The 72,089-nt window shown below is 34.1% G+C and overlaps 2 protein-coding genes and 2 pseudogenes across 2 annotated transcripts; 3 read left to right on the top strand and 1 right to left on the bottom strand.

The window, feature by feature from the left end:
* Positions 1–12,607: 12,607 nt before the first annotated feature.
* On the top strand, positions 12,608–17,501 carry LOC120121444 (annotated as a pseudogene).
* An 11,016-nt stretch (positions 17,502–28,517) lies between these two features.
* Positions 28,518–32,028, bottom strand: LOC120121399 (replication factor C subunit 3-like). The gene is made up of 10 exons (XM_039140752.1): positions 31,945–32,028; positions 31,710–31,820; positions 31,522–31,635; positions 31,137–31,276; positions 30,942–31,040; positions 30,629–30,698; positions 30,481–30,555; positions 29,803–29,848; positions 28,948–29,077; positions 28,518–28,613 (listed from the first exon to the last, which is right to left on the bottom strand). The coding sequence occupies exons 1-9, from the start codon at positions 32,026–32,028 to the stop codon at positions 29,019–29,021; spliced, it is 798 nt and encodes a 265-aa protein (XP_038996683.1). The 3' UTR covers positions 28,518–28,613; positions 28,948–29,018.
* Positions 32,029–36,155: 4,127 nt separating this feature from the next.
* On the top strand, positions 36,156–39,439 carry LOC120121400. Its single transcript, XM_039140753.1, has 3 exons — positions 36,156–36,364; positions 37,990–38,251; positions 39,232–39,439. Exons 1-3 carry the CDS (start codon positions 36,191–36,193, stop codon positions 39,297–39,299), a joined length of 504 nt encoding a protein of 167 aa, XP_038996684.1. The 5' UTR covers positions 36,156–36,190; the 3' UTR covers positions 39,300–39,439.
* Positions 39,440–41,964: 2,525 nt separating this feature from the next.
* Positions 41,965–56,009, top strand: LOC120121443 (annotated as a pseudogene).
* The last annotated feature ends 16,080 nt before the right edge of the window (positions 56,010–72,089 follow it).

Here is a 72,089-nt window from a genome sequence, read left to right as displayed (position 1 = left end):
TAAGGTATTCATTAAACTTGTAATACGTTGATACAAATATATAAGAACTATAACATTATATATGTTAAAAAATGTAGGAAGTTTCGACAAGATGCAGCATTAAAAGGGTGAATTTATTAATTAAACACCTTAAGGAGAAGGGTCAGTTGAATGTGCTGGGAGAAATAGGTTTTGGATCGTTGATCGGAGTAAGGGATCGACCTATTCGGAGGGAATTGTGTCGATCCTTGATGGCACAATTTGACGTCAGTCAATGTATGGCTAAGTATGGTGATTATTCATTCCCTCTGGGGTATCGACTGCTGCAGCCGTATTGGGGGTACAAAACAAAGGCAAAAGTGTTATAGAAGCTGTAGGAGTAAGAACTGGAAAGCACTTGCCTCCAAAATGGTTTGAATCATAAGGTGACATATACTGAAGTTGAAGAGGATATCAAAAGTGGATCTTACTTGGGGGATGAGCTGAAGGCCCGAGTTCTATTGTACCTTGTCGGTATATTTCTTTGTCCAACGGGTGATACGTCAACGAACAAGGAATATATGAAGCTCATTGCGATGAAGGCTTGAAGGGTGAATTCAATTGGGCTGAATATATCCATTCGAGATTGATTGAATCAATTATCACCTTTAAAAAGGGCAGCCAGAGATACCTCAAAGGGTGCATAGCAATCTTAGAGGTAAATGAGTTGAATCACTTTTTGTGTTTTTATATAAAAATTCTAATTTTATTATAAATGCAGGTTGCACTGTTCGATTTTTGGTCGGGCTGTGAGGCAGTGCCGGCTTATGAAAGAACCGGAGTGGCACGCATCCGTGCATGGGGGAAGGAAGAGGTGGTTAGAGTGATGGTGAAGTTGAAGTTGGATAGAGGGAAGAAGCAAGAAATGGTAATAAATGTAATTAAATAATATTAAGAATATAATCAATGTCTTAATATTGAATTTAATTTTTTGAAGGTTATTGGCAAGGATGTAGAGGAGGCAGTGGAGGCAGAGGAGAAGAAAGGAGGGATGGTTGTATTGAGGGAAGAAGTATTGGGGGGATGAAGGTGAGTGGACGACGGTGAAGCAAAACAAGTAACTTCGACATTTTGATGTCTGAATTGGCTGATATCAAAAAAATCCAATTTGAAATCATGCAAAGACAATCAAGAGTCGAAGAGAAACTTGATCAAGTCGTAGAGAAACTCGAGAGGCATAAGGGGGTAGTGGAAGGAAAAATAGATGGAGTGGTGAAAGAAGTAGAGTGTTGAGGGGTGAAGTGGTGAAAGAAGTTTCGGTGTTAAGGGGTGATATTAAGATGGTGACGGGAGAGAAATTGAGGGAGTGGTGAAGGAGGTGTTGATTTGAGGAGTGAACTTACGGGGGTGAAGGGGGTGGTTGATAAATACGGATGAAGGAGCTCAATTGAAGGGTGAAATAAAAGATATGAAGAGCTATGTAGAAAAAAAGTACGATGAACTGAAAAAAATATGAAGAAGAAAAGAGGGAGGAGGAAGAAGAAGAGATGGAAGAAATGAGGAGGAAGGAGAGGCCCAATGTTTATACACCGGAGAGTGTCATAGCAGCAGTTTTGGATTCGAATGTCCTGCACCCAGAAGAAGAAGCAGAAGGTAAGTTTAATAAAAGAATACTTAATTTGATTTTATTATGTGTTGTGACAAAAATTTGTATGCAAAATTGTAGGTTGAAAAGCGGACATTCCAACTGGAATTGATGACATCGAAGCTGCAATTTGTGATTATTTATGGAATAGCGAGTTAGAATCGGGGTAAGTGAATATATTGTTTTGTGAGTGATATTTAAATATTTCATGACAAGATATTAATCCTAATGATTCATACAGATATTCTGTAATATCAATGGGAAATCAATTCGCTACTGTATACGACGTTGCAACGTTGAAGCCTACAGAATGGGTTGGCGGTGTGGTAAGTAGAAAGTAGAAAATAAATAAAACTTATTGAATATGTTCTGATTGTGTAATTAATTTTGTTAGGTTATCGATTTGCTCGCCTGGACCATATGCTACGATTCTCAAAAGTCACACCGGAGGATTGGCTACCTTCCATACCTCTTAGTGGTGAGTTAAATTAATAATATTGAAAAGTAGTGTTATAGACGGTAAATTAATAATGTTTGTTGCGTAATTACAGCAACAGGCGTTGGAAGCCAACAATAAAGAAAGTGTGAGAATATTTCTACCTTCTGGGGTGTCATATTGGATAACTATGTGAAATTCACGGACTGTGAGAAGGTAAGACACCATACCAATTGCAAATGATGTTTTCGGATATAGAATGTTGAATTTTGTCAAATTGGGTGTGAAATTTGTTGCAGATAATGATCACAATAAACTACCATAATTCACACTGGTATCTGTTGGTGTGGATATGGTAGATCATGTTGTAACAATATATGATAGTATGTTTACAACTGAAGCAGCTAAACAGAGAGTGAAGGATGCTAAGAGATTGGTATGTATGTATGTATGAAAGGACATTATGTAAATTATAATGCATAATTTTTTTGGTGCATAACTTCTTCTATTTTAATGCAGATTAAAATATTAGATTCTTATAATAAGAAACGCATTTGGGTTGAGTCATGTGGATCTCTAGGAAAGTATCCCTTGAAAAACTTCAAATTTGTGGAGCATAAGAAGAATAAGCAATTGAATGGGTATGAGATGTTATCACAAATAGAAAGCTTAATTTATGCAGTATTCATCATAATTGACATGTGTGGTTTTCAAATTTTGTAACAGATATGATTGCGGCATGTATGTGATGATGTGGATGGAATCGATCGGTTCTACAGGGGCAACTGGTGATTTTGTAAGTGGATAGAAAAAATTGTTTGTGGTAAAATTGTTAAAAGTCGTAGATTGAATGCTGTAGTTGACAATACTTAACGTTCTGACAATTTGAATATAGGTTGTTGGAGACTGGGATCGATCGCGAGTATTAAATGATCTCGTAAGCCACAATCAAAATGAACGAAGACAGGAGATAACAAAAGCCGCAATATTACATAAGAATAACAAAAGGATGCAATGATGTAAATGTCGAGTTAATTTGTATAAGATTTATAATTTTGTATACGATTTATAATTTTGTATACGATTTATATTTTTTTATGTGAATATAATATGAATGAGATGAGAAAAGTTAGCAGTATGTTGTTGTACATGTTTCTTATACACATTAAGGGTCATGTCGATACTAATATAGTTTGTGTCGATATTTTTTTTCCAGAATGAATTTTTACAAGGTGCATCAATAAAGTGTCGATCCATATATAAAAAGTGTCGATCCCAAAATCATCGAACCCAAAAGTATAATGTAATATGTAATTTTTTAATCTAACCGGTACAATTATACCGGTTTTATGAGAGAATAAGTCTAATAATGTGTCGACACTAATATAGTTTGTGTCGATATTTTTTCCCAGAATGAATTAAAAACAAGGTGCACCCATAAAGTGTCGATCCATATATAAAAAGTGTCGATCCCAAAATCATCGAACCCAAAAGTATAATGTAATATGTATTTTTCAATCTAACCGGTACAATTATACCGGTTTTATGAGAGAATAAGTCTAAATAATGTGTCGACACTAATATAGTTTGTGTCGATATTTTTTTCCCAGAATGAATTAAAAACAAGGTGCACCCATAAAGTGTCGATCCATATATAAAAAGTGTCGATCCCAAAATCATCGAACCCAAAAGTATAATGTAATATGTAATTTTTCAATCTAACCGGTACAATTATACCGGTTTTATGAGAGAATAAGTCTAAATAATGTGTCGACACTAATATAGTTTGTGTCGATATTTTTTTTCCAGAATGAATTTTTACAAGGTGCATCAATAAAGTGTCGATCCATATATAAAAAGTGTCGATCCCAAAATCATCGAACCCAAAAGTATAATGTAATATGTAATTTTTCAATCTAACCGGTACAATTATACCGGTTTTATGAGAGAATAAGTCTAAATAATGTGTCGACACTAATATAGTTTGTGTCGATATTTTTTTCCCAGAATGAATTAAAAACAAGGTGCACCCATAAAGTGTCGATCCATATATAAAAAAGTGTCGATCCCAAAATCATCGAACCCAAAAGTATAATGTAATATGTAATTTTTCAATCTAACCGGTACAATTATACCGGTTTTATGAGAGAATAAGTCTAAATAATGTGTCGACACTAATATAGTTTGTGTCGATATTTTTTTTCCAGAATGAATTTTTACAAGGTGAATCAATAAAGTGTCGATCCATATAAAAAGTGTCGATCCCAAAATCATCGAACCCAAAAGTATAATGTAATATGTAATTTTTTAATCTAACCGGTACAATTATACCGGTTTTATGAGAGAATATGTCTAAATAATGTGTCGACACTAATATAGTTTGTGTCGATATTTTTTTTCCAGAATGAATTTTTACAGGTGCATCAATAAAGTGTCGATCCATATATAAAAAGTGTCGATCCCAAAATCATCGAACCCAAAAGTATAATGTAATATGTAATTTTTCAATCTAACCGGTACAATTATACCGGTTTTATGAGAGAATAAGTCTAAATAATGTGTCGACACTAATATAGTTTGTGTCGATATTTTTTTCCCAGAATGAATTAAAACAAGGTGCACCCATAAAGTGTCGATCCATATATAAAAAAGTGTCGATCCCAAAATCATCGAACCCAAAAGTATAATGTAATATGTAATTTTTTAATCTAACCGGTACAATTATACCGGTTTTATGAGAGAATAAGTCTAAATAATGTGTCGACACTAATATAGTTTGTGTCGATATTTTTTTTCCAGAATGAATTTTTACAAGGTGAATCAATAAAGTGTCGATCCATATATAAAAAGTGTCGATCCCAAAATCATCGAACCCAAAAGTATAATGTAATATGTAATTTTTTAATCTAACCGGTACAATTATACCGGTTTTATGAGAGAATATGTCTAAATAATGTGTCGACACTAATATTTTGTGTCGATACTAATTTAAATATCAAGTGTTTTCCACGTTTATATAGTACTCTTAATCGAGAAACCCTAAACATAAATGCAAGCAGGCAGATCTTCTCCTCTTTCTTCCTTCTACCGTATCATAAGTGACGATCAGATATTCAGGTAATTTATCGATATTTTATGGGTTTGATTGATTTCTATATTGGAGTTTTTATCCTGAATGTGTTTGTGTTCCATTGTAATAGGGGTAGCATCCAACCAAAATGGCTCCAAAACGTCAGCGTCAGAAGCGAGGTCTTTCTCAAAGCTCTTCTCAACCCAGTTCTTCTCAACCACCTCCTTCTGTAACAAACGATTCTTCTGAGGAAATCAGGTCCTTCGAAACTCTGAACTTTAGATCCGACATGGAGAAACAAAGATGGCAGACGAGTTTTAAAGTAAGGAAGATTCGTCCCGAACGTGTCATTGACCTGGGTTTCTTGTTTGATGATAAATATGCATTTAGTTTTAAATCCACATTTACATCTTGGGGTTGGCTTGAATTCCTTGGTGTAGAACCAAGATATTATCCCAACCTAGTTAGAGTCTTCTACAACAATGCTTCCTTACAGCACGAGCCTAATAAGACTAATATAATAGGAATTAATACACATGTCATGGGGAAGGATATATATATCTCCAGAGTCTATTGCGGAGGGTTTAGGTGTAGCGAATACAGGGGATTCAGATGAAAATGGTGTAGATTGGTCTACAATTAAACGGGTTACTAGAAATAGCCCAATTCACCTCGATGTAGAGTCGAGAGTGTTTCACAAAATGCTCACATGGTATATCCGGCCTAGTGGGGGAAAACATTCAACGCTTCGAGACAGCGATTATTGGTGGATAGCAAAGTATAAATCCAAAACGGCTCCACACATTGCAAACTCATATTTAATACAATTGTATATATGGTCACAAAGGGAGCAACAATTTCAACTACACTACCATATGGATGTGTCATCACCCATCTGTTGAAGAAGAAGGAAGTTGATTTTTCGCATGACGCCCCTGTTCGATTAACCCGCAAGATTGACATGGTATTTATTAAAAAAGCGGGATATGATTTTGTTGAAAAACTCGGTTGGAAGCGTGTCAAGGAGGTCGGATTAGATCAAGAGAGGGAGGAAATGGACCCCGTTGGCCATGAAGAAGAGCAACCAAGTGGAGACGCAATGATGGAAGAAGCAACAGTTGCAGAGGATGTCACAATTAAGACCGTGATGGAATACATGGTCAATTTTCGGGAGCATATTGATTCCCTTGTGAGTGGAATGCGATCCGATATTTCATCATTGCAACGTGAAGTCTCCATGTTGCGTAACGAATTACGTCAACGACATCAAACGAGTTAGGTAATTCATTATCTATGTTTCTTAACATTTACACGTTCTGAACTTTATTTTATTTTCTTTTAACAAATGTGGACAACCAATCGGTCGCAGAAGATGAAGCTGACGATGAAGATGACGATGATGATGATGATGACGATGATGATGAAGATGATGATCCAAACAAGTATATCGTGTCTGCAACGCCGCCTTCAAGAAAACTTTTAATTTTTGATCTCAATGGTGTCCTTGCCTACATCCCAAGACTGCCGGCAGGTTTTAATTCTATTCTTTTGTATCCATTATTTTAACATATAAGCGTAGAACTTTAATCTCATTTTCTTCATGTTGTAGATGTTGTCCTCAGAAGAGGATTATTTGAATTTATGCAATTTTGTGTTGACAATTTTGTTGTTGCCCTTTGGTCTTCAAAGATGAGGTTAGAACATGTTTGAGGCAATTGAATTACTGTAGTCAAAATCGTTAATATACATTTGAATGTTAACATTCAATCTTGATTACAATCTCAGGCATAACGTCGACCGTGTACTTGAGAAACTACCTGTATTTTCCGAGCATTTTCTATTCGTGTGGGTAAGATGAATGTCATTACAGTTTGCTGACTTTTCCTTGTCTATGATTCCTACATATTTATGTTCGACTGTTTGTGAACAGGATCAAAAAAAATGCAAAACATACGATTCTGTTACCTATTGTAAAGATCTCAATGTGTTTGGAACGCGTGTCCAGATTTTAACGAGCTAAATACACTTTTGGTCGATGATTCAGCGGAAAAAATGATTTATAATCCGGTAGGTTGCATTTATGCAATATGTTTCTGATCAGTTGAACAGGTGTTCAGACATTGATTATTTTAACAACTTATGTGTTTATATAGAAATACAATTACATATGTCCACATACCTTTGACGCTGCTTCCCATTCGAACGACAAAGCTCTAGGTATGACACAAATTTATTCATGCTTATGCGAATTTAATTTATTGTTAGTAAAATTGCACCTCATTAGTTGATAATTGAAATTATTTATGTATGTCCTCAGAAAAAGGCGGAAACATACGAGAGTATTTGGAAAATTTGTTGAAGGCCTCTAATGTTCCGGACTTCGTTAGAAACAACCCTTTTTCATCGGATTAATTTTGTTTGTCGGTACATTATTTGAACATTCTTGTGTATTTAAATTTTGGTGTGATTATATTGTATGTATATTTTCATTAATTATTCCATATTTGCTTCTATGTGTACATATACATTTGAGTGAGTTTTAAGATATTAATTTAGTAATTATAGGCGTCTAATGATTAATTTTTACGTTACGGTATATATTATTGTTAAATTAAAAATTCTTAATATTATTTTATAAAATATCAACACAATCAACTAATTTTTTGTGCAAATGAAATTATTAAATTAATATTGTAGGTGGAAAACATGAAACATACTTAAAAAATATTGAAACATAAATTACATATCTTTAAAAAAAGTTTCGATCCTTTTTATAAAAAGTATGGACACTTTCAACATATTATAATAAATAGATAATTTTGTAATATAACCGGTATAAATATACCGGTCTTATGCGCGAATAGGTCTACAACCTATATCGACACTTTTTAATATTGTGTCGGTACTTTATGTCCATATTGGAAGAAAAATGTGTCGATACGATTTCAAAAAGTGTCGACATTTTACACATCGGAACCCATAATTATAATGTAATAGATAATTTTGTAATATAACCGGTATAAATATACCGGTCTTATGCGCGAATAGGTCTACAACCTATATCGACACTTTTTAATATTGTGTCGGTACTTTATGTCCATATTGGAAGAAAATGTGTCGATACAATTTAAAAAAGTGTCGACATTTTACACATCGGAACCCATAATTTAATGTAATAGATAATTTGTAATATAACCGGTATAAATATACCGGTCTTATGCGCGAATAGGTCTACAACCTATATCGACACTTTTTAATATTGTGTCGGTACTTTATGTCCATATTGGAAGAAAAATGTGTCGATACAATTTAAAAAAGTGTCGACATTTTACACATCGGAACCCATAATTATAATGTAATAGATAATTTTGTAATATAACCGGTATAAATATACCGGTTTTATGAGCGAATAGGTCTACAACCTATATCGACACTTTTTAATATTGTGTCGGTACTTTATGTCCATACCATTTAAAAAAGTGTCGGTAATTTGAAGTAACGCGGTTTTTTCTTCCTTCATTCAAAATATTTATATGTACATACAATAGGAGTGATGTTGATACTTACGATATATTATATGGAGATCGTTGTCATTCCATTCCGTCTTCGAAAAAATCAGTTGATGTAGGCTGTGTGCTTGTACTCAAACTAAGCTTGACTTGAGGACATGTTAGTTTGTTATGCCCCTCACCGTTGCAGTACCCACATCGCCTAATTTGCTTCTCGACCTTGTTCTTCGGCACTTCTTTTCGCTTGCGTTGTTTTCGTTGAGGGTCACGAACATTGTTTACTACAATGCTCTGGTTGACTGAATGATTCAAACCAAACGAGTTTTCTAATTCTTCTATTAGTTTTTTCATCTCATCTCTTGCGGTTTTGAAAGACTCGTCTGTCTTTGATGCAATGTAGCATAACCTACTTGACGTTGAACGTAGAGCAGCGAACCTTGCCATTTGCATCACTTCTGGAGACACATTCAAATCAACATAGCTGGGTGCAGAAGCCTTCGCATCATTAGTCCACCTACTTTGAATCAAAGTCCCGGCAAATATGTGTAGTCCAATTGCTTCAAAATGTGAAGTTGATGGCGACACGGAAGTCCAACGGTCTCGAATTTTTTGCAGGAGCAAATTAGAGTTTTCGTACGAGAATCAAAACTAATTTCAAATTTCCTATTTTTTTCTGCGTACTTTGACAAAATATAATGTTGACATTCATCTGATAAGGACTTAATCTCTGCCTCAATCCGGTACAATGTCTCCCGTGTAAGTTCATCTTGGAACACACGAAAAGATTCGCGGGTAAAAATCGCAGCGGCATGGCTTTCAAGGTCGACCAGTTTTGTGATCTGGAAGGGCTTCGTATGGGAACTTAAGTAATCCGCTTTCAACTCGTTCATACGCATTCTACTAATTCCATCTTCAATTGCACGAACAACATCTAAATATGTCTTCTTGTGTTTCAGTGCAATAGCTAGTGAAGCATTCATAGACTCGCACCTTTGTGTTGAGCGAATATTGGCAAAGAAATGACCGGTTAGATATGCTTGTTCCCATAAGTGTCGTGTTTCCCTTCTCAATCACCCATGGATGCTTTTGGACGTTGAATTCTGAAACAATCGAACGCCATTGAATATCAAATTCCTTGGTTGTCCACCAGGAAGCCATGCATTTTGAGAATGCTGCTGTAAACTTTGGGTCACCAATGTTAGCTTGTGCATTGCGAGAAAGATGCCAAGAACATAATCTGTGCTTAGCATAAGGGATAACAGATTTGATAGCCCTCTGCATTGCCCTATCCCCATCGGTTACAACAGAAATAGGTGATTTATTCATCATGGCTTCTAAAAAATTCTGTAGCACCCACTCGAAAGATTGAGACGTTTCGTCAGCGATTATGGCAGTGGCAAACACAATTGTGTTATGGTGATGATTGACACCAACAATAGGCATAATTGGTCGACCATACAAATTATCTTTGTACGTTGTGTCGAACGCAATTACATCACCGAAGCATGTGTAATCCGATCTCGATGTAGAATCCGACCAAATAAGATTATACAATGCCCCGATTCGTCTACCGAGTATGTCATAAAAAACCCGGGATCATCATGTTTCTTATAATCAAAGTAGGCAATAAGCGCATTCACATCCCCATCGACGATTTCCTTTGCTTTACCTCTTTGAAGTGCATTGTAGAGGTCTTTATGTGTAATCCAACATTATGATAGCCCCCTGCCTGCTGCGTTAAATAGTTCATTACTTGTGACGTGCCAACACCGACCTCTTTCAATGTTGTTGCCTCATCGATATCAGCCTTACTTACAGCTCGATTAGAACGCATAAATGGTGTCATAGCAGATGTGCACAATGCATGATTATGTTTCTGATCAGACTTACTTATAACCCACTGATCGTTTGTATTTGTTGCTGTAACTACGACTCTAGCCTTACATCCTGTTCTTGTGACTGGCGTATGAGCACGTTGACGATCAACAGTATTGACTTTTGATACTCGAAACCCTTCTTTGGAACAACAAAATTCTTGTGTCTTCACATTCCCTTCCACGTCAAGCCGTGTTGTTCCCTTACGTGCACTAAACCCATGTTCCCGTGCGAATCCCTTGTAAAAGTGCCAAGCTTGATCACGTGAACAGAAGAGCTGACCAACCAATCTGTCAGATTCATCAACATTATGTACTTCATGGCATTCCTCGGTTGGCTTAACATTGTCTACATCAGTATTATCCATGGCAAAAATTTTGTTGTGCAAGTTCAGTGCTCCAGGAGTTGATGGATATGTAAACGAAGGTTCATTTTGAACATGTTTCTGTAGTTAAAGGGTGGGTACAACATTAAATTCGCAGTACATATTTAGGTATGTACAATACTACAAGTATATTATCATTTTAAATTCGCAGTACACTGTTAAAAAAATTGAAACATAAATTACATAAGTTTTAAAAAAAGTATCGATCCTTTTTATAAAAAGTATGGACACTTTCAATATAATAGGTAAACATATGATGTAATAGGTAGCCCTTATATAATGTAATAGGTATCGTTTATATAATGTAATAGGTAATGGTTATATTGTAAAGTGTCTATCCTTTTTATAAAGTGTCCATACTTTTTTCACTGTGGAAAACATTAATTTAAGGTTATCTTTTGAGTGAGTTTTAAGATATTAATTTAGTAATTATAGGCGTCTAATGATTTATTTTTTACGTTACGGTATATATTATTATTAAATTAAAAATTCTAAATAATATTTTATAAAATATCAAAACAATCAAATAATTTTTTGTGCAAATGAAATTATTAAATCAATATTGTAGGTGGAAAACATGAAACACTGTTAAAAAAATTGAAACATAAATTACATAAGTTTTAAAAAAAGTATCGATCCTTTTTATAAAAAGTATGGACACTTTCAATATAATAGGTAAACATATGATGTAATAGGTAGCCCTTATATAATGTATAGGTATCGTTTATATAATGTAATAGGTAATGGTTATATTGTAAAGTGTCTATCCTTTTTATAAAAGTGTCCATACTTTTTTCACTGTGGAAAACATTAATTTAAGGTTATCTTTTGAGTGAGTTTTAAGATATTAATTTAGTAATTATAGGCGTCTAATGATTTTTTTTTACGTTACGGTATATTATTATTAAATTAAAAATTCTAAATAATATTTTATAAAATATCAAAACAATCAAATAATTTTTTGTGCAAATGAAATTATTAAATCAATATTGTAGGTGGAAAACATGAAACACTGTTAAAAAAATTGAAACATAAATTACATAAGTTTTAAAAAAAGTATCGATCCTTTTTATAAAAAGTATGGACACTTTCAATATAATAGGTAAACATATGATGTAATAGGTAGCCCTTATAATGTAATAGGTATCGTTTATATAATGTAATAGGTAATGGTTATATTGTAAAGTGTCTATCCTTTTTATAAAAGTGTCCATACTTTTTTCACTGTGGAAAACATTAATTTAAGGTTATCTTTTGAGTGAGTTTTAAGATATTAATTTAGTAATTATAGGCGTCTAATGATTTATTTTTTACGTTACGGTATATATTATTATTAAATTAAAAATTCTAAATAATATTTTATAAAATATCAAAACAATCAAATAATTTTTTGTGCAAATGAAATTATTAAATCAATATTGTAGGTGGAAAACATGAAACACTGTTAAAGTATCGATCCTTTTTATAAAAAGTATGGACACTTTCAATATAATATAATGTAATAGGTAAATTTGCAATGCTATCGGTATAAATATACTGGTTTACTTATAAAATAGGTAAATATAAGCGCTACCTATTACATTATATAAGCGCTACCTAGTATGTTATTGTACTTTATAATATTTCCGGTTAAATAATATAACATAACCGGTCTAAATTTTAACCGGTCACTTGTTTAACCGGTCACGCCGTATATTAGCCGTTTTTTAGGCGCCGCACCGCAGAACGACTCCAAATTTGTCTTTATCTACCTTTTGAGGAGTTTTAAGAAGAAAGAGATTCTGGTTTTGCAGGGCACCACCAGTTGAGCTTGATTCTGTTCAATCTTCTCTCTCAAGAGGTAAAAATACGACTTAAAACACTACATTACTAGATTTTGTTTGAATTGTTTTACTGCAGAATATCTCAACTTAAAAGATAATTTTATGCTATACTTGGAATCCCGGTTCTTTTTTGTATCTATTTGAGTTTCTTTCATTTTCCCAATGTTACGAGTATGGTAATGTTTGCAGAGCTTCGTCCATGTGAACTTCAGTGATTGGTTGTTTACAAACTACAGCTTATGCTCATTTTCTAGTCCTTGAATGCTCAGTGTTTTCCCTTTAATGTCGGTTCCATATATACTTCCAATGGCTAGAGGATTCAAGCATCAAGCATTCGTATTTCTGGGTGTAATTTTACTCTTAATCAATCAATCAGAGCAACTACAATCCTCCCAGACTCATACCCTTTTAAGACTTCAGTTGCTTTTGAATTATCCTGATATTCTGAGTGGCTGGAATAGCTCGGTCGACTTTTGCAACGCCGAACCGACGGCTCAGGTAACCGTTGTGTGCTATGAAGAAAGCATAACTCAGTTGCATGTAATTGGAAATAAAGGGACCCCTTCATTACCTAGAAACTTTTCCATGGATTCCTTTGTCACAACACTTGTTAAGCTTCCTGATTTGAGAGTACTCACATTGGTTTCTCTTGGTTTATGGGGGCCGTTGTCTGGTAAAATTTCACGTTTGTCGTCATTAGAGATACTTAATATGACTTCAAATTTACTATATGGAACCATCCCTAATGAGCTTTCTTCTTTAACCACCCTTCAAACGCTCATACTGATGAAAACATGTTCACCGGTCAGCTGCCTGAATTGCTAGGTTCATTTCCGGTTTTGACTGTTCTGAGTTTGAGGAAGAATTTGTTTAATGGATCTTTGCCTGATTCTTTTAGCATGTTGGAGAATCTTAGAGTTCTTGCACTTTCACGTAATCACTTCCAAGGTGAATTGCCTGATTTCAGCAGTTTGACAAATCTTCAAGAGCTTGATCTCGAAGATAATGCTTTTGGACCTCGGTTTCCTCGGCTAGGCAACAAGTTGATACGCCTTGTATTGGGGAAGAACAGGTTTAGATCTGGTATTCCTTCTGAACTGAGCTCGTTTTACCAACTTCAATGGCTAGATCTGTCATTCAATCGATTTATCGGGCCATTTCCGCTGTCATTGTTATCCCTCCCTTCCATTACTTACTTGAATATCACAGACAACAAACTCACCGGGAAGCTCTTCGAAAATACTTCTTGCAACGCAGAACTTGAGTTTGTGGATTTGTCCTCGAATCTCTTGACCGGACACTTGCCGAGCTGTCTTTCAGATTCTAAAGACGCAGTTTTCCTTTATAGGCGAAACTGCCTCACAACTGGAAATGAAAACCAACATCCACTTGCCTTCTGTCGAAATGAAGCCTTAGCTGTGGGAATCTTACCTCAGCGTAAGAAGTCCAAACTTTCAAAAGTCTCTCTTGCATTTGGCGTAATCGGAGGAATCATTGGTGTAATAATACTTTTGGGTCTCATTTTCATGTTTGTTAAGAGATTGAGTGCAAATAAGACGATCGATAAACCAACTACAGGACTGATTACGGAGAAAGCATCAATTGCATACACATCAAAGTTACTATCCGATGCAAGTAAGGCTTCTCTCGATCTCTCTTTCTGTAGTTACCAACAATGATTCCAATCTAACAATATGATTTGTGGCTACTTGAAGGGTACATATCTCAAACAATGAAGCTGGGAGCGCTTGGACTTCCACCTTATCAAACGTTTTCACTAGAAGATCTTGAGGATGCTACGAACAACTTCGACACTACTGCTTTCATTGGTGAAGGATCTCAAGGGCAGGTACGTGATATGCTTAATTTTCACCTGATACATTATTCTTGCAGCAGTACATTTGCTCACATGATTTTCTCCAACTATGAGCCTGATGAAGTTCTATTTTTTTTTCCTATTATTCTAAATCCAAAATAGCCGAAAAATTCCTCAATAAAGTCCATTCTTTTTTATAACTCCTTCGTAAAAGAACTTAAATTGTTGCTTTTACGATTTCAGATGTATAGGGGTCGTCTGAGAGATGGCACCTTCGTGGCCATTAGATGCCTCAAAATGAAGAAAAGCCACAGCACTCAAAGCTTTATGCACCATGTAGAGCTCTTTTCGAAATTAAGATGCCGCCATTTAGCCAGTGCTCTTGGCCACTGCTTTGAGTGCTACTTGGATGACTCGAGTGTCAGCCGGATATTTCTCATCTTTGAATACATACCAAATGGAACTCTAAGGAGCTGGATATCTGGTAATTCTGAATCTCTCTGTTGAAGTTTTGTTTTCCTGACATCCAACCTGAAAAACCTGAATATTTACTTCATCACCTTAATTTTTCACTTTGGGTGGTCTGTCATAACTGACATTCTGGCTGGCAGAAGGACATTCCGAACGATCACTTACATGGCCACAACGCATATCCGCCGCGATAGGGATTGCAAAGGGCATCCAATTTTTGCACACGGGGATCGTGCCTGGCGTTTACTCGAATAATCTGAAAATAACCGATATTTTAATGGACCAGAATCTTGTAGCAAAGATTAGCAGTTACAACCTGCCCTTGTTATCAGAGAGTGCAGGAAAGGTATGGACAATAAAGAACATTGTTTCCATTTTAACATATGTTTTTGGACTTTTTGCTTCCTTGAAATCGATGGTGTGAGATAATATTATCAGTTTATCACTACTCATACTTGCAGGTAGGTCACAGAACTTCTGCTCTACCCAAGGATCTCAGTAACAGTTCAAGGTTCGTAATGACATGCTTTATAATACTGAAATTATACAGTAATGAACAGAGATTGTTCAACTAAGATTTTTGTGGTGCTTATGTTCTGGTTTTTCATTTTTGAAAATACCGTGTCAAATGCATATCTATGATGGGTACGAGTATGATCCTCCAAAGGCCCTCTAAATACATTTCCATATCGACTCATACTATTATCTAACATTCACATTTTGAGTACAAATAACATAGCTTTTTATTACATAAGCAGCCCGTCAGATTCTCATAAACAAGTATCTTATTTGTATTTATCTGCATATGATTTGTTTATAGGTAGAAATTCACGCACAGAAATCCATAACATTACCTGTAAAAGAAGCGATTGCTTCGATTATTCTGAAATCTTATTCTTCATACAACAGATCTTTTTTCTAAATTTGATATTTTATATCTCCAACATCTGTAACACATTTGAACATAGGTGATTGGTCCAGAGGTCTGATCTCCAAATATTTACACACACACACACACACACACATATATATATATATATATATATATATATATATTACGGGACACATACCCATACCCGAACATAGGATCTAAAGTATGATGTTCGGCTTAAGTGTTGCCTTTGGTTTTGTTATTTGACAGGGTAAATTATGAAGATAAGGTTGATGTCTATGATTTCGGAGTTATTTTACTAGAAATGATTCTGGGGAGGCCATCAAAATCCAGGAATGGAGTTCAAATCCTTGAAAATCAGGTAGATCGTAGTCATAGCCATGGTATAATAGTTGTACCATTTTCATTTCCCTCCATTTCTCATCACAACAATAAAATATGCTTGAACCCGATATTAGAAATTTCCTATGTTACTTGGATTCATGTGTGAGTGCCAGATACACTTGTGTGTGACATGAGTATGTTCAGTCTTTGAAAATATTTTTCTATATATTTGGAGGGTCATATCTCCATATCTATGTCCGAATATGTGACTGATAATAGAAAAATGAAGAGTTGAAGCAAAATTCGGAACTTTTACTACCATCATAAGATAGCTTCTATGTATTCTCTGCGTCATTTTTCTGTTTCTAGATGAAGTAGGGTTCACATTGGTTGATGCAAAATCATGAATGTGTTCATTAGACGCTGTTATTCGAAAACTACAAGTGGCTGGGAAAACTGTTCTTCCTAGCATCAGTTAAAAGAATGCCGTGTTACCTTTATTGATTGTACAAACAAACTCTCAAATGAGTCCTTAATTCATTGTCGTACAATCCTGTGCAGTTACAAGTAGTTGTTGCAACTGATGATGCAACTAGAAGAAGCATAGCTGATCCGGCTATTCAGACATCTTGCTCAGATCAGTCATTAAAAACGATGATGGAAATTTGTGTACGATGTCTGTTAATGGACCCGGCAGAGAGACCTTCTGTTGAGGATGTGCTGTGGAACTTGCAGTTTGCTGCTCAAGTTCAGGGTGCATGGTGCGGAGATTCCAGGAGCACTTCTCCATGCGAATCTCCTTTTCAATCTGCAGATCTCCTTATCCCCTTCCATTAGCGATGGCTTGCAGGTACCTACCTATTGAATTTTTGTTATCAAGCTGTTGGATTCATCTGTTGCAATGATTTAGACTTTGTCGACGTGAACTCGAAATATCTGATCTCATTTTGAACAATTGAAAACAACTAGTTGTTTATGATACTCAGGATGTTGCTGAGCTTCTCTTACATGTTGTGAACATTTCACTTAATCTTTTATAGGGAAAAGCTCAAGAAGTTGATCTCTGAGGCCAAGAACTATATTCTGCCTAGAAAGATACTCATGTACAGATGAATTAGGAGAATGGTAACGTTGGTTATTTTCACAGAATAACATTCAACCCGAATCTGAATATCCGAATGATATATGACGACTTATATCAGTGTTTGAACTTCTAAATAAATCCCTTACTGTATGCCGGCAATGGCTTGTTAAGAATAAGAGCAATGGAATGTGTCGAATAATTTGAATAAGATTGACCGTACTTAAGGCTTTTGGCATCACAATGACTATGAATCAATGTATATTATATTTTAAATAACTATTACACATGATGAAATGGGAATCTTTAATATTACATACCAACCATTTAAGCAAATACATTTTTATTAAATATTTTCTTTTTCTTTTTTTTAATTTAGAGCTTCATTTTTTTTAATTTAGAGCATCATTTTTTTTATAAGAATACAAGGTCTCATTAAAAACCCCTTTCTTGATTAATAGAGCTCATAAGCAGCTCTTTAATCAATGGAAGGAGGAAAAAAGTGCCTTAGAAGTATATTAGAATCAAGAAAAGTACATAAGAGTTGCAACAACCTTCAAGTCCCTTAAAAGTATAAATAAAAACATAAAAAATAGACTTAATCAACAATTTAAAAATCAATCTATACCAGCCTTAGCTAGGGTATCTGCCTCTAGGCTAGTTGTCCTATTGACCCATCTAATAACACCTTCAAGATCATTAAGCCTAACAACAATCTCTTTAACAATAGCAATGTAAACGGTTGGGCATATTTTTTTATAAAAATTGGAGGTCTCATTAAAAACTCCCTTTGTATTCGTCCACACACTAAGAAATATGTTAACGAACATTGGAAGGAATAAAAGAGTGCCTCATAGTTTATTAATAATAATACCCAATATATGAGAAAACACGAAATATCTTCATATGGTGATATACACCATTACAACAAACACCTTAAACTCTCACAACCTCAACCAAAAACCACAATCGACAAATACCCTATTTCTAAGTTACACCTCCAACATTTGGATAAAAACAACTCAAAATAACATAACACAAAAAAACCAACACCTGCAACCGTTTAAACTAAATCAAAGCCATAATTGAGGAGACGAGATCTAATGAGAATCGACTTCGTCAGGGACCCAAGAGTTTGGTTTGAATGAAGGTTCAATCTCATGCACCATGATTTCGAAGGAGTTATCACCGACCTTCAATTTCAACGTCTCATTAATTCTCACATGAACCTTTGTGAGGACTTGAATTTTTGCCCGATCAAAAGCTGATGGTGACTGACAACTTTCGTCGATTGCTAATAAATAACTCCACTTATCTGTAATGTTTTTGAAAGTATCACAATTCCAAGCGTGAAAAGGAACACCCTTGCAAACTAACCACACTCGACGACGCTCCACTACCAAACTCTCTGACCAAGCTTCGACTCTGGAGAACCACTTTGCGAGTGTCTCTGATTTATCGTTCTTCACACTTCTCAACGAAGCCGAGTCTTCGAAAACCATTAGAACTACATTTTCAGCAGCTCTCATTATCGAGAAACCAGTGAGGCCATTGACTTGCATTTGATTAGCAAGATTATTGATTTTGATAAAGTTCTTACACCACCCCACTAGACATTTACTCAATATGAGAAGTTTATTGTCGTCCACCACTCCTTCAACTTCACTGTGATTATTCCTCGAAACAACTTCCATCCCGGACTTGCGGTGAATAGCTGTCGAGGACTTTCTCCAATAGGAATGACGAGGTTTGAATTTAGAGAAAGAAACACCAATTTTACTGCTGTCGATAAGAGATACATTCATTTTTTATATCGCTTTCATTGCTTCTTCGATTGTTGCTAAGCGAATAAAACCAAAGCGAACTCCTTTTGAATTTCTTTTATTTGGAATAAAAGAATCAATTACCCGACAGTGGGTGCAAAATAAAGAACCAAGCCTCTTCAAATGGATATTCTCTGGTAAATTTTCAATAAATAACGTGTAGCATCCAGACTTATCATTATTGCACCCCTTTGTGGTGGATTCCTTGGTTCCATCGTGGACAATATCTGCGGCAGACTTTTCATCGCAACACCCAGTTTTAACAGGCATATAAATACTTGGAGATGCTACATGAGCTGGATTTGACATTGGCAGTAATGGAGGAACAAGATAACATCCATACTTGTCAAATGCATCAGAATCTGTAACTATTCCTCTTTTAACAACTAGATTCTTCTTTGCCATCTGAATGTGCAAAAGGGACTTCAACTTGGCATCAAAAACCATTTCCTGAAGGGCATCCTTGGTAGCAACTACAAATTTTGCATTTGAGAAGAGAGCGAAACCTTTAGGCTTTTCTCCCTTGTAGCTCACTTGCGAAGCTTCAAAACCTGGAAACCATCTCACTAAATTATGCAGCTCTCTCTCTCTTTGACATCTTCAGGCAGACCCGTAATGAAGATAGTACGAACCTCGTCATGATGAGAAGGGTGAGATGGCGGAGAAGGCGCGGCTGCAGAGGGCGAATGAGCTTGGACTGGAGGTTTCTGCTAGTGATAATGGTGGATTCCAACACTCGACATGATGAATGATTATTGAAGTTAAAAACTCAGTGACTTGACGATCTTTCCTGGTCACGCGCCCGGCGGTGGTGACTGTTGGCGAAAGAGACTCCGACAGGTAGATCTTGAGCCTGAGAAAAGGTGGAACTGCGGAGTCGTCCTTCAACGAAACCCTCAGAGATGGATTAGATCGGGAGATTGTAACTTGGCAGAACAATGGCGGGTTCTGGTTTTATCGAAGCAATCAAAGGCAGATTCACGGAAAACAGCAGCGAGTCTGGACACTAAGATGGGTTTTGTTCACGAGTGTACGACGAGCACGATGTCGAACACGGATGACGGACGGCAGCGTTAATCGGTGAAAAATGACGTTTAGATCTGTGCCGAATAAAAGACTTTCTCGAAAATCTAATCTCGACAATGGAATCAAAGTGAGGAGACGATCTTCCCTGAGGAAAAATGACGGCGAACGGATGACGGAGTGTGGCGACCGACGGCGGATGACGATGATTAACGTCGGCGAACGGCGATGAAGTTCATGCCAAACATGATACAGTGGTAAAGATGATGTAAGGTACTTGTACCTTTTCAAATGATTGTGGATCTAGGAAGGAAGCAAAACAACCTGCAAAGTGAATGGCTCAAAAATAGAATGGTTAAGGGTGGTAGACGTATGGTGAATTGGTAGGCTATTTAAATAATGAGTAATGGAAGCGGAAGATAGTTGATAAGGCTATGGTTATGGTGATGAAATAAAAGGATGGTTGTGAGGATAGTATCTTGAAGAGATCTCAAAGAAGAACCAATGCTATATAGAGCAGAGACCCAATCTTTATATTGTTTCTTCAAGGGATGGTGTTAAGTACTTTGACCCACTAGTTATATGAACTAGGAACCAGAAGTATCAAGATGAAAGGAAGGGGTTGACGCCACAAGTATAAAATACTTGATAAGTCGATAAAAAGTCACCATGACTTAAGAAGAGAATAATCTCACTTTAATTGAATAAAAAGGTGTCAACAAATGATGTAATGTTTTCCTATTTATAGGAAATGGAGAGACATGGCCGAATAAATACAAGATGATTCGGCCAGCCTATGTATCTCCCTATAAAGACATAATTTAAATGCTAAAAGAAAGGATGGTTCGGCCCTAGATGGAGGGAAATGATCCTTGGCCGAATAGTTCTTGTGTCTCCTCAAGTTGGCGCCAATTTGGATGGGAGATGATGCTTGGCCGAATAGGGAGAGGGCTCTTCATCTTGGCGCCTAAATGAGTTCACATGCAAGGCACATGGGGGCTGGTCATATGCACGGCACATGGGTGTTCTAGGAAGCCTTGTGGTGCACCCATGTGCATTGGATGATGGCTGGTCATGTGCTTCTTCTTAGGCGTGCATGTGTCTCCTCCAAGCTAGCTTGAGTGTTGAGCTAGCTAGCAAGCATGGGGCTGTTTGTGAATGATCTTCCTAGCCGAGTCCTTTTGAGCTCCATAACAGCATGTTCAGCTACATTCAGCTACCTTTGTCATCACTTTAGCAACTCAGCTTCAAATAGTCCAACTAGCTAAGTTTAGCTAGCCTGAAGCTTCTCCAGCTGAATCGAGCTTCCCTTAGCATTCCATGAGCTGCCTTGTACTTTGTGAGCTGTTTGTGAGCTATATATGACGTCCAAATCATTCACCAAGCTACCTCAACGTGCATCACACTCCATTGTACCTATATGTGTAAGGAAACAAGGTAAGTTCATGATATTGAGCTAAAACGAGCTAAATACCTTGCTGTCATGTTTGTTTATGGTGATGTGAGCTAAGTATGATGGTCATGAGCTAAGTACATCATCTCCTAATATGTGTAAGATAATGTATAAAGCCTAAGAGTTAATATGAATGCAAATAAACTAATGAAATGCATTATAAGTATGCTGCCTTGATGTATATATAATAATCATGCTTAATATGATAATAAAACTATCCTAACATGCTTAACATATTAAAATTAACAATGTGTAAGATGTGTTCATACTAAGTTATTCTTTAGCTATTAAAACATTATATAACATAACATAAGAGAGTGTTAAGTTATCAAATGAATCAAAAGCTTCAAGACACTTAGTTAAGAGAACTTCCCTGAATTGTTTGGCCCTTGACCTAGTAATGGGATCGTGTGGCATGACCTCCGGATATGGTGTAGACGTGACTATATCATCCCCCCTTCTTTTAAGCGATTTGTCCCCAAATCGTGTCCATCCTCAAAGGGAGATAAGTCAGTAATGTTGAATGAAGCACTGACGCCACCAAACTCACTGGGCAATTCAATTTTATAGGCATTGTCGTTGATCTTTTCTATAATCTGAAATGGACCATCTCCTCGGGGTAGTAGTTTAGACTTCATTTGGTTTGGGAATCTTTCCTTCCTAAAGTGATCCCAAACCCAATCTCCTACGTCAAAAGTTACCTTCTTCCTTCCTTTGTTTGCTTGTTGTTCATATTGTCTTGTTCTTCTCTCAATATTGTCCTTGACTTGTTGATGGAGTCTTTTAACAAATTCTGCTTTGTTCTTTCCATCTTTGTTCACTATCTGATCATAAGGTAAAGGAAGTAAGTCCAAAGGAGTTAAAGGATTGAAACCATACACTACCTGAAATGGAGAATGTTTAGTTGCCGAGTGAATGGTTCGGTTGTATGCAAATTCCACGTGTGGTAGGCATTCTTTCCATGTCTTAATATTTTTCTTGATGATGGATCGTAGTAGTGTTGATAAAACTCTATTAACTACTTCAGTTTGACCATCCGTTTGAGGATGACATGTAGTAGAGAATAGTAGTTTTGTGCCTATTTTACTCCACAAAGTCCTCCAAAAATGACTTAGGAACTTAACGTCTCTATCTGACACAATGGTTCGAGGAAGTCCATGTAACCTTACCACTTCTCGGAAGAATAAGTTGGCAACAAGAATAGCATCATCAGTCTTGTGACATGGTATAAAGTGAGCCATTTTGGAGAATCGATCAACCACCACAAATATTGAATCCTTTCCACTCTTTGTTTTTGGTAAACCTAAAACAAAGTCCATTGAAATATCTATCCATGGCATGGTTGGTATTGGCAAAGGCATGTATAATCCATGAGGCATGACTCTTGATTTTGCCCTTTTACATACTAAACACCTTTCACATACCTTTTCAACATACCTTTTCATCTTTGGCCAAAAGAGGTGTTCTTTCAGAATGCTAAGAGTCTTTTCAACTCCAAAGTGTCCCATGAGTCCTCCTTCATGTGCTTCTTTGGTTAACACTTCTCTTATGGAACCTTGTGGAATACATAATCGTCCTTCTTTGAAAAGATATCCATCATGCTGATAATACTTATCGTGAGCACCTGTTTCACATAACTTATACCTTTCTCCAAAGTCCAAATCAGTTGCATAATGTTCCTTAATGAATGAAAAACCAAGAAGTTTGGAATTCAAAATGTTAAGTAAGACATACATGCGTGAAAGAGCATATGCCACGACATTATCCTTTCCTCTCTTATAGTGGATGACATAGGGAAAAGACTCAAGAAATTCAACCCATTTGGCATGTCTCTTGTTGAGTTTGTGTTGTCCTTTGATATGCTTTAATGCTTCATGGTCAGTGTGTATCATGAATTCCTTTGGCAATAAATAGTGCTGCCAAGTTTCCAATGCTCGAATGAGTGCATACATCTCTTTGTCATATGTTGGATAGTTCAGAGTTGCACCATTTAGTTTTTCACTAAAATAGGCAATGGGTTTTCCTTCTTGACTTAAAACAGCACCAATTCCAATTCCGGAAGCATCACATTCAACTTCAAATGTTTTCTCAAAGTTTGGCAAGGCTAGTAATGGGGCCTTTGTCAAACAATCTTTGAGTTCGTTGAAAGATTTGTCTTGTTCATTGCCCCAAGAGAAGTTTGAATTCTTCTTAATAATCCCTGTTAAGGGTGCAGCAATGGAACTAAAGTTTGGTACAAACCTTCTGTAAAAACTGGCTAATCCATGGAAACTTCGAACTTGACTGACATTAACCGGTTTTGGCCATTCTTGTATTGCCTTAATCTTCTCTGGATCCACTGATAATCCCTGTGAACTTACAATAAAGCCTAAGAAAGTAACTTGATTAGTACAAAAATCACACTTCTTGAGATTAGCATATAAATGCTCTTCTCTCAAAGTGCTAAGAATAGATCGTAAGTGTTCAACATGATCTTTCAATGACTTACTGTATATCAAGATATCATCAAAGTAAACAACACAAAACTTACCAATATAAGGCCGAAGGACATGATTCATTAAACGCATAAAGGTACTAGGGGCATTAGTCAAGCCAAAAGGCATGACTAACCATTCATACAAACCTTGTTTGGTCTTGAACACAGATTTCCACTCATCACCTTCCTTCATTCTTATCTAATGGTAGCCACTTTTCAAATCAATTTTGGAGAAGATATTGGCCCCGCTAAGTTCATCGAGCATATCATCCAACCGAGGTATAGGGTGCCTATATTTGATAGTGATTTGATTCACTGCTCTACAATCCACGCACATTCTCCAAGTTTCATCTTTCTTTGGTACCAACAAAACGGGGACAACACATGGACTTAAGCTTTCTCGAATGTAACCTTTGTTTAGGAGTTCTTTGACCTGTCTTTGCAATTCATTTGTTTCTTCAGGATTGCTCCTATATGCTGGTCTATTAGGAATGGTAGCTCCAGGAATGAAATCAATTTGATGTTCAATTCCTCTAATCGGTGGCAATCCATCGGGAATTTCCTCAGGAAACATATCCTCAAATTCCTGCAAAAGATTAGAAATAGAAGAAGGCAAACCTTTAGGAGGGTTAGTAAGAAGAAAACTTTCCTTATACATAAGTATAAGTAGAGCTTTCTTAGTTGATAAATGTTTCCGAATATCTCCTCTGCTGGCATAGATATTCATCTTTGGAGTATGGATCTCTTTGGCCTTCTTTTCTTTCTCTCATTCTTCTATGCGTGATTTGAGGGTCACTTGACATTCCTGAACTTGGCTTGGTAACAAAGGTGCCAATATGATTTTCTTTCCCTGATGTTGGAATGAGTACTTGTTAGAGAACCCGTCATGGGTGGCTTTCTTATCATATTGCCAATGACGTCCTAGTATAATGTGACTTGCACTCATGGGCACCACGTCACAAAGGACTTCATCATTGTATCTTCCAATTGAGAAAGGTACAATCACTTGCTTGGTTACCTTGGCTTCTCCCACATCGTTGAGCCATTGGAGTTTGTAAGGATGAGGATGTTTGGAAGTCTTGAGACCCAACTTTTCCACCATGTGAGTACTTGCTACATTGGTACAACTTCCTCCATCAATGATCACCACACAAATTTTATCTCCCACGTGACATTTGGTATGGAAGATGTTTTCTCTTTGTTCATCATCTTGACTTTGAATGTTCAAAGTCCTTTTGACTACAAAAATGTTGGATGGAAGAGACATGTTAGCAAATAAGGAAAAAATTGAAATGTGTGTAGGACCTTACCAGAATATTCTCTCACAAAGCCTCACGAATCACTCCAAGAAAACTTGATGTCACTCAATCCGCTCGTGTTTGCACTCTAGGACTTTAATGGCTTTTACTTGTCCTCTTCTGATCTCACACACGCTCCATCCTTTTTCTCTCAATTCTCTTGTCTCAAGTTCTAATGAACTTTTACTCAAGACTATATCGAGTAATATCACTTGTTTGGCGTCGGCTGCAAATGGTTAGTAGGAATGGAAAGCAAATATAATTGAAAAGGTGGCTTAGAAATTAGAAAGAAGAGAATGAAAGGGTTACTTACACAAGTCACTTCACAACCTTCTATCACCACAATCAATTTTAAAGGCTTACTTGAAAATGCTTGGTGATGAGAATTGTTGATGAGTGCTTCCAACTTTTCTTTCTTTTCTTTGCTTTTTGAGTGCTTTGACTTTTGAGTCCTTCAATTTTCTTTGCTGATTTTTTTTCTTTTTCTTTGACTTTGCACTTCACTTTTGCACTTCTTTTTGTATTTTTCTTTTTGTTGTTGTTGCACGTTGCTTCTTCCACCAAAGCTCTGATTACCGCTTGATGTAAGGTACTTGTACCTTTTCAAATGATTGTGGATCTAGGAAGGAAGCAAAACAACCTGCAAAGTGAATGGCTCAAAAATAGAATGGTTAAGGGTGGTAGACGTATGGTGAATTGGTAGGCTATTTATATAATGAGTAATGGAAGCGGAAGATAGTTGATAAGGCTATGGTTATGGTGATGAAATAAAAGGATGGTTGTGAGGATAGTATCTTGAAGAGATCTCAAAGAAGAACCAATGCTATATAGAGCAGAGACCCAATCTTTATATTGTTTCTTCAAGGGATGGTGTTAAGTACTTTGACCCACTAGTTATATGAACTAGGAACCAGAAGTATCAAGATGAAAGGAAGGGGTTGACGCCACAAGTATAAAATACTTGATAAGTCGATAAAAAGTCACCAGGACTTAAGAAGAGAATAATCTCACTTTAATTGAATAAAAAGGTGTCAACAAATGATGTAATGTTTTCCTATTTATAGGAAATGGAGAGACATGGCCGAATAAATACAAGATGATTCGGCCAGCCTATGTATCTCCCTATAAAGACATAATTTAAATGCTAAAAGAAAGGATGGTTCGGCCCTAGATGGAGGGAAATGATCCTTGGCCGAATAGTTCTTGTGTCTCCTCAAGTTGGCGCCAATTTGGATGGGAGATGATGCTTGGCCGAATAGGGAGAGGGCTCTTCATCTTGGCGCCTAAATGAGTTCACATGCAAGGCACATGGGGGCTGGTCATATGCACGGCACATGGGTGTTCTAGGAAGCCTTGTGGTGCACCCATGTGCATTGGATGATGGCTGGTCATGTGCTTCTTCTTAGGCGTGCATGTGTCTCCTCCAAGCTAGCTTGAGTGTTGAGCTAGCTAGCAAGCATGGGGCTGTTTGTGAATGATCTTCCTAGCCGAGTCCTTTTGAGCTCCATAACAGCATGTTCAGCTACATTCAGCTACCTTTGTCATCACTTTTAGCAACTCAGCTTCAAATAGTCCAACTAGCTAAATTTAGCTAGCCTGAAGCTTCTCCAGCTGAATCGAGCTTCCCTTAGCATTCCATGAGCTGCCTTGTACTTTGTGAGCTGTTGTGAGCTATATATGACGTCCAAATCATTCACCAAGCTACCTCAACGTGCATCACACTCCATTGTACCTATATGTGTAAGGAAACAAGGTAAGTTCATGATATTGAGCTAAAACGAGCTAAATACCTTGCTGCCATGTTTGTTTATGGTGATGTGAGCTAAGTATGATGGTCATGAACTAAGTACATCATCTCCTAATATGTGTAAGATAATGTATAAAGCCTAAGAGTTAATATGAATGCAAATAAACTAATGAAATGCATTATAAGTATGCTGCCTTGATGTATATAATAATCATGCTTAATATGATAATAAAACTATCCTAACATGCTTAACATATTAAAATTAACAATGTGTAAGATGTGTTCATACTAAGTTATTCTTTAGCTATTAAAACATTATATAACATAACATAAGAGAGTGTTAAGTTATCAAATGAATCAAAAGCTTCAAGACACTTAGTTAAGAGAACTTCCTTGAATTGTTTGGCCCTTGACCTAGTAATGGGACTGTGTGGCATGACCTCCGGATCTGGTGTAGACGTGACTATATCAAAAGATGTGCTGAAATGATGGATGATAATAAAATCACCTTGAACCAGGGAGCTTCTCTCACTAGGTTTCCGGTTGGGCATATTTCAAATTTCTTAATCCAATCGACTGCCACCTTGCTATCACTCTCAATGATCAAACGATCCTTGATCAGATCTCGAAATGTGTCAAAAAACGATAAGCCCTTTTGAATAGCTTTTAATTCTATCAAGGTAGGAGGCCCCGAACCAGCAGACTCCTTAAAAGAGCCTAAGATCGAACCAATAACGTCTTTTAAAACTCCTCCCAAGCCACTTCTTTTCCAATCACTTGTAGTAGCAGCATCAACATTTAATTTAATAAAACCCTTGGGAGGAAGACACCAAGGGAACTTGGAAACAATCGGTTTAGGGTGCAAACAACAAGAATCCCCCAAGGAAGGATCCGATATTAGTAAATCCTTAGAGATAGAAGCGTCTTTGAACTTAGCTAAAAACAATGAAGCAAGCCTAAACCTTGCTAAGAAGAATCCTGCTTGATCAAACTTCCCCCCTTTGAACACAATAGAATTCCTAATTTTCCAAGTGGTCCGAAGGACAACCCCTGGAATAAATCGCCAAATAGCTGAATTTATATTCAAGTCATCCCAGGCTAGGAGGAAGATTTTAGCATTATAATGAAAAACAGAATTAATCCTCCAATACTTCATAAGTTTATTCCATAGAGACCACACAACCGAACAAGAGAAAAACAAGTGAAAAACAAGCGACTCTTCCATCATCTTACAGAGAGGGCATAACACATCTTCAATACCCTGAACTCCTCTTTTGCATAATTTTGTCTTCACTGCCAGCTTGTGATGAACTACTTGCCACATAAATGTCTCCACTTTTGGAGGCAGCAGACCCCTCCATATTATGTTCTTCCAGAAACTGATCTCCTCCAAACCCATAGAACCCGAAGAACAATAACACAAGATTTAACAGAATACACCCCATCCCCAGTGCCTTTCCAAAACAGCCCATCAGAAGAATCCAAGGACAGTGAGAAATTCGAAATAACTGCAAAAAGATTAGACCACTGTTCACATTCCCAATCATTCAAATTCCTTCTAAGCTGAACATCCCAAACCCATCCCAATGAGCTGTATTCACCAAACTCAATTAATTTTCTATTCTTGTTTATGGAAATAGAAAACAGTCTAGGAAAAAAAAATTAAAATCCAATAGCATAACAGTCGATCCAACAGATGAAACGTACCATTAAGTAGAAAAGACTGCTGCAAGTGAAATTTATGGTTTTGTTCACTAATCATTACAAGAACCCCTAACAGACCATGCATAGTTCAAAAACGAAATCACAAGCTGACTACACAAAGCGTTGCTGGAAACTTACAATCAGAATCCGGAAAACAAAGCATTCTTGCCACCGATAAAAGATAAAAAAGACGATTGCTTGTTCGTTCTTCAGCCAAATGTTGCAATCAGGAAGGCCTTGTAAATGCTCATGAACCTGGCAACAAATGCTACAAAATTAATCCAGAAAACATATTAATGAATTTGATTAGCAAAAGCTGGAAACATTGAAAGAAGAAACATGTCAGAACAAAGGGAAACATATTAATTTGAATATTTCAGCGGGTAATTAGATCTGCCAAATATTGTCATCTTGATATCTCTAAGATATCGGGTTCAGAATAGGCAGTGTGATTTTTAAGAAAACAACCAACTCACATAATTTCAAAGCTTAGGCACTTATGTTATTCGGACATATGAGTAGGTGTCTAGCACAAGCATCTTCATTTTTTTAAAGTTTTTTTTCTTCCAAGCATTTGGATGGTTATATCGTCATACTCATGTCCAGATACAGGTATTTAAAAAAAAATGAAGAGTCACAGTAACATAGTTAAGCACAATGGAATAAAAATTTCTTTTCTACGAGTGACAACCCACATCGTCTTTCCATGATCAACGGAATATAAATATAGGTCAATATCAATGAAAGAATGGAGGAATTAGCATCAAACCAAAGATAATCCATAATCACTTGCTCAAGACACTTTCGAAACTTAATCGAGTCTTTCCATGACCGCATATCCATCTTCATTCAACATCCACTAAGAAATTCATTCAAACACAATGGAGGAACGTGTCTTCAGTTCAAAACATTTCATATTCCCAATAAGAACACGTCATTTCATAATTTGAGCTAGCTAACTCAATCTAATAAAAAGTTGAAAGTTCTGGTTACCTTCAATATGAAAGATGGCTTTCTGTCCGAGATGCATCCTATGCTCCTGTTAAATAAAAAGAAATTGTCAGACCGAATTATTAGTACAGAAAAAAATCAAGCTAGCACTAAATTCAGCAATAATGTTTTATTTTTAAGCAGGGGAATGCCTAGTGGCTTTCAGCAGCCTGTAAATTGAAGCATCAGATCAGATCTTATTATCACCCTGAAAATATCTTAACTCACGACCAGCATACGTGGATATTTTACTATATTACTCTAGGATTATCACTAATGCCACCATTAATTGAAAATTTCTACCAGTGGTCTCACTACTAGCTCTTTATCTGCTGCTATTGATTGGCATGACATCTTCAAATTATCCAAGAAGAAATCATTTTACACAAAACTCTGCTCAAAGAATTCATATATTTTAATGTAATTAATTGATAGTATTATTTTGACCAATGTACAGCCTTTATTCCTTCCATCTTTTCATCTGGGGGTTTGCAAAATAAAAGGAAATCTGTAAGTTTTCGAAAGATTGGTTTCGTTTTAAGGCCAAAGCATTGAGCTGTGAATCAAGGTCAATTGCTAGTTGACAATTTTGATGAAACACCTAATAGTCAGCCACAACTTAATGTTGGTCAGAGAATGTTAACACTTACTGCCTGGAATAGGATAGACTATTGAACTTACATAATATGCGGCCCAATGGCACACCTCATGTTTTAGCTCTGCATCCAATTTCTTCAATAACTCATGAAGGAGCCTCTGAGTCAGAAAGCAAGTAAACTTTAATTCAAGGAGGTATCAGAGTGCAACATGAAAATGGGTCTGTATTTACCTTCAGGGTCATCTCAGGAGGAATACAATTAATAAGCAATTCATACACCTTTCCTCGAACCTGAAACAACCTAAAGAACAAAAAAAAGGTTTGATAAGAAATTCAAGAAGACAGATACTCAAAAAGATACCATAAAATAAAGGGCAGTTTGCATTTCAATTAACTTCTACTAATCCTACCCGTACATCTTTCCTATAGGAACTAGCCATAAGCCCATAAGTAATCACATAACCAACTTGTTAACCAAATGAACTGAAAGAAATATTAACTATTGCAACAATAATAAGATAGTGTATGATACTCCAGTCGGAACCTTTTAGGGCTTTGCTCCTTCATTATATCAGTTGCTATTTCATATATATATTCCTCCCAATCCATTGGCGGAATTGTTTGGGTGTTTGTGAAAGGGTACCTATATAGTACAAAAAAATAAAACATGTGTAAGGAAGTTTCTTGCCAATTTGCATGATGCCAGTATTAATCCATAATTGATAACACCGAGCTTAACTGTTGAACACGGTAAGTCTCAAATGACAACATAGCTCTCCTTAAACTCCTGTTTGATTTTTTGGCAATGCGAGCTGCAAAACCAAATGGAAGTTGCAATCCTTCTTTCTTTTTTAATATGAACTCTAGCACCTTAATGATCTGGCGTAGAGAGTTTTACAGAAATAAAGTTTAATTCACCAATAAGAAGACATATTGAGAGATCAAAGATTCTTCATGAAAATATGCATAGAAACATCATTAAGGGCAGAGTTGAAGGAAAAACCCCTAAAAGGGTTTGAGGAAAAAGATTTGAAGGAACGTTCCCTGGAATTTATTTATTCATCTTTTCACATATTTATAATAATAATAATAATAATAAAAGACAAAAAGCAAACACTGCCGACCTGTTCTTCGGAAGGAGCATTTACTCGAATATTCAGACAACGAGACCGAATTGCCTCAGTGACATTTGAAGAACTATTACAGCACAAAATTAGACGGAAAGAAGCACTGTACCTCTCCATTAAAAATTATAAATAAAAACATTATGAATCGATTCAAAAGGTTAAAAAAACAAATGGAAAAAATAGACCTTTTCAGCAGAAGGACCGAAGATCCGTCTGAGAAGAGTCATAATTATGGTTTTCTTGCCAGGCCCAGATGGTCCATAGAAGAGTAAATGAGGGCAATCCTGCTCTGCAACCTGTCTAAATAAAAAATATAAAAACAAACCCATGAAACTGAAACAATTAAAAACAGAAATGGAAAAAAATTATGCATTAAAAATAAACAAAAAAATTCGTTTGAAGTGAAGAAAAAATGGGTACCAGTTTCTTGAGATTAGTGGCAATCTCCTCATGAACCATAGCTCGGTCAAGGGTTTTGGGTCGGTATTTGTCAACCCACAACATCTTTAAAAAAAAAATTGGAAAACAATTGGTAACTCTAAGTAATCTCAGTGAGATAGAAACAAAGAAAGAAGACGGGAAGTGGCGGGAAAGAGGAAGAGAAACACTAACAAAGAGAAATGTTGTTGAGCTTCGATCTTGGAACAATTACGGTTGGTGGACGCGCGTCCAAACCACTCGACCGGCAGTATCAAATTGAAGAATTCTTTATATATTATATAAATACTGAACAAACTATATATATCTTAGCACAAATTACAATTTATTTTATATACTTTTAAATATCGTTAATGGTAAAAGTAATTGAATACGAGATTTGAAAATAAAAATAAAATTATAAAGTTATAATTAATTTTTTAAAATTATAATTTTTTTTATTTGAGTTACTCTCTATGATTTATCTATTTGTAGTACAATAAATAAGAGAACATTTAATTCTAGACTCGAACACTATAATAACTTTATATATATATAAAAACGATAAGCAAGCTATCCATTCTTATAATCGGGGTATAAATAATGTTCATGCATACTACTTGAAAGCTAAAAACATCCACATACAGTCTCAGTAATGATAAAAAAATTATAATAGTCTTAATAGATTCATATCTTAAATTTATTAAAAAAATTAATTTATAATTTATTTTTTAATAAAAGCTTAAATTATTAATTAAGTTAAAATAATTAATTTAATTATGTATATTGGTTTAGTGTTTAAATTGCTTACACATTTGCCTAATCTCAATGTTCGACTCTCCAAACCAGGGTTTCAAATTGCGGACAAAAAACGCAATAACGACTGTGATATTGCGGTAGTGCCGCCGTCCGAAACCGGTTTTCATGATTTTTGCGGTGGGTAACAGATTCACACCAATAGTGGTTCGTCACGGCCGCAATTTAGCATTTTACAGTAAATAGAGTCGATAACGGGATGCTATCCCCGTTATTCAACTGTGACTTCAAAAAAAAGAACAAGTAGAAGCAGGGGATGCCAAAGAGAAAGAGATGTGCTCAATCGACCAAACTTCAGTCGTGGCCCGTGAGAAAATAAACGATTAAAGAGTGGAGGCCAAAGAGGAAACATGGGAGGAGACGAGGAGTCAAAAACCAGATAAAAATGAAAGTATGAAACCACTGTACTGGAGTGGTTGCATCCTTCGTTTTACGTGGATTGAAAAAATCATAGAATAAAAGAGAATTTTGATTTAACATAATGATATGGTGAAACCCATTTGATTCATTTGTTTGGGGAAGGAAAATAATATGGTGGGATGAAGCAGTGGGAGAATGAGGTAGGAGATGGCTAGAAAAGGAGGTAGGAGATAGCTAGAGAAGACAGATGATTGAATTGCGGTGATTCGGGTCACTTAACTTTCTATTCTTTTTAATTGGGATAGACTACATAAAGCATCACTTAAATTTCTATTCTCTCCTATTTTCTCACTGAACTTTAAAATTTTTCAATTTACTCATTAAACTTTCAGATTGATACTATTCTTTTTATTAAATTGAATTAAATTTATGACCAAATTAATAGAATGTATAAATATTGAGGATCAATTATATAATTATATTAATTTTATTAACTGTCGTTAAATGTTAACGGAAAGTGATTTGATTAAATTTATTTAAATAATTGAGTGGTCTGATTGACAATATTTCAAAAATGATAGTCAAAATTAAAAAAGGCTATAGTTAGGTGGTTACTGATATAATTTACCCTTTATTTACGTAAATAAAAGAATAAATTACACACTCATGGTCACTCAAGTTTTAACAAAGTTCTATTTTGATCATTACAATTTTAAAAACTATGTTATAATCACTAAAGTTTTTAATAAATTGCAAAATAATCACCACTTTCAAGTTGATGACGTTAACAAAAAGGGTTAATATCCCGTTTAAAAGCTAAACTATAATTAAAAATTTAATTTGGACCTTTAATATATATTTTTAATCAATCTCCTCCTCATCTTTCAAGTTTCTAGCCTCTAAACAATTGATCTCTATTTTATCGAATTTATTCAAAATCAATACATTCAAATCACTACAACAGCTTAAATCAAAACCCATATTGTGTTTAAGGGTCCGTTTGATAATGTTTTTGAAAAACACTTTTAGTTAAAGAGCTCATTTTAATCGCAAAATCAATGTTAAACAAAAAAAAATTGAAAAAAAATGAAGTGAAAACGGTGGTTTCAAACCAATTACAAAAGCTCATTTTAATAGCTTTTTTATTTTCATATATTGAGCAAATTATATTTTTACACTTACTAATGCATGAATTCCACTCAATTATATATTTACATTTTATTTTAGTAATTTAATACGAACATTTTTAAAAATAATTTATTAATTAATAATTTATTTTAATTATTTAGAAATAAATAAAATTCAAGGTTTGTATATTAAAATATTAATAATGATTATTATAAAATATATTTTTATTATAATTATATATTTTTATTTTTTATATATTTATTTTAGTTTAAATTGATATATTTTATAATAATAATAATAATTTATTTTGAATTTATTTATAATGTATATATATATATATATATTGAATGGTTAAAAGGATAAATATATCATTTAAATTATGTTATTTTAAATTTTAAATGAGTGATTATAGTTGAATTGGAATAATTGAACACTTCATCTCGTTATGAAATGGAACTAATGAGAGATACCATAACTTATAGTTTAATAAATTCACTTTAATTTGTAAGCACTAATAAGAGATATCATATCTTCTAGTTTAATAAATTCATGATTTATATATTAAAATAAAGATAGTGAATTATTTAAAATTTATTTATTATAATTATATTTTTATTTGTATTTTTATATTTTTATTATAGTTTAAATTGATACATATATAATAATATACTTTTTAATTTATTATAGTTTAAATTGATATGATTCTTAGGTGTATATATAAATTAAATGATATATTTTTAATTTACAACATAACGTATATAATGGATATTTTATATTTTCAAACTTACCTTTTAACATTAATCACAAACATTTAAGTTTTAAACTGCATTTTTGTACAACACTTTTAAATTTTTCAAAAGTTATGCCAAACTGACCTTAAGCCAAGGCTCACTCCTCTAGTATTTTTAATGTTCGAACTCGAGACCTCAAGGAATAACAACAATTCCTTTACCAAGTTCACTCAATTCTTGCAAATCATCTCATTTTTTATTTGTATACAAAATATTTTTTTTCTCAATTTTCTGTGTTTTCTAATGGATTCTTTGCTCATGTAGAGCAGTGGGAAAAAAATTCCCATATAAGGTTTTCGTCATATTATTTCTCAATCTGGGGTGATTGCTATGTTACAGTGTAAGGAGAAGACGTTAGGAATATCGTGCGACCTTAATTTTTTGGGTAAAAAACGTATAGTAATCCATGCGTTTTCAATTTTGTCAAAACTAAAAACGTATAGTAATCTTAGAGTCTTCAAGTGAAGTTTGTGTACTCTTGGAGTCTTCAAAAGTATTGTATCATTTAGCCTAGTCTGAAAAATAATGTTAGAGGTAGATTACTTTGATAAATATTTGTTTTAAAGGCATTATTTCAACCATTTCCCTGTTTTTTTAACGGGATAATGGCTAAAATAATTTTTTCAACTTTCCCTCAAAATAATCCACTTCAAGCATTATTTTTCAGAATAGAGTAATTGCTACAGTTCCTTTAGAAACTAAAGACTGCTATGAGTCTTTAATCTTGGTAAAACTAAAGATACAGTAATCTATATGTCTTCTACCGAAAAATTAAAGTCGCACCATTTTCCTAATGTTATTCTCTTTATACTGCAACAAAATTCTTATTTCAGAAAATGATATCATGAGGATATTATACGGAGAATTTTTTCCCACTGCTCTACACGAGGAAGCCGTTTTTTAACTTACCAGACAACCGACCCATATAGAAAAAGGGGATAAATCCAACATCTTTTCCCACCAAACATCGTTAAAAACGAGAGGCACCAAGAAAACCCACAGTTCTTCGATTTTTTTTGTAGCTCTCTTCAAAGGTTTCTAATTTACTTAAAAAACCCAATTATCCAGTCCCCTAGTTTTCATCGAAGAAATTCACTTTTGTGTGTTTTTCTAAACAGTAAGATTATTATTTGTTGTTTGAAATTTGGGATATAATGGAGTCTTCCATGAGAGTTCCATCTCCAATAATATTTCCCATAAATTCAACACCGAAACTGAAAAAATTTAACAAAATTTCTTATGGTTTTGGATCTAGTGGATGCAACTGGATTTCTAAAATATACGCAGTTCGTTCCAGTGTCCCTGTTTCATCATCATCTTCTCATGAGGTTAGTTTAGCTACATTTCTTTATTTTAACCCTTTTCTTATGTAATTTTTATGCATATTCATATTAACTACGACGTGTTCATTTAATTTTCTTATTTGAGAAACTATATAATGTAAATGAACCCTTTTTTTAAATTTCAAGTTCTTTCGTTTTCTGCTGTTTGAATTACAGTGAATATTTTATTCTCAAAGTTGCTACTATTATATGCGAATTTTTTGGCTAATATTTTTTTCCTCGTCTGGGTTGTTTATTTGATCTAGTTCTACTTGTGAAGTGTTTGACTTTAAATTTATCCATTTCTATCCATTAAGAAAAGCTTTAAGAAGTATAATGGCGCTATTATTTAATCTTCATTAACCTTTAGAAACTCTTACAATGGCCACTGAAAATTTGCATAAACTTATGTACAGTCTGGATCTTGCATTTGCTACTTGTGTTCTATGTCTCTGGAGTAAAAGCCTATGTTGCTTCGACTCTTGGTTATTCAAAAAACATGAAAATCTTTGAAAAATTAAACAAAACTGTGTTAGACATATACCCGCATATATGTATTCGACACTCACGCTCGAGTTTGAATTAAAAAGGTAAAAACCAAAAGTAAAGTTAAGAAATCAGATAGAGAAGTTTGTTTTTTTTACTTTTGTATACAACTATATTAGAAATCGTGTTACATTTTAGTATTGTGTTAATTTTTAATCAACTTTTGAATTTTATTTTGATTGTTTTCTTTTGTTTTCTAGAAGATTTTACAAGGAATAAAATATGAATGGTGGTAAAATGCAAGTAGCAATCGTACCAAACAAATAAACCCTCGATTGTTTGGAAATCTTTGTTTATTTTGTTTTTATCATAGTGCATCAATTAGGTGTTGGGAATCACGATCTTTCTTGCTTCGTGAAGTTAAGATAGACACTTAGAGATTAAGGATAGTAATGAAAGCACAAGAGTATAATTCTCCAATTTGGAGATTCTTCCACTATACAAAAGAATAGTAGGATTACAAGGATGTGTTCACAAAATTTTACTCACACTTGGTGGCTCACTCAAGCTTGAGGATAAAGACTTCCCAAGCTATCTCTCTTCTCTCTCAAACAAGCTCTCTAACTCTCTTAATATTTTTGGAACTCTTGGATTTCTTGGATGGTAGGAATGAATTCTCTCACCCCTATTTATACTACTCCACCTCTAAAATGAATAATAGAGATTAATTATCTAGAATGCTCCACACACCCTAGGAAGCTCTACACTCTTCCACTCTCTTCCTTATTCTTCCATACTCTTCCACAAGGTTCCACGAATCTCCAGAATATTCCAGAGGATTTCATACTCTTGCACAAGCTTCTAGAGAGTTCTACACTTCTCTAGAGTTCTCCGGAATGTTCTAGAAAATTCTACACTTCTCTAGAAAGCTTTAGAATTTTCTAGAACCTCTCCAATTAAGGAGAGATCCAACATTAGGCTCATCGAATATCAATACCAGATTGCTTTCTTGTGATTGTTTTGATACCCGGTATTGTTAAGATAATTGTCCAGTTGGGTTGTCTGACTAATACCAGTTCTGATACACCTTCAAAATAAGATGCTTATGAAGTTTATATTTGAAATGGTGAATTTTGATGTTACAGGATGAGTCAAGGTCAGCGGGGGATGCACAAAGACGAAGAAGCAGTCTTGAATCACTATTTTGTTATGATAAACCTATGCCTGAGGAACGAATTGAAGAACCAGTTGGGGTATCTTTGGCTGAAAAAATAGTTGGAGATAATCCCCGTTGCACGGGTTGTCAGGCTAAAGGCGCTGTCCTTTGTACCACTTGCTCTGGGTGTGGATTATATGTGGACTCGATATTGGAGAGCCAGGGTATCATTGTCGAAGTCCGCTGTCTAGGTAAAGTTAATGCTTCTTCAATGATTTTTATTTTCCTAAATGCATTTTTATGCTGTTAATTTCCTACATGTGTACTTGAATGATATTGCTATGGACCCGATTCTGCATGACAAACAGATGTGGCTCTAAATACAACCCTTAAATCCTGTTTATTATAGGAATTATCCTTGATGAAATGATTAAATTAGGATTTACTATGATGCTTCTAGAATAACTAAAATTCAAAGTATTTTTGAGCATTTGCTCTTTATAGGTCATTTCTTGTCTTAAAGCTTCCCCTGCTTGCTGCCGTGGTATGCAAATATCATGAAATAAAATTCAGTGCTTCTTGGTGAAATACATTGTGATTTTACATTAGCAAATCGAACAGTCCGACCTATGTTAAAGTAGGTGCACATGAATTGGCTCGACTACTCTACCTATCAACACTGTAATTTTGGTTCTTGTTTCTTAGTTTTGTCCAATCACGAAAGACATTTGTAGAATACAATTATTTGTGAACTCCCGTTGTCATTGTTATTGCATTGAGGGCCACTCAAGTATTTTGAACTCTTAGCATCACGAGTCCTGAGATTTTTATTTTTGTAACAAAGGAGGTCACAATTTTGGAATAAGGGAAGGATCGATGATATTGGATTCAAACCCCAAAAACCTGTTAGTTGTCACCTCTTAAAAGGTAGCTGCATGAATCAGCTGGATAAAGCTCCAGGTTAAATTGTTTTAATCAAAGTCTGGAAATATGGTAAGGGATGACACACATTGGATACAATGTGACTTAGAAAATGTGACAGCATGGATCAACTGGACTAAGCTTTGGGATTAAAGCTTTGGTTTTAATCCCAGATTTTGTTCGTTATATACATCAATTGGATTAAGCTTTGGGTTTCATGTGGCGGATCTTTTTTTAAGTACGGTTTTTCCGTTATGTTTATATGCCTGCTAATATGATGTACTGAAGTATAAATTTCGTTACTGTTCAGGTTGTGGAGGAACTGGCAATATTATGTGCTTGGAATGCGGTGGCCGAGGTCATCTAGGACCCAAATAATTTGCCGTTGGCCTCCTTACCTCTCCTCGGAAAATTTGCTCTAGCCCTTTATATGTATCATTTACGCATTGGAATTTCATTTCTTCTAGTCATGTAAGCCGTGATAAAAGAAATTCAACAATGTAATTTGATTCATGCCATTTTCTAACCATGTTTGCTTTCGTTTTAAGATCTGTCAATTACATATGCCAGTGCACTGTCGTTTATAATTATATTTGGACCTGCACATTAAACGAATCGCAGGCAAAGAAGATCCAACATCAAGATGCCAAACCCAACCTTAGTCGATATGAACTATTGGAGAAGATCGGCCTATTTTTTCCGGAGTAATGTTTATCCATTGAGTATGAACAAAGCGACATCAGTGGTTAAATGTATATTTGTTATCTTTTGAAGTGTTGAGTTTGAACATGGCTCTGTAGATTTGTATGAGCGTTCGTTGTCAAATGATTGAGAGTTTTTTTAAAACAAATACTATCTTATAATCATTCAGATTAATAAAAAAATCTGATATTCATTGAGCAATGATCCTTTCACTTTGGCATCATTGGATCACTAAGGTAGACTACTACAATCTACGGAGACCATGTTGGACAAAAATATACATAATTTGATCAAGATGTGACCGTAGTCGCCGAAAGAAGCTGATCGAAAGCAATGGCATGTGACATCGAAACCCAGGGTGGCAGATGTAGTAAAATTTAATCGAATCATCTTGTTCGTTTGTATAAAAACTTTTAATTAATCAAATCATTTTGTTTGTTTGTTTAAAAAAAATTAAAATCTTACCTTATCAATAATCCTACGCTAAAATAAATAAGTGTCTAAACTGCATCGTTTTTTTCTATTTAGTTGTCTAAACATTTTTCAGTCGATTAATGTATTTAACATTACAAACGTTAACACTTTAAGTGTCTCGATTGTAACAACTGTTAAAAAATTTCGCTTAAATGCGACATGTGTTACGAAATAAAATCTTCAAAATTACTAAAATACAACATGTGTTACGAAATTTTTTAACAATCATTATAGTCAGATATTGAAAATGATATCATTTGTAACATTAGACATCTGAATTGACCAGAAAATAATTTATATTTAAATGAAAAAATAATATAATTTGAACACTTATTTTACATTAAACCTATAAATAAAAACAATTTTTGTAGGAGATAAATAATGGTAAAAGTAATCTTCTAAATACTGATATTCATTAAAGGTAAACTAAATTTCAAAATAAATACTATTTTAAAGTCTAAGATTAGTCTGACATGCTTGGCAAACACCGATGAACATCATAACGATGAGCATCATTAATTTAATTTATAAAATTTTAAAATTATGAAATACTTAATATATAATTATAAATTAGTTAAAAATTTAAAAGTAAATTATTTAAAATAAAGGATAAACTATATCACTGACCACTTAATTATTGTCTCTTTTAATTTTGACCACAATTTTTAAAATTTTATCAATTATATCACTTAACTATTTAAATGTATTTAATTAAATCATTTGTCATTAATATTTAACAAAAAATTAATGTGACAATTAAGATATTTGATATAACTACTCATTTGATCACTGTCATTATATATATTCTATCTATTTAATCCTAGTGCCATTAATATTACTGATGTCAAATAGTAAGAATTTGAATTTCGGTAGATTTTGATGTAAATTTAGGATCTTCCGTATTGATTAGAAAGCATGGCGTATTTCGAGATTTGGATTTTGTTTTGCATGTTGATTTTTGAAATTTGTGTTTGTTTTGCATGTCGATTTTGTTTTGCTGAGCTGGAATTTTTCATATCGTGTTGTTGAAAGGATTTGAATGTTAGAAACTTCGATGCTATTTTCTTAATCTAAAGCTTTCTTTTAATGGTTATTAATTGTCGCACTATTTCAACCAATTTCGATAAAACGATGTTATAAAGAAATTGGTGATTTTTTTTCCAGTTTCATTCTTGGCTAAATTATCATAAGAGAAATAGGAGGATGGTAACATATGTCATTACATTTGGCGTCAGTGACACATGTCATTATTTGATTCAAGGGTTAAATTTATTTTAATTTATTAAAATTAAGATCAAATTGATAGAATATATAAATAACAGTGATAAATGTGTAATTATATCAAATATTGTAATTACCACATCATCTTCTCTGTTAAATATTAGCGACAAATGACTTAATTGAATGCATTTAATAGTTGAGTGACCTGATTGATTTTTTTAAAAAAATGATGTTTAAAATAAAAATAGATAATAATTAAGTGATCACTGATATAATTTAACTTTTATTTTAAATAAATTATATTTAATTTTTTAACTAATTTATAATTATAAGTTCAACCTTTTAAGATTTTAAATTTTATAAATTAAATTAATAATATTCATCGTTAGTGATAATTATAAATATTCGTAGAACATGATAGAATTTTTAGTTAATTAAAAATAGGTACCATATTAAAAAGTAATTTTTAGATTTTTTTTAATTTTAAAAACGATGTCTTATCGCGCGTTCAAATTGATATTTTGATTAGGATAAAAGTAGTAAAAACTAACCTATTTCTTCCACTCCCACGTTAGTTAACTAAAGACACGCGCGTCTTCAGTGTTAACGGCTCCAAATTTCAGAAAATTTAGCAATTTCTTTTTCTTAAAATTACTGTTCTCCTAAGCCCTAATCCTGAACCCTAACGACATCTCTTACCCGTTCCCCCGACTTCTAACTCAGTGACTCACTTCCCCTCTGCTTCTCAACCTCCTATTTCTTCATTTTTTTCCTTCTTTAAATCTCTTCTTCCAAGTATTATTATGATATTAATCTCTTTTGATGTAAATTATCCGTATTATTAATTTATTACTATCTTGATTTCATTTGAAAACTTTATTTCGTTGCTCAGAAAAGGGAAGAAGCAAAAAGATTAGCGCTATTTTTTAAAATTCGTAAATAAGGAGGATGGTTTTCTGTTCCAGTTGTTCTAGAAACGTTGCTGGAGAACGCCTCAATGAAGGTGTTTTGTAAGTGATTTTCTTGCTCATAAACACTGATGGTTTTCCCGAAGAAAATTTCGAATTTCTTGTTTCATTATTTATTTTCATTATTTATTTCTATAGATGTTGTAATTTTTGCGGGAAGGTGTTGGAAGAATACAATTATGCAACTGAACCTCAATTCGTTAAAGATTCAGCTGGCCAGGTAATCTTTCTGCTAAAATTTAGCAGAATACTTGTGATATAGGTTTAAGCAAATTGATATGTACTGTCGTAAATTTCGTGCAAAATTCATTGTTTTCAGCTATTCGTAGTTTCCTAACCATGAAATTGTCTGGGTGAATATGCGATTAAACAAAAGAAGAAACATTCTGGCTAATGTTATTGTCGGATGTGCTTTAATGGAGTGAAGTGTGTTGACCTGGGGAGTTCAAGTTTTATTACTCTTTATTTATTTTTATTTTACTTTTTGTTTATCACTTGATCTGTGCTTTCATGTTTTTGACTTATGTTTCTATTGATTTCTATTGCTATTTTCACTCTGTTCCAGAGCAAACTGTCTGGAAATTTTGTGAAGTCGGTCCAAGATATTTCAGATTCACGTAGGCGTACATTGGATAAAGGTATGGTTTCTATGCTATGCAAGAAGCTATATGTTTCCGATTTTTGCTAAAGGATCACTGATACATTTCATCATATTCGCCCTTCCTAGTTTCTCTGATTTCAAAACAAAAAAAAAATTAGCTGACCCTTGTTCCCATATGTAATGGGGTAATGGGGTAAGGGGAGGTAGGATAGTAGGCTGCCCCCAACGCCAGGTTGAAAGCAGCTTCCGTAAGAGACCTCCAAATTATGAAATGCCCACCGTGGGACTCGATCCCACGACCCCAAGGTTAAGAGCCTTGTGCTCTACTAACTGAGCTGGATGGTCATTTCTCTCTGATTTCAAAACAGTTTAACATATATTATTGCAAGCTTAAATTTACTTTTATGTGTTATTTCAGTTTCTTGTCATGTTTAATAACGTCTTAGCATTAAAGTGCTTACTGCAATCTGACTTACAAACATCTTGTTTCTGGTTTTAATTTCATTGTGATACAGCTTTTGATAATATGAATAGTCTGAGGATTCAATTAGAGCTTGACGATTATAGTGATGAAGTTGTTGAAATTGCTAGACGCTTTTATGAAGTATGTTTTGTTCTTCCCAAGTCTCATTTCAATGCTTGTATTTTTTGTCTTTTCCTCAATATTTTGAGCTATTTTTATCTGCATTGTGAAGATTGGCCTTGAACGGAATTTCACCAGGGGGCGCAGATCAGAACTAGTAGAGGCTGCATGTCTTTATCTTGCCTGTCGGTGAGGAATATTTCTTTCTTACATTTGTAACCTGGTTACATCGAAATGCTATTATTGCCTGAACTTGAACATGGTTGTCTAAACTTAAAATGTGATGATTCAGCTGTTTACATGTCAGCTTAGGAAAACAATCATATAGGTGCCTACTGATTACATGTGTAAGAATTTGCAATAATAAATTTTACACTAGTAACTTGTTATCTCAGATAGTTATTTTACATATTTTGCTTAGTTTTTGCAAGCTCGTCAATGCATCTTTTTTTCAATAATATAGGGTCATGTAGATGCCTAGACGGTAGTTATCTTTTACTACTTCAAACCTCTCTTTCTCATTTATAAGATACCAAGCGGATTCTTTACCTTGTATCCTTCTTTTATAGGAAGTGTTTGATTTTTGTTCCTTTCAAGTCCTTTTTGAAATTTGTGTGGTATTGTCTACTTTCCTTCTGCAAAACAATAACCTGTGACGCTTTTCTTCATCTTCTAGTATGATATGCATTTGATATTTTCTTTGAGATGGATTTATGCCTGTAGTTTATCATGTCATCATATATGCTTTTTACTCTTGGAATTTGAGTAAATTGGGCTCAAGGAAAAGGTGGGCGATGACATAATTCGTAAAGGTTTTTTGTTGGCTAGGATTTCTTGCACTAGGAAGGAGGGTAAGGCTTGTATTTTAGGGTTTGATATTGGTCACATGAATGTATTTGCAGATAGGGTTTGAATGCCGAAAGATTATTGCTGGTTTGGAATTTAGATAGAAAATGTTTGGATGTGATCTCTTTCAGCTTGTGGTTCACTACTTAAAAAATACCAATGGTTCATGCTGTGTTTTTGAGAGCTGCATCAAATTCAAATTAGCTCCACCCATTCTTGAAAATTAGACCAATGCAGAAATATATAAATCATGCACTGTATGACAGTCCGGAAAGGGTGCAATAGAGGAGGGAGAGGAATGGAGAAAGAGAGAGCTATCATGAACATATGATTCAATGTTAATTTAAATTATAGCCTGTGAGGTGCGCAGGTGCATACATTTGAATGTACTTTATTGTGACAAAAATGTGTTTTATTTCATCATTTTGTGGTGGCTAAATGTGGTATCACATGTATACATTAATGCAATGCTCTAATCATTTACCCTCTTGATTTTCTTTCCTTCATATCACTTTTTGTGTCTTGAACTGTTGAACTGTTTCCCTCCTTAACCATATAATTTCTGGAATGCAGGCAAAAGAGAAAGCCGTTCCTCCTTATTGATTTTTCAAATTCTATAAGTGTAAACGTGTAAGGGATTTCCCCCTTTTTACCCCTTGTTAAAAAAATAATTAGCTTGATAATCCTTTCTATCTCTGTTTTTGTGTGACCTGTTCCTTTTTTGTTTTGATCAAGTTCTGTTGTTTCTTCTTCAGTTATGAGCTTGGCTCTGTATATCTGCAGCTTTGCTATGTGCTGTACCTTGCTGACACAAAAGATCTTCCGAAACTAGTTGATCCTTCAATTTTTATTCATAAATTTACAAATAGTAAGTTTCTTAATCAATTTCCATACCTTGAGATTCTTTAGTTGATTATATGCTCCTAGTGTTTGTGATTTGAACTCAGACATGCGTAATAATCAACATGCTTTGCAGCTTTGATTCCAGAAGGGAATGATGCTGTTGTTAAAACTGCACGAGACATTTTAGCTAGCATGAAACGGGACTGGATGCAGGTATGATTTTATTCAAAGCACTTTATTTTGATTGAGTATTACTGGGTAATTTTTACATTTAAAATCTTACTGTAACACAAATTTACAGACAGGGAGAAAACCCAGTGGATTATGTGGTGCAGCGCTGTACATTTCTGCACTTTCACATGGTTTGAAGGTTTCTAAGTCAAAAATTGTAAGTTGTTTTCTTACTTCTTTGGTTATTGGATTCTTTAATAATTATAGGTGTTTTAATTGTATATCTATTTTTATTATCTGACTGACAAACTTTGCAATTTTAAATTTATGAGTAGGGCTTGCAATTTAGTAGATGTTTTAACTTCCAGCCTTGTCATGATTGTGCCAGAAGAGACACATGCTAATAAGGTCGTAACTTAGATTACGTGGTTTTGGATTAGGTTCATGTCTTCAGCCAAGCTAAATTAGTGATAATTTTAAATGCCTCACTGCAATAATAAAAGAAATCCACAGAAGTCTTAAGCCATAACAAATACTAGAAATATTAAAAAAAAATGCTTGATATTTCCATTTAGCATCTTCTAGATAATGATTTTTCATTTTTAATTTTTCCAGTTCCAATTTCTTCTTTATTTAGATTCATGTTGATTATTGTTTTCCCCCTTTTCTTATTATCCTCGCTCTCTCTCTCTCTCTCTCAAATTATTTGTTTAATTAAGGTCTCTGTTTATCAGATAGAGGTTGTTCACATTTGCGAAGCAACACTGTCAAAGCGGTTGATTGAATTTGAGAATACCGACGCTGGAGCCTTAACGGTATTTATCTTTCAACTTGTTCATGGTAATATAGAAGAATTACATTGTGCCAGGAAACTGGTAATGGAGTAAGATTGTAAATTAGTAGTAACTGTGAAATACAGAACCGTATTCTACCTAGTTGATATTTATGATAGTTTGGATCATTTTTTGTATTTTATTTTTTAATTTTCCTTTTGATGTTGATGTGACTTCCTATCTGCTTAGGGTCCTAAGTAGATAATGAATGTGTGAGCTGATTTAATTGCAATTTGATTATTAAATTTTTACGGTTTTTATTTGTGTCCACTCTACATACTATCTAACTAATTTTATGTAAATTTGATGCTGATTTTTTATCATTACTGCAAGCGTTATGTTGAATTGTTGTATTTAGAATATCATTACTTTTCCTCCATTGCATTTCTTGAAAATACACTTCATTGTTATAAACTTGTGACCAGATGGAGGAGTTTACGGAAAAGGAGAGGGAGCTTCGAAATAGTTCATTAACTATAAAACAGCCAAATACCGGGTCAAAAGAAACAAGCTTAGATGAAGTTCTATGTAGGCATACGGAGAGAAAACCTTTTGCCTATGGACTTTGTAATGAATGTTATGAAGAGGTAAGCACCTGTGTTGTTTTGACATTTTGTAGGCTTTCTTATCCTTTTTTGTGCTCTACAATTTTACCGCTGGGAACTGTTTTATCACTGAAGCTGGAGTTCATGCTGTTACTGGTTGATGCAGTTCATGAAGGTTTCAGGAGGGCTTGAAGGGGATCAGATCCACCTGCATTCCAACGTGCTGAGAAAGAGAGACTTGCAAAATTATCTATGGAGGAAAATTCTAATGTAAGTTCTGTAACTATGCCTTTCTAAAGGTTTAAGGACAGTGAAAGGTTGATAATCCAAATTGTAATTGCTTCATTTATTTTGGATTTCGGGATTTATACTGGCATGCAAAAAGCATTCACTTACAAAGTCTCTCCTTCCCTTACTCATGAGCTAACTGATCTTTAATTTGGTGCTGTCGTGCTTTTCAGTTTAAACACTTTATTAAGGAATTTATCTATGGTATGCTGCTTAATTATCAGAGATTAACCAGTCTCAAATTCTTGTGACTGGATGCATGATCTTTTTAGTTTATTTAGTTATATTGTTATCTTCAACATTGTTTTAACGGTCACTCTTTATTGTGGGACTTCATTGTTTTGGTTATTCTTCATAATTACAGAGCGTATATAACAGCACTATTGGGAGTGGATCTGAAAAAACTCAAAATACTGGTAAGTTTAAAACTCATGATAAATCATGCTTTACATGGTTTAATAATTGGACACTTTGGCTTAATTTCTTAAGTTTTTTAATTAGAGAAGGCATTGTTTCAGGACTTTTGGAGGACGCAACTAACAAGGCAGCCATTGATGACGGTGACGATAATAAATTACCTGGTGTTGATGGTAGTGATGATGGATCAGATAACTTTTCTGATATTGATGATTTTGAGGTAGGGAATAAGTCTGCTTTATTGTATATTGTCATTGCAATGTCCATATGAACTTCAACAAACAAAATACTACGAGCTTAAGCTCAATTACCTAAGTGCTACCAATTACATTGGTTGTATTTCCTAGTCTAACAGAATTGTTAAGGTGTAGTTAGAATTAAGGAGATTCATTTTTTTTTTTGATAAGAATTTCAGGCCTCATTAAAAACCTCCTTCTTGATTGAAGGTGCTTGTTGATAAGCTCCTTAATCAACGAAGGAGGAAAAGAGTGCCTTAGGATATTATTGAACAAAACAATAATATACAAGATACAACCCTAAAAGTAAAGTAAACAGACAGGTCAACACAAGGCAACCTTGTGACCCATAAACATCAACATTTAATCAACCAATTCCTTCTTTAGCTAAGGCATCAACCTCTAAGTTAGTTGTCCTGCTTACTCATTTAACCACACCATCGAACATATTAAGCCAGTAAACAATGTCTGTAACCAAATAAGCATAAACATGAGGACATAATTCAGCTCCCTTTACCCAGTCCACTGCCATTTTGCTGTCACTTTCAATAATCAACCTGTCTTTGATTCTCGCCCGTAAATCAGCATAGAACATTAGCCCCTTTTGAATAGCTTTTAACTCCATAAATGTTGGAGGCCCCGGACCTGCAGGCTCCTTTTTTTTTTGATAAGAATGACAGGCCTCCTTAAAAACCTCCTTCTTGATCAAAGAAGGAGGAAAAGAGTGCCTTAGAAACTTTATTACTCCTCCGAAATTACATAAGATTTAACGTAGACACCATACTGAAAAAACACAACAGACTAAGCTACTCAACATAACCGAAAACCTAAACTCAAACGATAAAACGCACTGGAAACGACTAAACATCAACCAATTCCCATCTTTGCTAAACTATCAGCCTCCCCATTACACACCCTTGGAATCAGTCTAATAGAGTGCACCCTGTCCTTGAAAGACCCTAATGTAGTTCCAGAGGAATCTTTTAAAACTCCTCCTAAACCACTCTTCTTCCAATCCTTAGTCGTAGCTACATCAACATTAATTTTCACAAAACCCATAGGAGGAGGATGCCACGGAATAGTAGACACAATCATATTAGAATGGGTGGAACAAACGTCCCCTAAGGAGGGGTCTGAAATTAGAGAGTCTTTAAGAATATGCACCCCTTTATTCTTCGCTAGGAACCATGAAGCAAGCCTAAACCTTGCTAAGAAGAAGAATTCAACCTCATCCAACTTCCCTCCTTCAAAAACAATTGAGTTCCTCAATTTCCAAGTAGTCCAAATAACTATCCCTGGAATGAGAGACCAAATCGGAGAATTAGTCTTCAACGCATCCCAATTCAGGAGAAAACTTTTAGCACTATAATGAAAAACAGTTTGAATCTTCCCGAAGTTGAGAAATTTATTCCAAACAGCCCACACCACCGAACACGAGAAAAACAAATGTGAAGGAGACTCTTCCTTCATCATGCAAAGAGGGCATAACAGATTCTGAATTCCTTCTATTCCTCTTTTCACCAGTTCTGTTTTAACAACCAACCTCCCTAGAACAACCTCCCACAAAAAGGACTCCACTTTTGGTGGCAGCTGACCCCTCCAAACAATCTTACTCCAGAAGTAGGCCTCATCCGAACATAAAGAACCTGATGAGCATAGATTGACAGCAGATTTCACAGTGAACACCCCATCCCCAGACCCTTTCCAAATCATCCCATCCGAATTATCCAAATTTAGAGCAAAAGCCGAGATGATAGTCATCAAATTAGCCCACTGCTCTATCTCCCAGTCATTTAAATTCCTGCGAAACTGCACATCCCAAATCCAGCCGAAAGAGCTATACTCCCCAAACTCAAATAATTTGCCTGTTTTGTTAATCGAAATGGAAAACAATCTAGGGAAAATTAATAGAAGTGGATAATCCAAAGCCCAAATGTTCTGCCAGAATCGAATAAATTTACCATCTCCAACTAAAAAAGAATACAAACTTCTTAACTTTGAGCCGATAGGGTCATCTTTAAAGTGGTTATTAACCACTGATCTCCAAATCCATAACCACTGATCTCCAAATCCAAGACACTCTGTTTGGAGTCTTACTATCAAACAATAACAAAGAAGGGTCCAAATTATATTTAGAACAAATAAGATCCCTCCAGACAGACCCCCTTTCATTTGCAAACCTCCAAGTCCATTTTTCTAAAAGTGCTCTATTCATCAAATTTAGATTCAGCACACCCAAACCCCCCTCCATCCTTGGTCTGCATACATTCGGCCAGCTAACCCAATGGATCTTACTTTTTTCAACACCCCCTCCCCATAGGAAATTTGACATCAGTGAATTCAGGGTTTTAAGAACCGAAGCTGGTATCTTAAAAAGAGATAAATAATAAATAGGAAGCGAACATAGTACCGACTTAAGCAAGACCAGTCTCCCTGCTAAAGAAAGAGAGGCAGTCTTCCATCCTGTTAATTTTTTGGAAAAATTACTGATTACAGGATTCCAGATAGCAGCAGAATTCCTAGAAGCCCCCAAAGGAAGCCCTAGATATTCAGAAGGAAAGCTTCCAACAGAACAACCAATAGTATTAGCCCACTCATTCACCTCCTCATCATTCAAATTCACACCAAAAAGCTTGCATTTCCTCAAATTGAGCTGTAAACCCGAAATAACTTGGAATACACGAAGCACCCTTTTTACATTTAGAATTTGCATTTTCGAAGCACCACTAAAGATAATGAGATCATCCGCAAACTGTAACTGAGAAAGATTAAAAGACCCCTCTCCCCTCCCAATAACCAATCCAGAAAACAGCCCCTGTGAAACAGCCTTTAAAATCAGTAAATTAAGGAGTTCACCAATCAAATTAAATAGCAGAGGGGATAAAGGACATCCCTGCCTAAGACCCTTTGCCATAGGAATTTCCTCAGTAGGGACTCCATTAACCAGAACAGATACTGAAGCTGTTGAAACACATTTTTTGATCCAGCCTCTCCACCTTGAACCAAAACCCATTTTCTCCATAACTAAAAACAGAATACTCCAATCCACCGAATCATAAGCTTTCTTGAAATCAGCTTTGAAAACACAGCCTTTGAGTCCACTTTTCCTCAAAAAATCAATTCCTTCATTGGACCTCCTCGAAAGACACTTGGAGAGGATCTTATATAATCCACCAACTAAGCTAATAGGTCTAAAGTCATCAAGATCGCCACTATTAGAAACCTTAGGGATAAGAGTAATAAATGTATGATTAATACCGTGTTCCCACTCTTTTCCCAAATAGAAATTATTGAAAAATTTCATAACATCTCCCTTAAGCATATTCCAAAATCTTTTAAAAAATCCCATATTTAGACCGTCTGGCCCAGGAGCTTTATTCCCATTACAAGACTCAATAGACTCCCAAATTTCCTCCTCGGTAAATTCTTTCTCTAATCTCAAACTCTGTTCGAGTGTAATACTAGAAAAATCCAGCCCAATGTCTTCCACTTGAAGAGTAAACTGATCATTGAAAGCCTTGAAAAAATGATCTCTAACTGTTGCTTTAATAACATTCGGGTCATGAACAAAATTGCCATTGACAAGAATAGCATTCAATGCATTTCTTTTCCTCCTAACTGAAGCACATGTATGAAAATATCTTGTGTTTCTGTCGCCATCTTCTACCCACTTCGATCTTGAGTTCTGGAACCAAATCTGCTCCTCTATCTTATACAGTCTCCACAGTTCTGCTCTTGATTTCTTCAACTCAAGTGCTATCTCAGAACTGTAATCAATTAGACCCTGATGAATATCCACCTCTAGCTTTTGAATTTTCGATTCAAGATCAGAAATCAAATCCCCTGGAAACTTGTCTCTCCTCCCTGCCCAATTTTTGATTGCCCTTTTGGTATTCTTCAGTATGCTGAAAATTCCAGCATTCCTCTGGTTTTTCTTACAATCTCGAATTGATAAGCTGACCATATCCTCGAATCCGACTTCATCCATCAGATAATTAAACAGTTTAAAAGGTTTCTTTCCCCAATTATCCCCACCATTTTCAATAATTACTGCATTATGGTCAGACACAGACCTGGGCAAAAGAGATTGAGTTAAATCTGGAAATTCGGCTAAGAACTGGCTATCAACCAAAAATCTGTCCAGTCTAACATAGGTTGGTGAATCTTGGTTATCACACCAAGTATATCGACCCCCACTCAATGGCAGATCAATTAAACCTGTGTTCAGCAGAAAATGACTGAAAATCTCTACTGAATTCCTATTTTGGGCCCTACCCATCTTCTCGTCCTCATGAAGATAAACATTTAGGTCCCCTCCAACACAAATAGGATCACTGTAACCTCCAATGAACATGCCTAATTCTTCAAAGAAGCCTCCTTTCTCCTCCTCAACAGACGGACCATATACATTGATGAACCTACATCTGAAATTATTTACACGAAACCTCCCAGAAATAGCTATAAATCTACTGGAAACAAATTGATTATCCAACTCAAAAATATTGTCATTCCAGCAACTTAGTAAACCCCCTGAAGCACCAACCGAAGGAGACTCAATACACCCTTGCAAGTTGTTTAAACCACACCTTCTAGAAATAGATTTTTGAATTTTCTCCAATTTAGTTTCCTGTAACCACAAAAAATGAGGGCAGTGATGATACAGTAATCTCTGCACAGCCCTTTGCTTCTCTTTTCTACCTAACCCTCTAACATTCCAAGTCACAATAGATAACTTTAACGTCATCATATAAAAAGAAAAAACCTCCCTTGATCTTCCCCGAGAAATCAACCAGCCCTGAGAAGTCAATCAACCAGCCCTGAGATTCATTATATCAAGATTCTTGAGCTTTGACAAGCTTACTGTTTTACTTCTTGGATCAAATAAATTTTTGCACTTCATCTATAAACCATCTAAGATGTGTACCCATGAGTTGAAGTCAATTGGGATTAAGTTCAGCTTTCTGTCATTGCTACCAAACTAATGCTAAACATATGGGTACACGTGTACACGTATTGTTATACTTTCTTCTGAGCTGCTCTGGGTCTATATAATTTTCAAGAACTGACTAAAATTTACCTAAATTAAGCTTGTTGTTCAGTTCTATTCTTCAATATTTAGTGTTTGATTCTTCATAGCTTTTTTAGGTAGTGAGTTTGGTTGGTCTGGTACAGAATCAACCAAGCTACATGAAATTTAGTCATATAAATATTCTTTACTGTATACCTTTCTCAGCAGTATTGTTCATGGCTTTTAAACATGCTATATATTTATTATGCTTGCATGCATTTAAAAATTATATAAAAAATACTTTTATGAAAGCTTATTCAACAAATAGTTAAAGGTCAAATGGTAAACAATTTGCATATAATATATTAGTTGTGTATTCAATCTTTAACGATGGTTTTGGTTGTTTTATTTAAAAAATATATGAAAAAGCCAAAAACACTGTATGGTAATATTAATTATCATTTGAGAAGATGGTTTTTCAGTCTTCTCCTGATTGAGTTGGTACCCAGTTAATCGGTGACACCAACTCAGTCAAAAACTTAAATAATACTAGTATAGTTAAGAGCATGTTTATTGTTTGAGTGGCATGCATTGTGTTTGAACTTATTTTAGAAAGTGTTGGATGATTTTCAGTGTATGGAACAGCACTATCCGTTGTTTACTTTGATATCATTTTCTTATTACACTTGGGGATTACTCAAATATTATGTTTTCAGGTCGATGGTTATCTTCTTCACAATGAGGAGGAGAAGCATTTCAAAAAGATCATTTGGGAAGAAATGAACCGGGAATATCTTCAGGTGATTTGAAACATGACTTTGTTCAGCACAACATTATTTTAGCTTACTCTAGTCTAATCTCACACTATAAACGCAATATTCCTGCATGGGCGTGTGCTCAAGTATGGGCATTTGAAGAAGCATTTAGTAAATCTTTCCTGTTAAAAACATCCAAAAGAGTATGATTTCTCCTAGAGTAATAATTTTTCCTTGAAGAGTCGAATATAATCGAGTACTGAAGAGACAAGCTTTTAGATGGGTTTTCTCATATTCTTATCATGTGGTTAAATTGAGCCCTAATTCCAGTGAAATTGTTTGATATAACTAATTTGTGTCTCAGTGCCTTTTGTTAGTTAGAACGTTAGCAAAGAATACAAATAAACTTGGCTTTGATGAATTTATCGAGAAAATAAAAATCTCTCTTGCTATACGTAACAGGAGCTTAATCATGTTGCAATCTTTGCAGGAACAAGCAGCCAAGGAAGCAGCCATAGAAGCTGCTAAAGAGGCTTTAATGGCCAAGTATGATAAATGCCCAGAGGACCTCCAAGCTGCACAGGAGCTTGCTGCAGCTGCTGCAGAAGTAGTGGCAAAATCTAGAAAGGTAATTCTTGAGTATTAAGAAAAGTATGGAGTTTGCTGATTTCTGAAGATTATATCGAGAGAAATGCAAGCCACAACTCATGCTCTGTTACTTATGGTTAAAGATAGGCATGGAAGGCAATATCGAAAATGCTAAAATGAAAATGCAAAACAAACTACAAATCAGGAATGTAGAAGGGGGTGTGGGGGCAGTCGCCTCCCAAAAAAATTCAAATTCCTATATATTTTAGATATTTTTTTTGTATTTTCTATTGAAAATATCCCCCCAACCCCAACCCCACCCCAAACCTCTTCCCTCCTTAAAATTTTATAAGTTGCCCCCCTCCCCCACAAAAAAAAAAATAAACAAAAAATCTTGCGTCCGTCCCTGCTACAAATTTACCATGCATAGTAGCTTGATCACATGGACTTAATTTTTTCTCAATTCAGTTGACTGTTGCCACTCTTTTTTAATTCAAAGGTTCTTTTTACTCTATTTTACACACACAAACACACGAGCATAATTGTAAGCTTTAGCATGCCTGCAATATGTTATTTTTATGTCCAATAATGACCGTCTTTAGATTATCGTACTTATCCTTTTAAGATATATTGCTTCAAGAGTTATTTCCTGTATCTCAACTTTTTTTTCCTCTCCTTTTTGTTGGCCTTTGTTGTATTACCAGGAGAGACAACAAAAGCGGGCTGCTGAAGAAAAAAGTGCAGGTCCTCCTAAGACTGCTGCTGAGGCAACCCGGCGAATGCTGGTCAAGAAGGTATCAGATGGCTTTTCTTTATTGTTTTACCACGAGACTGAATAGTGAAACTAAGTTCTGAGATTTGTGATTACGATAAAACTGCACTCCCTTCAAAATAGTAATTAAGCCACAGGAATCTAATCTGAATTAATTTTGGGTCAATGAATCTAAACTGATACTAATCTCTCTCTAGATGGATGTAAAAATTCCACCTTAGTCTGTGAATTTAAAATAGTCGATCCTAAAGTTGAGGCCATGATTTTTTAGGAAATCCCATTTACATAAGATTTTGCTGAAAAGAGCTTTATCTATCTTTGTGCTTGGAATCTGTTTGTGTAAAAGATGTGAAAATTGGCTTCTCATTTAATTTTATTACCCTAATTGAAATGGAGATGGAAAACCTCGAAAAAGAGATGTCTCATTTTTCTTTTCCGGAAATCTCAACTAGATTTGCAAGTTGGTAGATGAATTTGCTATGCCCAATAACCAGCTCAGGAGTCGAAACAAAATGATCTGTATAAAACTGCCAACTTTGCTCGGATCTGTTTAACAGGCCTAGCATTTGCACAGTTCTTTAAATCCGCATTTATTTAGGCCTGTTTTATGTAAGCATGCATGCATGTTTACGAGTGAAACCTCAAATTTTGTACTTCATATGGATTCTAATAACCGCATTGCTTAAATTTTGCCTTGAATGTTTGATACCTTATATGGCTTCTGTGCAGGGACTAAGCTCAAAAATAAACTATGATGCATTGGAGAAACTCTTCGATGACCCGGTACGTTTATGTCTGCTTTTAAGATTATTTTTTTGGCTGTAGACCCAAACGTACACCCAAATAACTCTGTTTTGTTTCCGTCATACTTTCTCATTCGGGTGGTATGATACCTATATTACTCGGATTTGAGAGTGTTGGATACAGATGTGGTCAATTTTTTCCTTGTATTAGTTCCCTTAGGATCTGTTTTTTTTTTCTGCAAAAAATAAATTGTCTTAAGATTTCTTTGGTATCACAGGTGGGTACAGAGAGAGCCAAGAAACAAAAACTGGGGTCAAATTTAGATGAAAACGAAGAGGGCGGCTCAGAAATTGGGAAAGCAGGTGATGAATATAACGATGATGGAGGAGATGAAGAAAATGATTATGAAGACAATAACCCGGAATTTGACAGCCAAGTTTATGATTATGAAGATGATTATGATTATGATGGATATTGACTCCTCCTCACTCAACGGCTTCTCATGATTTTGAAAATTTGTTAATTACGCTCCTCATTTTTTTTATTTGGTCTTCTCAAAATGTTTGAAAGTTTTTTTATTTTCTTTATTTTTTAAAAAAATATTCTCATTATATATTTATATTAAATTTAATTGATACCGTTATAATATAAATTTTATATTTTCCTTTAAATTATTGTGAAAATAGCATATATATGAATTTGAACTTATTATTTTTTTTAAAAAGTAGCTCCTTCAAATTAATTTTCATAGTTTATTTATATCAAATCACATTATTATTATTAAAGAGAGTAATTGACTTTTTGAAAATTACTGATGAAAGCTGCAGGTATAGTTATATGAATATGATATGGGTTTTGAAGCGATATTTGTGGATAAAAGAATAAAGGCAGAGGCAATTGAGATGACCCATTTCCCGCAATTTATTGCACCATACCATGCTTCATAACTGCAAACAAAATTAATTGTTTTTATCAGCTTAATGTTTTTTGTTGCAATCAACTCGAAATTTAGTTGTAACAAAAAAGATAGTTGGATTTCAGATTGGTAATTGGAGTTTGATTTTTTTTTAAATCCCGAATCTTGTAGAATGAATCAAGCTACCTTAGTGGTTAAAAAATTATTGTTATTTTTAGAGGTCATAGCTTCGAACATTAGAGACTGTAGAGTATTTGAGTGTTAATTGATTGTGATTTTTTAGAACAAATACTATCACTTATAAGCACCCTAGATTAAAAAAAATCTCAAGTCCTATAATCTTCATATATTTAAAATTTAATCACTTTTTTTTTATTTCACGAATTTAATTATTTTATTTGTTTGATTTAAAAAAAATCCAACTAATAACATTTAATTAACGTTTATGAACAAATTTCAATATATAAAATCAATTGGAATTGATTTTTAAATCAAACTTTTGAACATTAAAATATCACATACTTCAATTTATCATAAAAAATCCTAAATTGTGTTATCAATTATATTTTATTTTTAAATCAAACTAATAAAAAGGTAATCTTCCATAATTGAAAAAGATGGACTGGGAGCATAATTAAACATTTCTCTTATTTTACAACCTCTCTCATACATCAAAGTGAAACTATATATATTCGTTTACTTATGTTACATGCTTAATTCAAATGAAATCATTAAGTTTGAAGGGTTTATATATATAGAATAGAAAATTTTATTGAAAATAGAAAATCTATCGAATTACAATTAAGATTTATAATTATAATTATAAATTAAGCATACGATTGGGACAATTTCCTATAATTATTGAAATAAAAACTAGTCACTTAAGATTATATAATAAAAATAGAAGGAAAGATTAAAAACCTAAGCAAGAAGATGAAACAAAGATAGATACAAACAGATATGATCGCGTCAACAAACGAACCACAAAAAGTGATCAAACTATTGAAAGACCATTGACAAACCGAAAATCAGATTCGAACGACGTGAAAAAGCTATTCACGAATACAAATCAAGTATCCAAATTCAATCTGTGGGTCCAAAGCAAGAAAAATCAACAAAGTAACAGATAAGCGTCATCTTGATCAGTCGTGGCGATACCAATTCAACCCTTAGAAAAAGATAAATGAAAATAGCGACCAAACGATCGAAAAATGTGCCAAAAAAAAAAGAAAAAGTATCATAAAGACAGATGAAAACGTGTCATACAGACAGACTCATTAAAAAAATATGTGATATAAGAAAATAAGAAGACGATAAAGAATATCGATGGTCGATAACCAACACTAAAATTGGTGCAGCCGTCAATCAATAAAGAAGAAAAGAAAAAAAAAATGAGCAACACACCAATAAGAGAAAACTAGGTTTTGGAGAAAAATTAAATCCTAACTTCTCATAAGTTTGAAGTTCAAATATCATGTCTAAAAATAAATAAATAAATAAAAATTGGTGATTAGTTATATTGATGGATCCAAAAATAATGGTGAACAAGTAGGGATGGTAGACGAGTACAATTTCATGGATTTTGCACTGTACCTCTTCCAATTAGGGTGGGGATGTATATAAGTTTAGTGGGTAGTGGGCGGGTGTGGATGTAAAAAGTCATACACGTCGTAGGTAGTGGGCAAGTGATAGGTTTGAGACCTTACTCGTGCCGCTTCCGTCTGGCCCGCATCCACCCGCCTACTAACTACCCAACATATAAATTTTGGACCATTATGAATTTAGGTATAATTTTAGTGTCTATTTGGTAAATCTTAAGATTTTATTGGACATGACTTGTAATTTAACCCAATATTAGAGTATAAACATTTTTAGAGATGAATATTGTCGTTTATTCTATCTCAAATTGGCAGGTATGAGTGGATATAGACGAGTACGGGATTAGTGATGAGTATCCAGTTGGATAGTGGGTGTAGGGATGAATTTGAGAATGTATCGTGTGGGTGGGTGCGGATTTAAAAATTTTAACCGTCATGGGTGCTGGGTAGGCTGTGGATACAAAAATATTAGGTGCCTATAGGGATGAGAGAAGGGGTATCTGCACCCGCTCCGCTCATTTGCCATCCCTATGAACAAGTATATATATTAACAACATAAGTTTTTCATATAAAATAGGTATAAATAAAATATTAGAGTGAATATATTCAATAAAGTTAATAGCTATCGAAAAGAAATTTGGATTCGTCTACCACTCATCAATTACTGTAGTAAAGATATTATATTCTTTAATAATGGTATAGGTTCGACTCATTCTGAATGAAATAAATTGGACTAAAAAATCATCTTATAATAAACTTTTATAAGATTTGAATTAATCAATCAATATATCAAATATTAATTATTAAAAAATTATTTATGATGAACACGTGTATAGGTTATTTAGCTTAAAGAACAAATTCATTGATTCATCCTTATCCTCTTCGTAGCTTTAATAAACACATCTAAAAGATACCAATTACTAAAATGTTTCATATTTTATTTTCTTCTTTTTTGCCCTAAAAGAAACTATTATATCCCTCAATTCTCAAAACAATGTCAAGTAAGGGTTTTGCTAAGCAACCTAATAATCACCTTTTTGTTAAAAAAATATAATTTATTTATTTTTAATTGAATAAAAATAATATATTAAATGAAATATATTCCTAGATTTGTCCTGTTATGAAAGCTTGATTTACTATTAAAATTAATATGATGTTCATAAGAAATTAATATTTATAATTAAGTTCAAATAAATTACTATTAAATATCGAGTTGGGTTAAAATAACCCGAATTCTAAAATCTACCTAAAAATTCAATAATTGAACACGTCTACTATGCCATTAAATCACTCAATTATTATCCTTTTTCACTCTGATCATCAACTATTTTTCTACAAATTTGATCATTAATATTACTTTTTTTTTCTTAATAAAAAAATATTTTTTTTTATCATTAGCCATAACTTAATAAGTTATTAATAGTTACGTGGTTTGATATAATAATAGTTTTACTCTCTAAAACTTCTATCAATTTATTTATAATTCAAAAATAATTTAATAAATTTAACTATTAATATTTAAAAATTCTATCAATTTAGTGTTTCTCTAATCCAAACCCTAACCTTGCCTTCATTCATAGTCATTCGATATTGTCACTGACACCTTCTCCGATCATCGAGACAATAATTTGGAAATCATATTTGGAGAAAAATATAGTTAAGTGATAAAAATAGAAAAGAGATAATAATTTGGTGACTAATACTGTAATTTAGCCTTTATTTTTTTTATTGAAGTCTGTACAAAATAAACAAACCCTTAAAAAAGTAATAAGTCGTACAAGTTGAAGGGACAAAAAAGGCCATGAACCCATGTTTTGTACACTCTTTTTTGACAATCATCAATGCTCTTTCTGCAACACATTAGGTTGAATGGAAACATCTCTACCTGCAAAAAGTGAAGTTCTAGGTTCAATTCATAAACCAAACACCTGCGTATAGAAATTAATAAAAAATAAAAGTTGAAAATTATCATTTAGGATCACCTTCATTAATGCTTAAAACTAGATATATAGAGTAGTGATAGTTGGCCTATCATCTTATTATTTCCTCAATTTCATGTATATCATCAAGGGTGCGCCCCCACATGACTGAAATTTGAGAAATAAAATAACAAATTGCTCCAACAATTGTAATGTTCACGTAAAAGCTAATGAATTCCATGGACTATAATCATAATTCACATGGATTCAATGGATATTTCCGATGCTTATATTAAATTTCATGTTTTTATGGATATGTATAAAGCACTTTATAAATATAAAATGAAATCTGTTTTTCTTTTCAAGAGTCAAAATTGGAGTGAAGTGGGATTATTTATGTCAAATGCAACTCGTTTGGTCTGTTTGAAAAGAAGCAAAGTTTTAGGAAGTAGTGAAGAATTTTATGGAGTTAGTTAGTGGTCCAATTCAAATTGTTGTTTGAATACTTTGAGTTTGAACGGATAAAAATGGTTGAATATGGAGTTTTGATTGGATATAAATGTACATATGATTTTATGTTAAAATGTGAATTTATAAAAGTTTAGGAGGCTTCCGTGGTAAAGGAATTATTGTTATTCTTTGAGAATTCGGGTTCGAGCACCATAGATGTCAGGGGTGTGAGTATTTAATGTCGAAAGGTTGAGAGCTATCTTTGATCAGATACTATCCAGATTAATAAAAAAAGGAGATGGAAATAAACTATTCATAAAAAATATAAATAAAATACTTAGAATTTAAATTTTTTAAGAAAACGCCATCTCCCGTCCATCACCTTCGGCTCATCCCTAAATAATCGAATTTAAAGTGTTGATTTTAAAATTGACCATGTGTTATGATGTTTGATCATGTATTTTCGTTCTTAGAAAATAGGATCAAAGGTGGGAAAATAATTTTTATCCTTGTAATTTTCTTAGTAAAGTTAAATATTATTCTTTCTAAAAACGATTATAGTAAAAAGATAAATTTATTAAATGGTCTCCATAATTAAATGAAATATGATTATTTTTTAAGGTTTTAAATTTGAGCAGTTATAAACGTAAATTATGTGTAGATTATCAATAATTAAGAAAGTTTATAAATAAATATTATTTTTTAATATTCATATTATTAAAAAAAATATAGAAGAAAGAAAGATATATCACAATTTAGTCTTTTATAGTCGTATACTTGTTAGGTTTATTATATTTTTAATTCATTATTTGATGTAAAAGAAATTCATTAAAAAATCAATAGGTTTTTATTAATATGATATAAAGATTAAGAGTACAACGATTGTACTGTAACTCATTATTCAATTGAGAAAGCGTCAATTTGATGTGACATCTAATTAATAATTCACCGGGGGTTAAAATAATGTGAAAGGTAGGCAAAGGGTTAAAATAAATTATTAAAACAGCTGGAGAGTAGCAGCAGCAGAAGTAATATGAAAAACAGCAGTAGGCAAAAAGAAAATACATATAAAAAAGGGGGTGTCGGTGTGAACACAATGCACAGTGAAAGATTCCTTTGGTTTGAAAATGTAAGAGGGAAGTAGGCAGTTTTCCATTTGTAGGTAAACTCCAAAACCCTTTCAAAAACCTTGTATTCCTCACTTGACTCCCACTCCCATGCATTGGATATAAATTCAAATTAATTAATTATTCATGAGAAATGTTAAGGCGTTATTATATAAAAAAAATCCAAAAATCATTTATTAAAAATAGCAATCCCAAATAATATTAATTAGAAAAATACACCCAACTGCACCTATAGGATTATCTTACGTTCTACAAAACGTGTGTCAAGACTTCACGTTCTATAAGGCGTGAGACTCCACCAACGTGGAAACACTTTTCAGATAATATAATTTAATATTTTAAAAAAATCACATTCTGAGTAATGCGAGGTTCACAAGATATTGAAACGTCTATGTTGACATTGTTTTTCGCCTGGGCGGGGTGAGACTAATACTGACTTGGGGGTTTTTCTTTTGAAAAGAAATTTGAAATGTGATGAGTCACCATCAATCATTTAAGGTGCGATTGGGACACCATAAAAACCATATGATTTTAATAAAACATTTTATTTTTATCAAAATACTAAGTTTTAAGGTCTGTGAAAATCCAGAAATTAGGTTCGGGAGTCGGTTATGCGTGGGGAAGGATTAACATCCCCACAAGCGCCCAAAAGTTGGTACTTAGCTAATTACCATATATTTAAAATCGAAAATTTTTGAGTTGGAACGTTATTTAATTTAAAAATAATTACGGATGCAAAGTTGAAAAAAATATTCGTTTATTAAAGCCAATAGCATTCGCCCCCTAGCATAAACGTGGAAGATCAACTATTGTGCTTGATAACTGAATATTGCCTCGATATTTTAGAAATCATGATGCAGTTTTGAAAAGGAAGTCGACCTATTTCGGGAATCACCAGTAGTCACCCCCTGAGCATACTTGCGGGAGATACTATTAATTCTCTAATAAATGAACATTGCCTTAATTTAATAAAATGTAATCAAACAAATTTTTATTCATCCTAATTAAGTTAAGGGTAAATTAAGGCTTTTTCTAGCTTAAAATGTCAAATTATGAAAATTAAAGAACCTAAAGGCACAAACCTAGAAGTGTAGGTTCTAATATTAACTTTATTTGATTTTTTACACCAATTATTGGATCGAATAACCGAGATGGTCTCTTGAGCATTTGCGCGAGGGACTCGAATTATTCCCTAAATTAAGAGGACTATATTAGAATCTAGCTAAAAGTGGAGGCTCTATTTAACCTATTTGATTATGCCAATCCTAAAGGTCTAATTTGAAGTTTGGGGACTAAAAGGTCAAAGATCTAAAATATCGAGTTCTAAGAGACTAGAAGTTTAAGGACCTAAATCAATAATTTCTAAAGTTTGAGAACTAATTAATAAGCCAAAATACTAAATATTATCTAAATTAACCTATTAAAAAGGAGTTAAACCTAAAGTGTTGTTTTAGAAAATAATGATGATTAATAAATTTTTTAAAAAGTCGATCAATCAATTCAAGTAATCGGACATCTTATGCGAAAACTCGACTCAAATTGCTCCCTGATTAATAACTAGGGTGTCATCCTAATTTCTAAGTCCGATTTGAGTGTTAATCTAATCTAAGAGCTAAATCAAAAGATTAAAACCATAAAATAATGAATTATTTTAAACCTAACTAATTAAATAATAATAATAAAAACAGAAAAAACACAACATAAAAAATAAAAAACACAAGGACTAAATTGCATAAACATTACATTACCAAGCTAAAAAATAAATAAATTAGACATAAACTAGGGATAAATTAAAAAAATTGAAATTTAATGGCTAAATCTAAACAAATTAAAAAAACAGATTAGGGACTAAAATATAAAAACATATAGAAACTACAGGGACCTAAAGATAATTATCCATTTTATTTAAGCCAAAAAATTACCTGTTAAACTAAAAATGGAAAAATACAAAACCAGTCCATTCAAATTAAAATAAAATTAAAAAGGTCACTACACATGACTAAAGTGTAAAAACACACCTAATTTACAGGGACCAAACAGATAATAACCCAAAAAAATAAAACATGCAAAAAAGGAAAAATTATAATTTTAAATCCTACAGGTGATCAGAATGCAAATACACGTTAAAATAATAGGGACTAAAATATGAATAACCCAAAAAATAAAAGGCACACAAAAAAGGAAAAATATCAGTTTGGTAAAGGAAAAATATCAGTTTTGGTCCCTATAGGTGACCAAACTACAAAAACACGCTAAACCTAGGGGGACCTAAGTGTGATTTTACCCTAAATTTATCCTATAAATACCAACTTTGTTTTTATTTTCATTTTAACTGAGAGTTTAAAAAATGTTTCAAATACTTTGTCCTTTATCCTCGGTCGGCCTACTGTCGACCGCCCCCGAACCCCTCTGGCCGCCGCTCACGACAGTCGAAAAACCTAAACTAACCCAAAGTGACTGAAAACCCTAGATCTACTAGACTAAAAACTTAGTTAGGGATAAAACCACCAAAAAACCCCTAAGCTACCCAAAACCACTCGGCTCCCCCAAACTCCAGCGACACCTACGACCCAGATCTATTACTTAGATATATTACTTTCTTTTATTTTTAGCCTTTTTTTATATTATGAACATGCATGGGTTATTATTAGACTAAAAATCTATTTTTGTTATTCGAAAATGATGTTACTATTTTTGAAACGAAACTAATGGATCATTGTGGTTTTCAAAATTGAAGAAAAAAAGCCTTCCTTTTTACCAAGATTCAGAACCAAAATCAATGAAAAAAATAAAGAAGCTATTCGAAAATTAAAGGAAAAATAATAACCTTAAACAACTTGTTATTACTTCAAAAAAGGGGTTACAATGTTCAGACCAATATTTTTTTTGTCTTTAATGCTTAGGTTTTATACCCGTTTACAAATGAAAAATGAAATGATTGTTTCTTGTTTCTTTCTTGTTTTTTTCTGATGCAGGGGTAGCGTTGAGTGTTGGGGCTACCAGTGTGCGTGGGTGGATTTGCTGGGATTGGGGCAGAAAATAGTGGCCATTGGTTGGGGGAGTGGGCGGCTACCTCGGGTGTAATTTTGGGCCTCGGGTTTGGGTTTAAACCTGGGTTTCAGTTGGGTTTAGGTTTGGGGCTCTAGTTGGGTTGATTTGGGGGTTAGTTTGGTTTGGGCTTGAGGCCCGATTGTAAATTAAAATAAAAAGAATGGTGATCACAGTCTCATAATTTATCATGCTTTAAAAAAAATTTGAAATTTGAAATTAGATTCCCCAACCTTGCGTCCTACAAAGCGCGAGTTTCGTCTGACTACTTGTCTTTTTAACGAACCCCATACCTTGTATAACACGAGGTTTCTTTAATCTCACTTTAGAAAGGATGCTAGGACTCCTATAAATAGGGGCCCTCAACCAAAGTCATTGCACCTTACTCCGCAAATATATCTGATTTTCTTTCTTTTTCTTATCTATTCCATTATTCGGTTATTAAGGCGGGATTATAGAGGCTTGATCGAAGGCATGTATTTGATTATTGGCAGATAAATCTAAAGGTAATTTATTTATTTATTTTTTCATTCATTCATTCACTTTTTTAAGGGGTTTGAACATTCGTTGATGTGTTATATCAACCATTTCATGAGCCCTCATGACGATATTTTTTATTTGCACGAAGCCAGTTTTGGTTATGTTAACACTATAATTGGTGGTACGATGTTGAATCCTCCACTGATAAACGCATAGCTAGAACGGTGGAGGCCGGAGACACACATGTTTCATTTTTCTTGTAGGGAGGCTACTATTACCCTTGAAGATTTTACATTCCATCTTGGTCTGCTTGTTGACAGAACGACTATTATTAGTACTGTCGATGGCTACTGGTATGACTTATGTAAGGAACTACTCAGAATTTCTCCAAACTATCGCGATTTGGATGAAGATAAATCAAGATTAAAATTTTAAATGATAATTTTACGTAGCTATCCCCTAATATTGATCCAATAATTAAGGAAGTAATTTTTGAAATTTACGTTTATTTATTTTATTTTTTTTATAATATTGAAATTGTATTTTATGTTATTGTAAATTTTTATGATAAATTTTTAATTTATGATTATTTTTATTTTGTTTTAATTTGCTCGTGTTCATATCTTACGAGTTATTTGGGGGATCTTGATGCCAGATAAATCCCAAAACAAAGTGCATATGATCTAGTTGTATCATCTATGTGTTTTGTAGGACTCTAAATATAAGAGTTGAAGATCGACAGTGTTGGTCTTTCTGTTACAAGAGCTTTGTAAAGTTGTCGATCCGGACAAACAAGTTATTGGAGGGTGTCTGATGTTGTTGCAATCGTGGGCTTGGTTACGAATGTTTTTTTACACTTGACTCTTACATAATCGACCATATTTGAATTTTCACTACTTCGAATGTAATTAAAAATAAACTACGTTTATATATTTAGATTATTATACATTTTCTAAGAGTTTTACAAATAATGATATTTTGTTATATGAATGATAGGTGGACTGACACACTAACTCACATTCATCTACTAAAAACTTTACGTGATTTTTATTATTGATTGATAAGATGACAAACGATGTAATAATTGTAATCAATTTCATTTTTAAAAAAAATTAAAAATCATTTTTTAATTCGAGTTTATCTAAGTTAAATTTTTTTTTTTGCAGTTCATATGGATGTCGTACAATGATAATGTTATTAGATCGTGTACTTCGACTGAAATAGGTCTTAGTTTAGGTATTTGGATGTGGATGGTCCCTTTGACAGTCTATGAGTTAGTCGAGTGGCATCCTACTGATCACTTATTGTGACAATTTAACTATGTCCAAATGATTCTGCTACCAGTACCCGACTTGGATGACTTGCATCATATAATGCGATAGGGGAAGACAAATATCAATTGAGAAATTTATCACACAGAATGGATGTCGTAGTGAGTAGTGAGATTAGATAGGTGACTCGTTTGTCAACCCATATTCAACCACAATATTTCAAATTATTATAAATAATTGTTATAAAACATTTTACAAAACTGGAGCTCCGTGACACATAATTTAAAACCAAAATAAAACAACACTGAGTTTAATAAACTGAATACATGAGTAAGGTTCTATGTATACACATACCCACTAAAGCTATAGTACAATACTCTGTTGGAGATACTGGAAGTCCTATCATGACGATGCCCCATGAACTACCCAAGTTACTGACCTATCAATAGAAAACATCTGAAGGCTTAGCTTACAAAGCCTAGTAGTATAATTATTAATCTAGGGAAGCATAAGAATTTCACAAACATAAGCATGCTTAAGACATAGTTCTAAGCAGTAGTATATGCACGGCCTAGATCAAGTGCTACTTACTTAAGGCTTATTGCTCTATCACTGAAGTAGGGGTCTCACGCTTCCTTTAATCATCTGCTAAGGGCCTCGCCATGAGTACTCCTCTAAAGGGTCTCTAACCCTAACAACTGAACATGCTACGCATTATCTAAATGTGACACTGATACTCCTATGCATTATTTGAATGTAAACCTGACTAATATTTGGTCTCACATTGCTCTCAGACACTAGTTACTGAAGGAACCCCAGTTTCACATAGTATCAACGTAATTCCCACAAAACATACTGAATGATCTCCTGGTCCTCACATAGCCATCAAATAGATCATTGAGAGAACCTGATGTCACATATCATCGATACAATTCCCGTACAAACTAAATCATTGTCTTGGTCTCACATAGCCTTTAAGCCAAGCTTTAACATATCTGTCATACTGAATTGATGGAACTATACATGCATGACTAACACAAACAGACATGGGATAGGTCTGGTGGTGTGGTCGGAGGAATTTACGTGCATCTCAGAGTAATACCCTAGCCTACCTTGAATATAAAATAGCCTAGAGGTAAGAACCATAATTTATGTGCATCAGAAGCTTACCTAACGATATTGAACTGACATAACTAACCATTCATATAACACTGACATTGTTAACCTACTCCTCGCAAGTGTTCGGGCCTCACACCCTAATTAGCCCCTGAAGTACCTCGTGCACTGACAATGCCTCACTAGGGCAACTAAGGTAACTTGGATATACATTAATATAGCTGGACTCACTAAGGTGTAGTCAACGTCACACTAGTTGCTATCTCGCTCGTTCTTTCACCTAGAATGTTATACGAAGGCTTACATATTATCTGAGGAACTGGCTAGCCTAATATCTGGCTCAAGTTCATTTATGAGTAACAATACTCTATTCGAGCTTATCGTACTTCCCTTCAGAACCTCTTGATTTGGAAAGGACATCTTACTCTTCCTAGGTTCACTAGCATTCTCAAAGCTCTTGTTGTTTGCTACCATTGAATCTAACATATTATTGGATGTCTCATTTAATGATCATCGATCCCAATTATCCGTATACGTCCTCAATTGAAGATAATTCGACATATTAAGCTTTATATGTTTACACCTGATGTAACTCGCTTTTACGAGTGTTCTTAGGCATGCTTGGTACTTTGCGTCCCTCACGGACTAAGTCTTACTATTACATATTGTCCTTAGCCCTTACAGACCTTAAACAGATCAAATTTAACCTTTCGAAATGAGTAGTACTCTACTTGCAGTATCGATACCCTAAGGTTAAGTATCGATACCCTTATGAGTATCGGTACCGAAAATATATTTGCAAAATTAGGGCCTTAGTATCGATACTGTCACCCTGAGTATCGATATTGCAGGGGTAATATCGATACTACAGGGGCATATGGATACTCCCATTGGCAGTATTAATACTCCATCCCAAAATCCCTAGTTTTCCCCTAAATTTAACTAGTATCGATATTGTTCATCTCGGTATTGATACTCGAACCATAAAATGGGTATTTTAGGCTCGGGGATTACTTAAAAAATCACCCCAAATGACTTGGTTTGGTTTCTAAACTTATTTTAAAGCTTTTTTAAGTTGATTAAGGTCTTAAGGCATCATAAAAACATATTATTAACACCTAAATCGTGATTTGCTTAAGTAATCAATGATAAACCTTAAAATACTTAAATCACCAAATCTTAGCAATTACTTGAAATTTATTAAAGTTTAAAACTCTAAGGTGGTGTTTGGTTCGCTGGAATGTTTCCGAGGGAATTAGAATCTGTGAAGGAATTGGAATCCAATTCCATATTCTGTTTGGTTCGCAGACATGACAGGATTACCCTTCTTGTTTTTTTTGCTTAATTTTAGTTTGTTTTATAAATTACATGTAGTAATATATTATAAAAATTTAAAAAAAATTAAATTTTAATTTTATTGATTGATTATTCATTTCAATAAATTATAAAAATCATGCTAATAAACATCATAAGTTAAAATCATTCCAATTAGGGATGGCCATGGGTTGGGTTGAGTTTTTGGCCCACCTGACCCGACTCGAGAACAAGGGAACCTCCATCCGAGACCCGACCAAAATAAAGTTTCACCTAACCTGACCCGACCCGAAAATATGAATTAGAAATCCGACTCGACTCGAAATAATAAAAAAATATTTTTATTCAATAAAAACAGTGACTTAATTGGAAAAAATATATATAGAGGGGTATTATTGTAATTATTCCTAAATATTTAAGGTAAAATTATATATTTTTTGGGTCGGGTCGGGTCGGGTATTTTCACCCTAAACCCAAACCTGACCCGACCTGAATATCACACTTTAAAAAAACCAACCCGACCCGACCGAATATATGAATTAGAAATCCGACCCGACCCGAAATAATAAAAAAATATTTTTATTCAATAAAAACAATGACTTAATTGAAAAAAAATTATATATAGAGGTGTATTATTGTAATTATTCCTAAATATAAGGTAAAATTATATATATTTTCGGGTCGTGTATTTTTCACCCTAAACCCGAACTCGACCCAACCCGACCAAAATAAAGTTTCACCCGACCCGACCCGAATATATGAATTAGAAACCCGACCCAACCCGAAATAATAATTTTTTTTATTCAATATATGAATATGTTACCAAAAGATTGATGAGGGTAGTATGGTTAAATTTCAATTCCCTCCAACAAGGGAATTGAATTCCATCATAGAATGGATGGAATTCACTTTCCCTCATTTGATGGAAAGTTGAAGTCATGAGAGATTCCAATTCCCTTGTAAAACTTGAACCAAACATGGGAAAGTGGGGAATTAGATTCCAATTCCCCCTAATTCCAAGGGATTCATGCCAACCAAACACCATCTAAAGGATTAGAAATACACTATCTTGATTTTAGAAACCCCAAATAAACCTCTTTTAGCTAACAATCACCCTCCTTAAGGCTTGGATGAAGAAAACCTCTCTTTTTCTTGCTAAGGAACTCAGAGAGGAAGGAAGAAAGAAGAGAAAAGAAGAAGAAGAAATTAAGAGAAGAGAAATGGGAAATGAAACCCATCTCTAAAACATATGAAAACCCCAAAAAATTAGCTTCTATTTCCCTCAAGGGTCGAATCGCTCTTTTGGTCTTTTGTATTTTGCCCCTTAATTAAAATTATTCTTTTATGGATAATTGGCCCTCAAAACCAACCCAATTAAGCCCAAAAACTTAATTTATAAATTTCATGAGATCCACTTACCTTTCGGGTAAACCCGCATCGCCCTTTAAGTTTCTTCCATCAAACATGGCCTTCTCAAGAAACTTCTTGTTTCATCAAAACCTCATTTCTCATAAACCTTCTTCAACACAAATAACTTGACTTTCTCGAGAAACTTATCGTTTCATAAAAGGTATCATCTTCTGGTGGCATTAATCATGGTCATTAATTCGAACAAACATAACATTTGGGGGAGTTTGATGTTATTGCAGTCGTGGGCTTGGATTCGAATTCTGTTTTTTATGTCCGATTCTTGTTCCATCAAACTCGTCTTTGTCATGAACATTCTTCAACATGAGTAACCTGGCCTCCTTGATAAACTTATCGTTTCTAAAAATGCATCATATTTTGGTGGCATTCTCTACTTATCACTCGTGACACTGATATGAAAAATGACAAACATCCACTCAAGAACCTAAGGCTTCCCTCGTACATAGAATTCGGGAAACTTCTCGGGAGATTTCTTGTTCCATCAAATTTATTATGCTTTTCAATTGTAATACTTTTGTAATTAACAAAATTTATTCGTTAGTTTTCAATTTCTTTTTGTTCCGAACCATTTTCAACGCAATTTTTATACTGCTTATAATGTCTCGTATGTGCCAATACTAGCCTCAATTGAAACGTAAGTACCAATACTACGCCTTTAATCTTATAAATCACAAAAATTTTCAGATTAACTTCATGAAAATAGTCCCCGAATATGTCTATCAAGCTATTTTAGCTTCTTCTCCATGCACAAAACCAAGCTTTGGAACCATTTTGAATGTAATTTTTACCTCACTTACAGTGTCTTGTATGTGCTGGTATTACACTCAATTGAAAGATAAATTACAATACTATGCCTCTAATCTTATAAATTACAAAAAAATTCAGATTAACTACCCGAAAATATCCCTCGAATATGCCTATCAAACTATTTTAGTTGTTTCTTCATGCGCAAAACAAGCTTTGGAACCATTTTCAACGCGATTTTTAACCCACTTACAATATCTCGTATGTGTCGATATTGGCTTCAACTGAAAGATAGATTCCAATACTACCCTCTAACATTGTAAATTACAAAATGTTTTAGATTAACTACCCAAAAGTACCCCTGGAACTTGCCTATAAACACTTGCGATTTGGGCTGGAAATGTATATAACTCGTGTTCTACAGAACGTGAGGATTGTTAAATACCACACACGATAAATTGTTTAGACGTTTCAATATCTCGGGAACCTTGCGTTATGCAGAACACGAGGTATTTTTTGAAATATTAATTTGTATTCTCTAAAAAGTGTTTCCACGTTGGAGGAGTTTCGCACCTTATAGCACGCGAGGCCTTGACATGCATTGTGTAGGACGCAAGATAATTCTACGTGTACAGTTTGGGAGATATTTTTCCAATTAATGTTGTTTGAGGATTACTATTCCAATAAATTATTTTTAGGGTTTTTTAATATAATAACGCCAAATGCTAGCCAGTTACACACGTTTTAAAGTTACTGGTTAAATGATTCTTATTCCAATAACACTAATTAGTTACTATACAAAGGAAGCAATCCCTTCATTGTTTATTTGCTGCTATGGGTTCTTAATGTATATTCTTTCTATAATTTTTTAACAGTTAAAATTTAGGGGACACCGACCAGCATCTGGTTCTGCTTTTAGGGCACATGTAATCGAGCGTTTTAACGAGTCTCAATTCATGTGTGCAGTGTGCGTTTCAAACCCCTTTTTTTCAATGTTGTATAAACCTCATGTAATTATATAGAATTAAGATTACGATTGTTAGATGAATAAAAATAAATGATTAAGATTAATATAAAAAATTTAATATTAATCATTTATCTTGCTCCTCTAAAATAAATATAACCCTATATAAATATATATATTTGCATAATGATTTTCTCA

This window comes from Hibiscus syriacus, unplaced genomic scaffold (genome assembly GCF_006381635.1).
Source record: "Hibiscus syriacus cultivar Baekdansim isolate YM2019G1 unplaced genomic scaffold, ASM638163v2 tig00110372_pilon, whole genome shotgun sequence".
NCBI lineage: Eukaryota > Viridiplantae > Streptophyta > Magnoliopsida > Malvales > Malvaceae > Hibiscus > Hibiscus syriacus.
The sequence above is the reverse complement of the archived record's forward strand: the minus strand, read 5'-3'. Positions and strand labels throughout refer to the sequence as shown.

Excerpts from the sequence above, each read along its gene's own strand:
- LOC120121399 (XM_039140752.1), bottom strand. The coding sequence starts at position 32,028 with ATGTTGTGGGTTGACAAATACCGACCCAAAACCCTTGACCGAGCTATG. Across the intron at positions 31,277-31,521 it reads ATGCTCCTTCCGAAGAACAG|ATCATTAAGGTGCTAGAGTT; the intron begins GTCGGCAGTGTT and ends TCTCTACGCCAG. Across the intron at positions 30,556-30,628 it reads CTCCTGAGATGACCCTGAAG|AGGCTCCTTCATGAGTTATT; the intron begins GTAAATACAGAC and ends TTTCTGACTCAG.
- LOC120121400 (XM_039140753.1), top strand. The coding sequence starts at position 36,191 with ATGGAGTCTTCCATGAGAGTTCCATCTCCAATAATATTTCCCATAAAT. Across the intron at positions 36,365-37,989 it reads CATCATCATCTTCTCATGAG|GATGAGTCAAGGTCAGCGGG; the intron begins GTTAGTTTAGCT and ends TTGATGTTACAG. Across the intron at positions 38,252-39,231 it reads TGTCGAAGTCCGCTGTCTAG|GTTGTGGAGGAACTGGCAAT; the intron begins GTAAAGTTAATG and ends GTTACTGTTCAG.